Source organism: Scatophagus argus, chromosome 23 (assembly GCF_020382885.2).
Source record: "Scatophagus argus isolate fScaArg1 chromosome 23, fScaArg1.pri, whole genome shotgun sequence".
Taxonomy (NCBI): domain Eukaryota; kingdom Metazoa; phylum Chordata; class Actinopteri; family Scatophagidae; genus Scatophagus; species Scatophagus argus.
The window spans coordinates 223,078-286,005 of record NC_058515.1 but is presented as its reverse complement, the minus strand read 5'-3'; the positions used below and the strand labels follow the sequence as shown (position 1 = coordinate 286,005).

The window sequence follows — 62,928 nt, the reverse complement described above, 5'->3', positions numbered from 1 at the left end:
CATGCAAACTCCACATAGAAGGGCCCAGACTGGGATTTGAGCCCAGAACCCTCTTGCTATGAGGCAACAGTGCTAACCACTGCACCACCATGCCGCCCTTCACACAACTCCTGTTCTGGAAATGATTATTTTACTATACCTCCACACATTATGGGACAAGTGCTTAGATGCAGCATAGGGTCTATCCATATGAGTGACCATGCTCCAGTCCTCCTGGAAATTATCACAAATGAAGCTACACCTGGAACACAGAGGTGGCGATTTCCATCATATCTACTCAGTGATAGGGACAAAAAAAAATTGATGAATGATTGAATGACAATAGTGATACGAACCCTGAATTTCTTTGGGAGTCTGCAAAAGTATATCTCTGGGGATTCACAATGTCATATATGTCATGTCGGAAAAACACACTGCTGCTCAAACAAAGCGATCTGGAACGAGACTTAAAGACAGCAGAGTCAGCTCACAAATCGAGGCCTACTGAAGCAAACCTTATTAAAATACAAACTATTGGAGTGACACTGAATTCAATTCTGGATGAGAAAGCGTCAAAGACAACAAATGTATGAATATGAAAACATACCTAGTAAATACCTGGCACGCCTACTAAACCAAAAGTAGTAAAGAAGAGTAAGAGAGTAAAAACACTATAGCAGGGATTAGAGATTCAAGTGGGAAAAGCATTTTGACAAGAAAACTGTTAGCTGTGTCTTTGTATCATTTTATAAATCATTATATAAACTGGACAACAATAGCACCAAAGAGGAACTCGACAATTTTTTCTCCAAAATTAAATTGCCAACATTAACTGAAGAACATCAGAAATCTCTGGGGAAACCCATCCAGGAGAAGGAAATATTAGAGGCAATGGCTCTAATGCACAGTGGGAAATCCCCGGTCCCGGACGGGTTCCCAGTGGAGTGGTTTAAAGCCTTTAAAAGTAAGTTCACTCCCTACCTAGTTAGGACCTATGAACGCAGTTTCAACATCACGCATCGTCTACCGTCATTAGCCAACATCTGTTTGATTCTGAAAAAGAACAAGGACCCTGAAGACTTCGTATCACTCATTAAAGCAGTTGTTATTACTAATTCTTATTGCTCAGATTCTTTCCAATTGCAGCATGGTACCTGCCAAGGGTGCCCACTGAGCCCTCTCCTTTTCACATTAGCTATTGAACCCTTAGCAGAACTCATAAGAACTACTTCACTAATTAAGGGCTTTAATGTTAAAGGCAAATACATAAAATTTCGCTTTATGTGAACCATGTCCTCTTGTACTTAGTAGATAGCACAATTTCATGCCTGGTCAATTGTCTACAACAATTTGGACACACTTGGACACTTACTTGAAGAAAAAAAGGAAAACAAGGGTGACTTGACATATCAGGTTTTAAGGTGAACTTATCTAAAACTGAAGCCCTGCCCATTAGCGCATCAGCAGGTTCAGCTCCACCCAATGGCTTGCCTTTTCACTGGTCAACCAAGGAAATAACATACAGTACCTTGGAATGAGAATTGGTCCTCCTCTTAAGAAACTGGTTAAACTTAGTCTCCAACCAATCATAATACCCATTAAGGCGGATTTACATAGGTGGGGAACCCTACCTGTTTCCTGGCTAGGTAGGATAAGTGTGCTCAAAATGAATATATTACCCAGGTTGCTGTATCGTCTACAGATGTTATCCAAACTCAATCCCCAATAGCTTTTTACAAGCTGTTTACAGCTGTTTACAAGATTCATTTGGCAGGGCAAAAGGATCAGAATGAAAATAGGTAAATTACAGAAAAGCAAAGACCAAGAGTGCCTTGGAGTCCCAAACATTCAACTATATTACTGTGCAGCACAAATGCGGTACATATATGAATGGGTGAATCCAGACACTACAAACACATGGATTGATATGGAGTCTAGAAACTGTGCTATACTGTCACTGAAAAACTGCCCCTTTGTAAGCCATAAGAAAGGGAAACAGGCGGTTCAAAATAACGTCATTGTTTTGAATACATGGAATAAGATTAAGGCTGGTTTCAAGTTTAAAGAGCATTTTTCACTACTTGCCCCAACATAGAGAAATCCAGATCCCACCCCCACAATGCCAAGATATAGTGTTTAGACTTTGGCAAGAGAATGGTCTAGACTGGATTGCAAAACTCTTTGAGGGAGGAATAATGGAATCATTCGAGGGCTTGAAGAGTAAATATTCTTTGCAACAGTCTCATTTTTTTTAATACTTGCAAATAAGGCATTATCTATCAAAAAACGTACATGCTGTAAACACATCTTTCTTGGAAGACGTCCTCAACCAAACCATACCAAAGAGATTTATTTCTTACATTCATGAAACCTTTGGTTTACAACCTGAACTATTCTACTGACCGTATCCGAAGATAGTGGCAAACTGACTTGAATGTGAAATAACAGACAATGTATGGGCATCAGTTTCAGAAAACCCACATAACACTCTGCACTGTAATACTGATAGAGAGAGACAATTTCAAAGATTACAAATGCTTAATACAACATTGCTGAGGGGCAGACTTGCTTCTTCTATATGTATTAAATGCAACTCCAAAATAGGTACATATGCATATGTTTTGGAAATGTACAAAGATACAAACCTTCTGGAGAGGAGTGAGAGATGAAGTAGCCTCCCTGATTGGATACGACTGGCAGCTATCACTTCTTAAGTGTATTTTGGCAGCGAAGGTGGACGGTGGACAGTGAACAAAACAACTCTAATGCTAAACTGATTGGAATGCTCTTGTATGCAGCGAGAAAGACCAGCCTTAAACTCTGGATTTCTAAGGACATCCCTACACTGGACAATTGGTATAAGGAGGTACTGAGAATATTCCCTCTAGAAAAACTGACCTACACCATTCATGGCAATGTGGATGGATTTATTAAGAACTGGCAACCAGTGTTGGACACAGTGGACCCCTCTAATCTGAACTTTGTCCTATCTGTTTAATGACAATGGAGCTGCTACAGTATATCATAGTACACTGAATGTAAAGGTATTAATCTGGTGGTGTGTGTGGAAATATATATGTATAGATCCATTTTTTTTGTTAGTCCTGCTGTACTCATCTGTTCTTGTTGTTAATGTAGTTCAGTTTCTTCAGTAAGGAAAGGGGGTTCTGTGCTGAACTAAAATATAATTATGTATATGTTGACAGAACTCAATAAAAAGAAAAAAAAAACCAAGTTGGATCCATTCCATTGGCCACAACACAAGGCTGGTAACATTACTCACCACTGTTGCTATAGTGATATTGACTGGTTACACGCCAAGCAAGCCAAGTTAGCAGCACCAGTTGATAAACAATACATTACATGGTACTTCATGCAGAGCAAGACCATAGCTACATGCCTGTAGGCAACAGTAAGACAGTAAGACAAAAAAACAACAGCTTTTACTTAAAGTTGACGCTCTGGGCAGTGTCCTCTGAGGCCAACCAAGTTGACGAGTTGGTATTCCGACACTGTGGGACATTCTGTTTGTCACTTCCAGCTTTAGAACTTGGAAAACAACTTGTAAAATGACTTACAAGTACAGATGGAACACACCATTACAATCAATGTTAGCATGACATCCACCCATCAGTCAATCTTCAACTTTTATTTTTAGGGCTATTTATCTTGCCTGCTGTATTCCATATTATTACAACATCCATGTAGAAATTCAGCCATAATGTGCCTGCTGCATTCCAGTCTACTACTTACTGCTGAACACTGGAATAAATTTTGCACAAATCAAGGCCCACGTGGGATGGAACTGTTTGTCCCACGTTTCTTACAGTATTGTCACGGCTCTGAGTCACCCACTGTGTCTGGAACATGGGGTGACCCCAGGGTCGTTCGTTTCATGAGCTGTTCTGGTGTAGGCAGGGTCTTGCAACGTGTTTGGGGTGTTCGGTGGACTGAGTTGAAATGACGAATGCTAGGCAGGTTTGTGTTGCATGTGTTTTGCCAGCAGATGGCACCAGTTATAATGGAAGTGTTTTCTTTTTCCGGTCAGTTTGGTTTTTTTTTGAAAAAGAAGAAAAAAGAAAAAGAGTTACACGATTGTTTTCGGCGATGTACTTTTCTTTTTTTCTGGACTTTGTGTGTGAGTTACTGCAGCAACATATTGGCGAGCCAGACAGGAGAAAAGCTGAATGAAAACGAGCGTCGCTATTACCACCACGGCGGGCGAGAGTCTGACCAGGCGGTGGGGATGAAAGAGAAGTATGTGAAGCTGCAGCAAACCCGCTCCGTGCTCGATGAAGAAATCAAAAGTATTGGTGCACAGTTGAGGATTCCTGACATGACTCCCACTGGCCCAATTCACCAGCAGTCTACAGCAAAGATGCCAGAGGTAACTATTCGGAGAGAGTTTCGCATTTGTGGCCAAATTGGAGAGGGGGGACAGCGCGACAAGTTGTCTTTCACTAACCTCATGCACCAGATCCAGAGCGGCACAGTGAGTCAGAAGTCATCGAAGCAGTGATAAGAGCTATCAGCCCAAGCTTAAAACTACGTGACATGCTAGAATTAAAGACTGATTTGACCCTGCCACAGCTGAAAACTATATTAATGGGGCATTACAAAGAAGATGACACATCAGACCTGTATCAAAAACTGATAAATATCTGCCAGGAGCCCAAAGAGTCAGCACAAGATTTCTTATTCAGAGCGATTGAACTGAAGGATAGACTCCTGTTTGCAGCCAGAAGAGAAGAGACTGCGGAACACTACAGCGCTGATCTGGTCAAAAAGAAGTTCCTGAGGTCAGTGGGGACTGGGCTGCTCAGTGACAATGTTAAATTTCAGATCAAGCCGTTTCTTGATAACCAGGATGTCACCGATGAAATCCTGATTGAAAAAGTGACTGAGGCCGCAAATCTTGATGCTGAGAGACACCGCAAACTAAAGAGAAGTAGCACCCGGCCACCAAGAATGAATGAGCTTCAGACAAGTGACGCAGGCGATGGTTCGCCCAGTTCTTCCACCTGTCACAGACAGCCTGAGAGGGTCCCAAAGGAGCCTGCTAAAGACAAGTTACAGACAGGCCATCTTCCACCTGAGCCAGAGGTGCATCCGCTGATTAAAGAACTTCAGACAGAAGTAGCTGAGATGAAACGGATGGTGCTCGCCTCCATGAGCACTGGGAGGCCACTGCATTCACAGACCAACGACGAGAGCCAGGGACACACAGAGGAGAGGTTGCAGGGCCTGCCAGGACAATGGCAAGGGGTCCAGCTGTAGTCATTGCTTCAGTGCGGACAACAGGGCCACATCTCCAGGGGATGCAGAGCTCCACTCCGGGTGCAGGAAAACTCCAGGGGGTTATTGTTGTTGTGCACTAGTAGGAGCAATTTGGTTATTGGCAAAAGAGTCAATGATTATGGGAAATAATCATTAAAGCAAAATAAAATAAATAAGTAACAGTCTCTTAAAATTATGAAGGATGAATCCGAGCACTGACTGTCATGAATTCAGTTGTTATTACAAGTACATTCACAATAACCACAGACAACAACAGGTTAAACTATAACAGGATTTATTAACCAGCAACAACCATCCAGAGATAAGTATCACTTTGTAATAAATACTATTATAATCTAAGTTTTATCAACACACATTAACTATTAACTAAAGATAACACAGGTACAGCAGCAGGAGTATATCTATACATGGGTATACATATATACAGGTGTGTGTGTGTGTGTTTGTATGGGTGTGTGTGTGTGTGAGAGAGAGAGAGAGAGAGAGAGAGAGAGAGAGAGAGAGATGACAACAAACAAGATGGAGGCTAACAAGCTAGCGAGATGGCGGCTAACAACCTAGCAGCTAACAACAAACAAGATGGCAGCTGACTACAATTGAGTGGAGAAACTGCAACCAAAATGGCGAGTGGGGAAACTACAACCAAAATGGCGAATGGGGAAACTACAACTAAGATGGCGGCAGACTACAACCAGGATGGTAGCAGACTACGACTAAAATGGTGAATGACTACACAAAGGAGGAACCAGCACACAAAATGAACAACCACATAAAGGGTGACTCAGCAAATAAATCAACACATGAACACATAAGTGAAGAACACGCCTGCCGTATTATTCAGAGCCAAGTTGGTGATAACCCACGTAATGTTGCTTATATGGTCACAGAAGAGAATAATGGGCGGAAGCCTTTGGGCGCCATGTACCCTTTTGTTACGGTTCGTGATCGCGTGCCCGGACTTTTGCCTCACCGTTCAGAAAGAAGAGTGTGAGGAAGAAAGATAGAAATGACAAGAGCAGAAAACACAACCCAATAAAAAGGATCCACTCCAATTCTTTAGAGTCTCGCGTATCACCACACAATAGCGGAGTCAGTAAACCGGAGCTTATCTGCTCAGCTATTGGTCCTATCGGTCTCCCTGAGACGGCGGAAGTGACCGACTGGAAACAAAAATCAACAAATGTAGCACTTACAAGTTACAGGAAATCATGTGTAAACAACCCTACTTCACGCTGCCTCTGCCCAGACATAAGCCTCTTACTTTGCGTTGCTTCGATTCTTCGGAGTTGGAAAGTTAATGATCCGCTTGAACGTTCGCAGCGCTGTCCTCGGCGGGATGCTGACGATCCGTTATGTCAGATGATGCGGAGTATTGATCTCTCGGCAGCAGCGGAGAAAATAACTGGTGGAGAAATTAACAAACTTTGTTTCGTCCTTAACAAAGTCGGCGTGCGGCTCGTTAACGTGCGATCAGCTGATTGCCCAGCAATCCACGTCGGTAAGAGAAAAAAAAGGAAAAGTTACAGAAAAAATACAGCAGTCTGTTTCTCGGCCTACGAGTTGCAGAACTGTGACCCGGGATCTAAAATGATGATAATCAAATGTTTGATTGTTGCTCCCTTTCGGCGATTTGGACACCTGGAGAGCCTGGAGCAGCTCTCTCTGTCACAGCACGCATGGGAAAAAGCCACAACTGAGGGTCGCAGAGAGCTTTTATCACCTGAGTGACGTCACCTTAGATTCCGTAGGGATGGCTGGCACGCAGCCAATGTCCAGCCAATGGCCGGTTCTGAGTTCGAACTCAGGTATTTATGACTAGGTGCACGTCATGGGTGGGGGTCTCTAACGGTTAGTCACTCTAGTTCAGGCTTTATGGTGTACACGTAGGCCGCTCTATTGTTCTCCAGAGCGCATGGCCAGAGATCCCAACACTGTCAAGGGACCAGCAGTGACACAGCATCGACAGCAAGAGTCCTGTCACTGCCACCACTGTCTGCGGGAAGAGGGCATTGAAGTAAAGCTCCAGGCATGCACAGGTTGTTCATCTGCAGTATACTGTTCCAGGTCCTGCCAGAAGAGACATTGGCGGGAGCACAAGAAAGTGTGTAAGTCAGTCAGGTTAGTTGAGTGACACTTAGCTGAGCGAGAATCCAGAAAAAAACTGCCAGAAATGTGCAGTGTCGGGTATCTCTCAACGAAACAATATAGACGACTGGTTAAGTTAATAGGGAAGCGTAAAATGGTCAGATGTACTTTTGATAACGTACCAGTAACTGCGCTGTGGGACACAGGTGCGCAGGCAACAGTGATCAATGACAAATGGCGAGCGGAGCACTTACCTCACAGCTCCATAAGAGCCATCGATGAACTCTTAGGGCCCGAACCACTTAGTGGTCAGGCGGCCAATCGAACTGAAATAACATTTAAGGGGTGGATATTTGTAGAGTTTCAGCTAGGTGAGTCAGAGTCTTCCAGTACTAACCTGTTAGTGCCAGTACTAGTTTCAAGTGACCCCAATGTGGCAGACGATCCGATTATTGGTTTCAATGTCATAGAAGAAGTGATCAAGGGACAGCTCAAGGAAGAACAGGGCTTCAAAGACAGTGATGGTGTAGCAGATATCATAAGTGGTGCTTTTGACATCGACTCGTGCGCTGCTAACAGTTTCATTCAGTTAATACACATGCGCCAGACAGCTAGTGGGGGCACCATTGTGAAAACAAGCAAAAACAGATGTGTTTTACACTCTGGAGAAGTTACCGTAGTAAGGTGTCGAGCACACACTGAAGCTGAGGCAGACACGACCATGTTGTTTTGCCCAGAAATTAACACCACCCTCCCTGAAGGACTTTGCATCCAAGAGGTACTATTTACCATGAAAAGGGGCAAATCAGTGACCGTCCCTGTTTCTGTGGTTAACACCACCGGACATAGTATCACATTGGGTCCACGCGTTAAGCTGGGACATATAGAGAGTGTTAAAGCTGTGTACCCAGCAGCTGTACAACCGGTGACCCTAGGGAGACCCTAACCAGACTGTACAGAAAGAGACCAAATACCCAGGGACAACAACTCCCAGTGTGGGTAGTGCTGAAGTTTGGGACCCTTCTGTAGTGCTAGATCATCTAACTAGGGATCAGCAGGCCGTGGTGAGAGAGATGATTAGGGAGGAATGCAAAGCTTTCGCTAAAGATGACAATGATGTAGGCTGCATACCTTCACTGCGTATGCACATCGCCTTGAGGGATCCTACACCTGTCCAAAAGACCTACACCAGTGTGCCTAAACCATTACACCAGGATGATCCTGTAATAGGCCAAATATACGACCACAAACTAAGAAATAAGAAACCAGCAGCGTACGAACTGAGAGGCAAAAGTGCTGAGTTTCAAGTGCTGGCAAGAGAGTGGAGCGGGCTGGAGATCAGAGCTGATGGAACTATGTACCGAAAGACTCAGAGTGGCACCAGTCAGCTTGTGCTCCCTGAAATGTGCCGCTCCCTCATTTACAATGAGCTGCACAAGAACATGGGCCATTTGGGCGCAGAAAGAACACTGAACTTAATAAGAGACCGTTTCTTTGGCCAAAAATGCAAAGAGACATAGAACATTTTGTGACGAATATGTGTGAGTGCCTCAAAAAGAGGAAACCAAACAGACAGACACGAGCACCCATGTTAAGCATTGAGACTACCCACTCATTCCAGTTAATTCAATTTCAATTCAGTTTATTTATATAGCAGTATGGTAGTAGCTGTACTGAATCATAACAGATTTAAATAAGATTACGACTAAACAGTAGTAATTGCAGTAGGTTTTGAGCAGGATGACAGCAGGACCGCAGCAGGAGGTCCAGTCATGATCGATAGGAATCTGCGGGACAAGAAAGCACCAGGACTCTGGTTCCCAATCTACTTTTGAGGACTCTAGGAACCACAAGTAGCCCTGCATTTTGGGAACGCAAAGTTCTGGTGGGATAATAGGGTACTATTAACTCTTTAAGATAGGATGGTGCCTGACCGTTCAGGGCTTTATAAGTGAGGAGGAGAATTTTAAAATCTATCCTGAATTTTACAGGTAGCCAATGTAGAGAAGCCAGAACAGGAGAAATATGGTCTCTCATGCTGGTTCTTGTCAGTAGTCGTGCTGCAGCGTTCTGGATTAGCTGGAGAGTCTTTATGGATTTATTGGGGCAGCCTGATAGAAGGGAGTTACAGTAATCCAGTCCAGAGGTAATGAATGCATGGACTCATTTTTCTGCATCTTTCTGACTCAGGATGTGCCTAATCTTTGCGATATTGCGGAGGTGAAAGAATGCAGTCTTTGAAATATTTGCTATGTGCGAGTTAAAGGACATGTCCTGGTCAAAGATAACTCCTAAATTTCGTAGTAAGGTGTCGAGCACACACTGAAGCTGAGGCAGACACGACCATGTTGTTTTGCCCAGAAATTAACACCACCCTCCCTGAAGGACTTTGCATCCAAGAGGTACTATTTACCATGAAAAGGGGCAAATCAGTGACCGTCCCTGTTTCTGTGGTTAACACCACCGGACATAGTATCACATTGGGTCCACGCGTTAAGCTGGGACATATAGAGAGTGTTAAAGCTGTGTACCCAGCAGCTGTACAACCGGTGACCCTAGGGAGACCCTAACCAGACTGTACAGAAAGAGACCAAATACCCAGGGACAACAACTCCCAGTGTGGGTAGTGCTGAAGTTTGGGACCCTTCTGTAGTGCTAGATCATCTAACTAGGGATCAGCAGGCCGTGGTGAGAGAGATGATTAGGGAGGAATGCAAAGCTTTCGCTAAAGATGACAATGATGTAGGCTGCATACCTTCACTGCGCATGCGTTCAGGGCTTTATAAGTGAGGAGGAGAATTTTAAAATCTATCCTGAATTTTACAGGTAGCCAATGTAGAGAAGCCAGAACAGGAGAAATATGGTCTCTCATGCTGGTTCTTGTCAGTAGTCGTGCTGCAGCGTTCTGGATTAGCTGGAGAGTCTTTATGGATTTATTGGGGCAGCCTGACAGAAGGGAGTTACAGTAATCCAGTCCAGAGGTAATGAATGCATGGACTAATTTTTCTGCATCTTTCTGACTCAGGATGTGCCTAATCTTTGCGATATTGCGGAGGTGAAAGAATGCAGTCTTTGAAATATTTGCTATGTGCGAGTTAAAGGACATGTCCTGGTCAAAGATAACTCCTAAATTTCTTACAGTGGAGATTGAGGCCACGGCTAAGCCATCTGTCAATGCAATATCACTGCATAATTTGCATAAGGTGTTCGGGGCCCAGAACAATAACTTCAGTTTTGTCTGAATTTAGAAGTAGGAAGTTGCTGGTCATCCAGGTTTTTATGTCTTTAAGACATGCCTGAAGCTTGACTAGCTGATTTGTTTCATCTGGTTTCATTGATAAGTACAATTGTGTGTCATCCGCATAACAATGAAAATGTATGGAGTGTTTCCTAATAATATCACGATGTATCATTAACATCCATCCATCCATTTTCTATTCCGCTTATCCGTCAGGGTCGCGGGGGAGCTGGAGCCTATCCCAGCTGACTACGGGCGAGAGGCGGGGTACACCCTGGACTGGTCGCCAGTCAATTGCAGGGCCGACACACAAAGACAGACAACCACACACTCTCACTCACACCTAGGGGCAAGTTTAGAGTAGCCAATTAACCTAATGTGCATGTTTTTGTTATTGTGGGAGGAAACCGGAGTACCCGGAGAAAACCCACGCAGGCACAGGGAGAACATGCAAACTCCACATAGAAGGGCCCAGACCGGGATTCGAACCTGGAACCCTCTTGCTATGAGGCGACAGTGCTAACCACTGCACCACCGTGCCGCCGTATCATTAACATGAACAAATTGAAATCGATCTGATAAATAAGACTGAAACCAGCTTAATGCAGTTCCTTTGATGCCAATTAGATGTTCCAATCTGTGCAGTAATATAGAGTGGTCAATGGTGTCAAATGCAGCACTAAGGTCTAACAAGTCAACTTTATTTTATTTGTCAAGTCAACTTTATTTGTATAGCCCATTTTTACAAACAGTTTGTCTCAAAGGGCTTAACATAACATCAGCAACATCCTCTGCCCTTTGACCCTCACATCGACTAAGGAAAAACTCCCAGAAAAACCTTTAACAGGAAAAATGGAAGAAACCTCAGGTTGAGCAACAGAGGAGGGATCCCTCACCCAGGACGGGCAGACATGCAATGGATGTTGTACAGGCAGGAAAGCAATTAACAACATGAGAAAAGTAAGTAAATAAGTAAAACAAAATCTCAACTGTTTAGTTTCACTTTTTGCTACCACCTCAATATGATTTTAACATTTCACAAGTTATAAGAAAATTATAGTAATGAAAATTATAATGAACTGCTGTAACATTCATGTATTCTTTTTTTATGTGATGTTGAGAATCACTATCCTATCAGTTCGATTTCGGCCCGTAGGGAGAACCACCCCGCCGATAGTCGGTACACAGAGGAATGACAGGCAGATGTCAACAATACACATTGGGTTGGTCATAGAGTCGGCTACAGTTCAACTTGAAGATCTGGATGGAGAGATACCTGCAGAAAGATAGAGAGAGAGAGAGAAAGGGAGGGAGAGACACAAGACTACGAGGAGCACTGGACACACAGTACAAGGACAGAGATAAATCCCTTGTCTGATGCCAGGAGGAGGTCATTTGTGAATTTGACCAGTGCTGTTTCTGTGCTATGATGAGCTCTAAAGCCAGATTGAAAAGTTTCAAATAAGTTATTATTTTGAAGAAAGTCATATAAATGATTGGCGACTGTTCTTTCAAGGATCTTGGAAAGAAATGGAAGGTTAGATATTGGTCTATAGTTGCTTAAAACCTCTGGATCAAGTGTGTGTTTTTTAAGGAGAGGTTTGACTACAGCTATTTTAAAGGACTGGGGTACATAGCCTGTTATCAGGGACAGATTGATCATGTCTAATAGACAGGTGCTAAGTAAGGGTAAAGCTTCTTTGAGAAGGTTGGCAGGGATGGGGTCTAAGAGGCATGTTGTTGGCTTGGATGAATATACGAGTGAGTATAGCTGATGGGGATCGATAGGTGAAAAGCAGTCAAGATGAATATCTGTTTCTACTGTTGGTTCTAAGACACTAATGTTTGATGTTACATCAGGATCAGCTGAGGTCAGTAGGTGCTGAATTTTGTCTCTAATGTTTAAGATCTTGTCGTTAAAAAAGGTTATGAAGTCATCGCTGCTAAGGGTCACAGGGATACAAGGCTCGATAGCACTGTGGCTCTCTGTCAGCCTGGCTACAGTGCTGAAGAGAAACCTGGGATTATGCTTGTTATCCTCAATTAATTTGGAGTAATAGGCTGCTCTGGCAGTTCGTAGGGCCTTCCTATATGATCTAAGACTGTCTTGCCAGATTGAGCGAGATTCAATAAGTTTGGAGGAACGCCATTTCCTCTCAAGTTTTTGCACATTTTGTTTTAATTTGCGAACCTCTGTATTATACCAGGGTGCAAGTTTCTTTTGCTTTATGAGTTTCTTTTTTAGCGGAGCAACAGAGTCTAGAGTTGTCCTTAGTAAACTTGCAGCACTGTTCACGAAATGGTCGATTTCAGAGGGATTATTATATTGTTCACTCATATGGGGACATGATACTGAAGTTAATGACAATAGAACTGTTTCTTTAAATTTAGCCACAGCACTATCAGACAGGTATCTAGTGTAGGAGTTTTTTCTTGGTGGTATGAATGAATGAATGAATGAATGGTAGTTGACTTTTGGCTTCAGACTAAATGATAGGTTTGGGTCGAAAATGGCGGCAACTCCACCTCCTCGGCCGGTGTCTCGAGGAATGTGAGTATTAATATGACTTTGGGGAGTGGATTCATTTAAACTGGCATATTCTTCTGGCCAAAGCCAGGTTTCGGTTAAGCAAAATAAATCTATATTATTGTCCAATATTAACTCATTCACTAGTACAGCTTTAGATGAGAGAGATCTAATATTTAACAGTCCACATTTAATTCTCCTATTTGTTGTAGCTGTGGAGGTGTTGGCGTTGATCTTTATTAGATTTTTATGTATAACTCCTCTTTTTGAATTTGGTTCAATTAATTTAAGTGGTCGAGGGACAAACACAGTCTCTATGGGATATTGGGTGGGTAACTGTAATGGAAGTGCAGAGAGGCGTGTAGGACTGCAACTCTGCCTCCTGGTCTCAACTCTGGGTTGTCAGGGTTTTGGTTTAATAAGAAACTCAGTCAGATTTCTAGATATGAGAGCTGCTCCATCCAAAGTGGGATGAATGCCGTCTCTCCTAATGAGACCAGGTCTTCCCCAAAATGTCTGACAATTATCTACAAAGCCCACATTGTTTGCTGGACACCACCTCGACAGCCAGCGATTGAATGATGACATGCAACTAAACATATCATCACTGGTCAGATTGGGTAGGGGTCCAGAGAAAACTACGGAGTCCGACATAGTTTTTGCGAATGTACAAACTGATTCTACATTAATTTTAGTGACCTCCGACTGGCGCAGTCGAGTGTCATTGCCGCCGACATGTATTACTATTTTACTGTATTTACGCTTATCCTTAGTCAGCAGTTTTAGATAAGATTCAATGTCGCCCGCTCTGGCCCCAGGAATGCATTTGACTATGGTCGCTGGTGTCGCTAACTTCACGTTTCTGACTACAGAGCTGCCAATTACCAGAGTTGGTTTCTCAGCGGGTGTGTCACTGAGTGGGGAGAACTTGTTGGAAACGTGAACTGGTTGGGGGTGAACCGTGGGCTTGTGCTTAGGACTATGCTTCCTCCGTACAGTCACCCAGGAGACAAAGGAGACAGCCTCAGACCCTGACTTATGACATACTTGGTCAACCAAGTTTCACAGAAAAAACTGTTGCTACTAAAGAAATATCTGTCAGTGGCTACTGGCGGCCCTGGTAAAAGAACAAAGGAGGAGAATATGTAGTTTTGAGTTCAGGTGTAGATTTCTGTGTCACCTAGTTCTTGACAAAGATCTTTGTGATATGAACTAAACTCCATATTAAGAAATGGTAAAGTGGTAATAGACACCATGAATACTACTGACTGAATTGGTGTTTTATTGTTTTGAGTCTTAGAACTGCTAGAACAGAAAGAGATCCATTGTTGGATATGTGGAAAAATCATGGCATTGTAATATGTATTTCAAATGCAAGTGTTTGGGCACTGGAGATGGATAACCAAGAGTATACAGGCACGGTAATCTGAGTATTTCATAAACAAACAGTGATAACCTAAGTGCTAGTTTGCCAGCATGCCCATTCCATTCTGTCACTGTGTATGAACTCATTATTCTAGGATAAGAGATGTAAGAAAATGTCAGGACGCCATATTTCAAAGTGGGGGAGAGTGTGAGACACCCACTGTGTCGGGAACATGGGGTGACCCCAGGGTCTTTCGTTTCGTGAGCTGTGCTGGTGTAGGCGGGGTTTTGCGATGTGTTTGGGGTGTTCGGTGGACTGAATTGAAATGACGAATGCTAGGCAGGTTTGTGTTGCATGTGTTTTGCCAGCAGATGGCACCAGTTATAATGGAAGTGTTTTCTTTTTCCGGTCAGTTTGTTTTTTTTTTTTTTGAAAAAGAAGAAAAAAGAAAAAGAGTTACATGATTGTTTTCGGCGGTGTACTTTTCTTTTTTTCCTATTACGTTTATTGTTGGCTAAATGCTGCGGTGAAGGGAAATAAAAAGGCAGACGTGAAACCAAGTTCTGGACTTTGTGTGTGAGTTACTGCACGCCCCTGACTGACGCCCCACCACGGCTGTTCGAGTTTCCGAGCGCTAGCACACCAGCTATTCCCTCGGTTTCTTCAGAGTAGCAAACCAACTACCTGCCTCTACTCCCTGCCTGCACACCAGCTCGTGAGGAATGGAGGCTAGAACCCCTCACACCAGAGGACACGGAGACTCTGAGGCCTGTCCCTGTCGCTGTGGGAATAAGATATCGAGCAGGGACCCACACCAGGCCTGCTCGAGCTGCTTAGGGCTGGAACATGCCCGGCTGGTGTGATAGGTAGAGCTCCTCCCCCTCCCACTGGCAGCTTGGTCACGCCCCTCTAATCAGCACCGACTCATAACAGCCGAGGTTAGATCACTTCCTGGTCACTTTTAAATGTAGCTGCAGACAGCCAGTGGTAGGTTCCCCTCATTCTTTCCTGATCCTATACTGTCAGGAACGGCGTCTAGTTGAGGTATGTTTCTCTGTTGTTTTGGTTGAAAATAGTTTTGGTATATGTACTTAGCACTTCCTTTACATTTGTACAGGTGCAGGACGGAGCACTTAAGCTGCTGGTCACCGTGCTCCCCTCTCCGTTTGGTGCAGTGCTCATCATGTGTGTATGTGTGGCTGTATCATGTGGAGTTCCCGGGTATGCCTGCTCTTGGCGTTTTGAGTAAATTCTCGTTTTTTTGGTTGGATATGTTACTTAGACACCCAGTACCCAGTAGTCACATTATCCTAACATCTTGTATATGATGCATGTTTTTCATACTAGGAACGGGGAAGTGATGTCGGCTCCTGGTGCAGTAGCTGAGCTCTAGGCACTGCTGTTTTTCGCCCGTGTTTGGTGTGTTTATGGTAACTTTGTTGATTAGGTGTTTTTGTATAAGTTGTTGTAGCCATTAGTTTTTTTTCTCCCTAGTTGGGTTAAGTTTTGTTATTTTTTTGTAAACCAACATTGAGTTTGCACTCTATTCTGGAATTCTCTTAATACCAGTATAGGTGGGTCGGTCAGAGGCTTACAGGTGGTGGCTCACTAGGTGGAGGGTCCCCCCCCTACCCCTTGAGTTTATCTGCATGCTTAATACTGTGTTGTGTTCTAACCTGTCTTTTCGTTTTGCAGTGTGTGTGTGTGTGTGTGTGTGTGGGTGTCACTCCCCCCCCCCCCCCCCACTCCCTGTTGGTCTCTTTGATACCACTTCTCCAGTACAGCGATACCTTTTTTTAAGAGAGTATATTTTTAGTAGTGGGATTTTAAGCCAAGTCGGTATGTGATATGGGAAATTTTGTTTAAATAAAACTTGAATATTGTTGTGAAACTGGAAATCCACCTCTCTGCTTCCTTTTCTCAAATCAAAGAACCTGTGTGGTATTCTCTGGGTGAAATTCCCAGAGTGGTGATGTCGTATGGTCAGGGGTTTAGAGCTGCCCCGGTCACACTGGCTATCAACGTCCCCGGCTCATGTCAACACTGTGCGGTGTTCACCATTAAGAGTCTCCGCAGACGGCTAGCCAGCCAGGCTAGCTTGTCTGGACACGAGCCCTATCTCCCTTCCGATGGCACCGCCGTCAAGATCGGAAAGGAGAGGGAGGTCGCGGTGGCGGCATCTGAGGCTAGCGTCAGTTGGGGCTCCCAGCTCGACCTAGCGGACCCCCCGCAGGAGGAAGACGTCCTGTCACTGGACTATGGGGACGATGAAGATGGCGCCTCAGTGCTCCTCATATCAGAGGATGAAGATGAGGACGACATCTTCATGACTCCGGCCCGGGCTGCACAGCCTGCAACTTCCGTAGCCTCTTGGGATAGAGGTGAGAGCAGGACACCAACTTCTCCCCTCCCCAGCTCGGACATGCTCAACGTGTGTAAACGCGCTGGACAGCCGGGCAGTCCATCCCCTGGCCTGCTGTCGTAGCTGAGACTTCCAGATCCCGCTATGAGGTGAAGAAATTGCCCTTGGCCAAGAGCGCGATGAAACAACTTGTCCCCATCTTCCCAGAACTGCTGGATGAGGTGGCATGCTCATGGAGAGACTGCCCTTACAGCAGTAGGAGCCCGATCCCCGGGGCCTCGTCCCTCGACTGTAAGGCGATGGAGAGCCTGGGTCTGCTCCACATGCCTCCGATGGAGCCACTCATCGCAGCGCTCCTTCACCCCCAGCTGTCGGCATTGTCCTCCAGGAGTCCCTGCCGGCCGTCCAAGTCTGACCGTTTTCAGTCAGCCCTGACTGAAAAGGCGTACAAGGCGGTGGCGGTTTCAACCAGAGCGCTCAATGTCCTCTCCCTGCTCACGGTTTATCAGGCTGAGTATTTTGGGCAAACTCAGGACCCAACTGCGTGGGAAGAGATCCTGGTCATTACTGCGTGGTCCGGGCCAAGGGAAAGGCGCTGGGGACTATGGTTCTGCAGGAACGTGCGCGGTGGCTCAACCTCACCAACTGTCACACCGGGAGAAGGATGACATCCTGGATATGCCCGTTGTCCCGGAGGGGATTTTTGGCTGTTGCACTCCATGCAACGGCAAGTTGCCAAAAAGAAGAGGATGAAGCTTTGCCTCCCACTTAAGTTCCCAGCTTAAAATCCCTAAGCAGCCGAAACCTCAGCTCGCCCCAACCCTCCCGCCTGGTCGGGCCAGCTGGCCCAGGAAATCCGCAGCCCCGGTCACAGCTCTGCCAGCTCAGCTCAGATGTTCCCCGTTTGCCAGCTCCACCTGCTCGGCTTTTCAGCGTGCTCCGGGCCCACTACGCCCCCATCTCCCAGCTGCCACAGACCATGCCAAAGTTAACCGGGAGACACGGACATTTGACGGCAGAAAGTTCAGTTCCCTCATGTCCACAAGCACGCACAATCACACGTTTTCCCAAAGAAATTAAAATGTGTCCCGCTGCCGCATCCAGGCCAAGTGCCGAGGGCGCAGCTAATAAAAGCCAAACAAAATATCAAGCCCAAATAAAACAGCGCGGTGGTGACACCCGCTGTCCCCCCTCGGTGAAAAGCCACGGCTTTCCCCGGGGTGGGGGAAGTGTGGGCCCCACCGCTGCGCTGTCCTCCCGGGCAGAAATGTTCAGCGACATGCAGGAGCCATGTCATTGTTCCTCCAGCAGAGGGCACCACCGCACCACGGCTGGAGGCTCTCATGCTGGAGGAGAGTCCACTCTCTCCCCCAAATGGGAGAGATTGGCTGCGTTCACTGCCCCACCCTGGGTGTTAAAGATGATCTCGAGGGGATACAGGCTGCAGTTTGCCGCTGTTCCCCCGCTTTTTACAGGAGGAAATCATCTCACTGTTGAACAAAGGAGCAATTTGTGTCTTACCTCCCGCACAGTGTCAGAGCGGTTTTTACTCTAGGTATTTTCTGGTCTGCAAACAGTGGAGCGGGAGCGGTATTCGCCCTATCCTGGATCTACGTGCTCTGAACAGACATCTCAGGAAATACTGACTGTCATGAATTCAGCTGTATTTACAAGTACATGCACAATAACCACAGACAACGACAGGTTAAACTATAACAGGATTTATTAACCAGCAACAACCATCCATAGATAAGTATCACTTTGTAATAAACACTATTATAATCTAAGTTTTATCAACACACATTAACTATTAACTAGGGATAACACAGGTACAGCAGCAAGAGTATATCTATACATAGGTATGCATATATACAGGAGTGTCTGTGTGTGTGTGTGTGTGTGTGTGTGTGTGTGGGTGTGTGTGTGAGAGAGATGACAACAAAGAAGATGGAGGCTAACAAGCTAGCGGCTAACAAGATAGCTGCTAACAACAAACAAGATGGCAGCTGACTACAACTAAGATGGCGGATGGCCACATGAGTGGAGAAACTACAACCAAAAGGGCGAATGGGGAAACTACAACCAAGATGGTGACTGACTACATGAGGGGGAACCAGCACACAAAATGAACAACCACATAAAGTGTGACTCAGCAAACAAAGCAGCAGATGAACACACAAGTGATGACTCAGCAAAACCCAAATGGCTACAGAAGTTGTACTCGCCTTCAAGTACTTTTCCCAGGCAATCTAGTGAACACATTTTTTTCTGTTCAGGGTAAATATCTCAATATCTGAGAGCATGTGGCTTGCACTTTTTTCAGACGTGTCAGGCTGCCATCTTCCGGCGATATGTCCCATAAATCCGCGTTCCTTAAAAGGTTTTATTTTGAAGGTTTCGACGGAAGTCCTACTCTTGTGCCGTCTGGCTGACTTGACAGTGGCATGCCAGACTGAGCCAGTCGTACAGGGGAGCGCCAGTCAGCAGGTCTTGACTGTTGGTGACGATATGAGAGGAAGTCCGATGTGTTAACCTGGTAGTCACCCGGTGTATAGGCCGCTATAGAGCAGCATCCATCTAAACTGGACTACTCGACCGGCCCGGCGGCTGCTCTCGCTACCTGATTGGCTAACTAGCTAGCTAATATCAACTCGCTAACTTCACCATTTTAAGGCGGTTTAAGGGACGAGTAGTGTGGGGAAAGCGGGGCCTGTGGCCAGTACGATTCGGTTCACAGCTGACCTGGAGAGCAGAACAGCCTGATTTATTTTTCGTAGCAACATCCTGCTGAGATGGGTGAGTAGACTGCTAGCTAACCTGCTCACCCCCAGCCGAGTTAACTAACATGAACTGTTTAACCATGTTTTTTATATATGAAAACGCTTGCAAGTAGCCACGTATGGTTGATGGTTGACGTTGTGTATCATGAAATAATGCCTCTATACGACTTAGCTTACCTTCATAGTTGTCCGTTTTATTATTCTGACGACAGTCAAATGAAGGGCTGACTGTAGCTATATATTGTGTACGTGCGCATGCATGCGCGTGTCAGCCTCAGTGCTCGGGTGGGGTTAGGTTCTGTCACTCTATACCCGCTCTTAGTGGTCATGATTTTCCCCTATTAGCAATGCTTGTTCTGAAAAATGTGATGTATTCTGAATGCCTTCGTTGTTTCCCGATGTAATTCAGCTGGGACTTGAAATGGCTTGAAGGTCCAAGTCGCTAAATGAATGTACATCCCTTGAAATGGCAGTGCTAGTGATGGTGTAGATGGCACTCCTCCATCTCCACAGCTGTTATGCAATAGGATATACTGCACTGCTCGCTCTTTCCAGTGTTACTGTTTCTGCTGGTTATTGATATTGGACACACACTGGTTAGTAAATGCTTGAGCACCGACCTACGACTACTGTAGTCGTCATATCTCTGACTGGAATGAAATTCAAATTGACATTAAAATATGCTCTTTATTCACCAAATATTACCTCTCTGTCTAATGCATCTGGAGCTAGTAGCCATAGAAGGCAGTGGCATTTTGGAATGCCTGAATTTAAATCAATATTTGTTCGACAGTTAATGACGTATACCAAAAGGATGAATCCCAGGCTGGATCGCTCATGTTGTCATTTGATAGAAGGCAGCTATCGTGGGGCATTGGTGTGTGGGTTGTGCAACGCACAAGCAACTGACGTGCACAGGTCAGTGCAACAATGTCTGCAATTCCTTTGCAATTTGTCACTACCTAGGTCGTGTTCACAGTGCTCAAATGACAGTTGAGAATTCAATTCAATTCAATTCAATTCAGTTTATTTATATAGCGCCAATTCACAACAAAAGTTATCTCATGACACTTTCCAATTAGAGCAGGTCTAGACCAAACTCTTTAATTAAATTGTAAAATAGAGAGAGCCCAACATTCCCCCTTGAGCAAGCACTTGGCGACAGTGGCGAGGAAAAACTGCCTTTTAGAAGGCAGAAACCTCGGAGCAGACCCCACATGAGAAGATTCCCACTGTTATTGGTAACAATTCTAAGCATTGCAAATAACTGAAGAAATCTCTCGGTTTACTGACAGTCACTAAAATATGCAAGAAACTAGTGTGTCAGCCTCTTGAATAATGACAGTGCTGACTGAATCTGGCAGGTCGGTCCTGATTGCATGTTTGCTGACAATGTATACTGTGGCCTGTGAGTAACAATGTAGGCAGAAACCAAGCTGAACAGACCTAGTGAATAAGCATCGTCCTGGTTCATATAACATGTCGGCCATTGTTGTACATAACTGATATCAATGCATACTGTAAGTAAGTGTAGATTATAAATCTCGTGGTATGAGGTAACACTCATGACAGGAGATAGTATGGGACGACTGTCTACTATCACAGAAGGCAGATCTATTAAACATTTCTGAGAAGGGCCCAGCGTCAAAACTTTGATTAAAGTGCATAGTCACTGCATGTTATGGGGAAGTAAATAATCTGTGATTTGTTTCTTTCACTGATTGATAAGAATGGCGGGAATGAAAGACAAATCATTTATCATAGCATGTGATGGAGGTGCAGTACTTATAAATTCTTGATTTAGTTTCTGTGGTGAGCAAGACTTGTAGTCTTCATTAATGGAGTAAAGAGAAGAAGAAAGAACACACTCAATCTCATGGAGACAAGGTGTTACTACAGGTGGCTCACAGGTTCTGTGGACAACAACTTAGTTTGACAGCTCGTTCATATGAGTTGCAAAATCCAGGTGTAGGTAGCCATCAGTCAGGTTACAGTGCAGGGAAAATGTCAGTCATGCGGCACATAAGGAAAGTGAGTGAAATTCTACACAGAGAAAACACTATGGAAGGCACCATTTGCAGAGTGAAGCCAAGATTAAAATGTGCCTGATGATCTGTCACTTTTGTTTCAGTTTCCTGCACTGATTGTTAGTGATATGCTACTTTGATTTTCATTATGCTGTTGCTGTGCAATCTGCATCTGTTGCATGAACAAGGCATGTCGCTTGTGTTGAACTGATTTGAGCAAGGTGCACCCGGTCATTCAATTATCAACAGATCAGCGATCAGATAAAGGCTGTAACTGCATGTTAAATACATTGGCAGTATCGATTGGGAAGTCAGGGCATGTAGAGACATTCATGAGGTGAAACACAAGATTGTGAACACAACATTTCAGTTATCCTGGATGTTGTTTGAGTATGTATAGTGTAGTATGGACTCAAAGCCGAGGCTCAGAACCACAAAACACACACAAGTTTTAGCTGTGTCTAATTGTTATAATTTGTTCTTCTCTCGAAGTCCGATAGAACCATCAACAGGAGACAGGATTCTGAGCAGCAAAGACTTTAATGTCGACAAAAAAGTAGAGCTTGTTCACAATGCATGCTGAGTACACACGAAGGGCTTTTGTCCATCCCTTTACCATCTTTATTTTTACACCATTAAGTCATCTTTTTGCCCTGGGTCAGTTGGGGACATTTTACACCATTAGGTTAGCTTGCCCTGGGTTAGCTGGGTACTTTCCACAGGCCATTATTTTTGATTTATCTTGCACCTGCTTGTCTTATTCCAGGGTCCTTCCACTGATTTATTTATTTTTTAATTACTTCTTAAGCACAGTTTACACCAATGTTTCTCTTACCCTGGCCGGCTTCCAGTTTTAGTCTAAGTTACAGCTGGCCTCAGACACCATTATTTGTAAGCCTCTTTGTAGAGATTTTTTAAAAATAATTGTTTTATGCAAGATTACAATAAGATGTTTTTTAAGGCTTACAGTGATTATAATGAGGTTACTTAGACAGTGTTTCACTATCATAAACAGTTCACAACTATACAGTTTTTACCTTCCATAGCTTACAGGCCCTTAAACAGTTGTACCTTTTTAATACAGCTGTATCTTGCTTTTCTTTCAATCAAAATCGGAACATAACATGACTACTTCATGCTATCATATGGCATTGCATACTACAACTTTAGCTCATCACAACTCACTTAGAAATTATACCACAATAGCAACTATGTATTGCACATTTTGTGTTTCCCTGTCTGATGACTGATTTTAGTCAAAGGGATCAGATGTGTACAGGCTGCTTCTAGAGATCTCTCACTGACTAAAGATTATGTGTGTAGTGGTGAGGTGGATACATTTGCATCTTTTTTAGAAAGCCTCTTTGGAATTTAGTCGATATTAAATGTTTCTCATTTACAGATCTGATAGCTACCTGAGCTTGTAATGATGCCATACCACTATGCACAGCAGCAAGGATGGCTGAAAGTGAAACTGTATGTCTCATTTAGTTCCAGAGAGTTAATTGGTTTACTTATGAAAGATCAGATGTACAGTAGACCATGTTAACATGTAAGAAGTGCAGAAAGACCGTAACAACAAAAGGGGGCAGCACAACAAGCTTATTTCCCCAGCTCAAGCACAAGCATCCGGTTAAGTACGAGCAGAGCTCAGCACCGTGAGTTCTATAACACGCAGACAAACTATCATTGGCTCAGCATAGCATCGCAGGTCTTTAGCAAGTTGTATTCTGCATTTTGTCATATTGACAGAGGTATCGTTATTACAGAAATACTGAGAATTATTGCTGTGTGCCTGCAGAGGTTTCACAGTGAAATATGTGCATTGCCTGCAGCAGTTATTACATTGTTCAACTGAAGGTGCTTCTAGTGATCAGCCACTGATTGCTATTGGTCCTTATTTGTTCTAAATAGTTTGATTGGTGGTGTCCATAAAGGCCACTCAGAAAAGCTCATTGGATAGATACAAACTACAGAGCTCAAATGGCGTCCTGTCCTCCCCAGACTGCGGACAACAGATAGTGACGAACGGACAAACTGAACGAAGTGTGTTCTCATGCTGTTCCTACTAGGGGAACTAAAGATTGGGTTCATTAATTATTTAAGCTATAAAATGTGTTTTGTTTTTTTAAACAAAAAAACAAAAAAAACAAAAACAAACCCTTAGGAAATGTTTGACGTTTTCATTTTAATAATGACTGAAACAATTAATAGATTATCAGAATAGCTGGTGAATCTTCTTTTTTCTTTTCTTTTTTTTTTTTTTTTTTTTTTTTTGATTGAGTAATCAGCAAAGCGTGGCAGCTCTAGTTCCCGCCATAACTTTCCACCCATCCCCTCAGCTGCAAACAGCTTGCTGGTAGGAGCTGGTAAATTAGTAACACAGCACTTTTGAACTGGTACCCAACAGTACCCTTTTTGCTACTTTACTTTCTTTGTACTTACAAAATTTCAGTTTCAGTTGTAAAAAATAAGTCACCAAATATGTTGTCACATTGACATTGCTCCAGAGGAGAAAGCTGTTCACAGCCCTGGGAACAGCTGGAGAGGCTGTTTCTATTATGTGCAATTCACTCAACCTCAATAAAATGAAGAAACTGATGGAATATGAGCACGGTATTGGACAAAATAAAATATTAACTGTCCAGGTTGGTAGCAAACAATAGAGGGCATCAGTACACTACCAGCTAGACTGCCTTAACCAGAGAAGAAGAGGAAAAACACCTGCGTCACCTCTTACGTTATGCTACCACAGAGCTTGCATACTGCAGTACCTCCCCATGTATCTCACATCTTATAGGCTCTGTAGTCAGTTCTGAGACACTACAAATCTCACTCACTAACATGAGTTAAAATCTTCAGCTAACATCATCAAAGACAATGTAAAAAGCCCTGTTTTCTCCAACATCAACTCATCCTGTTAGCAAATAAATTAGATGAAGATGCTGATAAAGTTGTCGACGGCTCACTTAAACTTTTGTCATTTGTGGAATGTTCAGCTCCCTGGGAACAAGTGCAGGGCTGACTACCAACTCCAGCAGTTAGCGGAGTGAAGCTGAGGAAGTCAGTGAGTTTAGAGGAAACTTCTGTAATGTGACTTGACTTATAGTTATGTAGTCACATTGAATTTCTGTCAGAAGATATTCAGTCTATATTATATTTTAACCACTTTGTTTGATTTGGTTTGCAGGGTGTTGGAACCTGTCCCAGCATACACATGGTAATAAATAAATAAATCATTCACAGAGCTACAGGAGATAAGAGATTATTATTATTATTATTATTTGGTACACTTGCTGAAGGCGTGTGAGGTGTAATTCACATTAAAATACTTGTTCTGTCCTTCCAGTGAGCTGCACATTTCAGAAAGATTCACATGTGTGAAAACAGCCAGGCAACAGTTATCCTTTTGCTGTACCTGGACCAAGGATTAACTTAACTTTGCACACCCTTGCTTGCCCATGATTGACTTGCACCTCATTATCCATGGCCCTCCCTTTCTCTCTCCCTCAGTATCATCAAAATTCAAATCTTTCAACATTTGTACCTGAAACGTTTGTCTTTTCAGACAACCTGAGTGAAGCCCTCGAGAAGCTGAAGCTAGCGTCTACAGACAGTGCGACTGACAGCGTGGAGAGCTGCTTGGACTGCCTGCTGAAAGCACTCGCCAACAACAGTAAGCAGAGTGTGATTTACACCCAGTGTGTTTTAAGTCCATTACCTAAAAGTTTTCCATAGCAGACAATCTGCCTAGTCTGGACCTATTAAGGTTTCCGTAATGCTTTCTATATGGCTCAGATGAATTGAATGCGGCCATCTGATTTAAACCCTCTGATTAATGTGACCAAACATATCTGAAATTATTCCAGATAACCACAGATCTGTATGAGCCTGTGAATATTCTCATTCATCCAGGTCATGGTTATCTCAAGGAAATTCAATCGAATTCAACTGGACTTAGTTATTTGTCTTTGAAGATGTTTCACCTCTCATCCAAGAGGCTTCATCAGTTCATGCTCGCTTGACTAGGCTGGGACTAGTCCAACTAGCTGGTTGGGTATTTAACCTCTGTGGAGGCATTCAAATGGCCAGTGGTGTCATAGGCTCGTTTAGTGCCCCATTGTGCCAAACGACAGTCGTTGAGAGACAGTCCTTGGGGATGGTGAAGTTGGTTTCGACTTCGTTAATGCTCTATTGTGTTATAACGACAGTTGTTAGAGTCACATGGGGTCCTTTGTGAATGGCAGTTGTTCTTAGAAGCTAAGTTGTTGAATCTCCTGGGAAGAGATGAAAGGGCAGCATTGTAAATTGGAGATAGGTGGTGTCTGCAACAGAGGAGGAGGTCTGCGACATTTTTTGAATGCCTCCACAGAGGTTAAATACCTGGATCTCCACACCAGCTAGTTGGACTAGTCCCAGCCTAGTCAAGCGAGCATGAACTGATGAAGCCACTTGGATGAGAGGTGAAACGTCTTCAAAGACAAATAACTAAGTCCAGTTGCATTTGATTGAATTTCCTTGAGATAACACAGATCTGTATGTGTACTGTAATGACATTTCATTGATGAATGAGCAAATCTTCCCCAGCTGAGTGTATGGTAGCTCTGCACTTAACAGTTGTTACTTTTTCAAAGCCTCTGCAACTCTATTAGTTTAGTCTACTAAACTAATGCACTGTGTGACTTGGGGCTGTCCTAGACAAAACAAAACTGACAGTTGTGAAAGCAATATGGTGACATTTTGCAATCCAAAAAAGTGTCTCGAGATAGCTCTGTGAGGCACATATATTAACGTCAGCCAAAACAGACTCTGACACATTCACTCACAAATTTTCAGTGTGACTTCTGCTACATCTGCAACCAATCCAAATACGGGCTGAAATGACACAGAATACACTGGAAGCCAATGCTACCAGGGCCCATTGACACACAGAACACAGTAAGGTGAAGGTGCCACGCTTCTGTGTGCTAATCACCATTTAAGATAACCTGACAACAAGATAGTATCTACAGCCATGCTGGCAGCACAGCAGTGCTTTTAGCTAAACACTAACACAACTGTGAAGATGCTCACAGTGACCATGTTAACATGTTGTTTACTACGTCCAGCATCTTAGTTTATCCTGTTAGCATGCAAATGGATTCTAGTCAGCAGTAAACACAAGTTCAGCTGAGGTTGATTGGAACGTCATTAATTTTGCAGGTATTTTTTTCATGAACCAAAGTATGCAAGTCATTCAATATGACATTTTCTAATTACATTCTGCCACTGCAATTCAGTTATTCATTACTCAAGCTGACATCTCTCAGTATTGTTATTGTATAGTCACTGTTACTAACCCTAAACCCACTGAAAAATGTACTTAATATTATGTTAGTCAGCCTGTGAATATTCTCATTCATCCAGGTCATGGTTATCTCAAGAAAATTCAATCGAATGCAACTGGACTTAGTTATTTGTCTTTGAAGACGTTTCACCTCTCATCCAAGAGGCTTCATCAGTTCATGCTCGCTTGACTAGGCTGGGACTAGTCCGAATTAGTCCCAGCCTAGTCTAGGCCAAGTTAGGTTAGTCAAAGTAATGTCACACTCTGAGGGTTAGGGTTAGTCGTATGGCATTTGCATCTTGTGTTACGGAGTGAATGGAATTAATAAACATTAACTCTTCTTTTACTGCAGACACTGAGACCAGCGTGAAGATCCAGGAGATGGGCATTCTTCCCCTGCTTCCCACCCTGCTAAACCCCCAGTCTTCCTGCACACCTAAAGTAGCCAATATCATAGCTGAGGTGGCCAAAAATGGTGAGGTTCGGATTCCAAACCCATCCACACAGGAACATCATGACTTTCTGTTCCTCCATTCGTCAGTATTACATTTTTACACTTTTTCCTGCTGTCATCCTTTATGTTTTTACGTTTTCTCCATGAACACATTTGTTAGTAATGGGTATTTCAGAACTTTTCCGTGAATTTAATAATTTGAAGAATCAAGAAGTAATATATTGGATTGACAGCTCGTTTGATACCAGTGCTACTTTTAACATCCCTTCTTTGCATTTCAAAGCTAAGCTGTCACCGACTGTGGGGTCCTTGTGTAAGGACTCAAACCTTGCATTAAGTGCAGTGTCAGAGAGCTTCCATTTTCTGTAATGCCTTTGTGAGAGCAAAGGAGAGGCTTTTAATGTAGAAAACAGCAAATGTGAAAAGAACATGGAGCAAGAAAAGGTTAGGATAATGAATACTTTTTGAGCAGCTTGTGAGACTGCCGCTAATGATCACTCCCCAGCAGTTTGTCAAGCTTGGCAACAACCCGCTGGCATTTATCTGTCACTGCTTCCGGAAATTTCTCAAAGCAGCCAAGCGACTGCTGGGCTAAAGACCGCTCCCTTTCTGTCTGACAGTTTGAACTTGCACAATTGTTTAAAGCTGCACCAGGCAAGATTTAATGTCAAAACATATTTGACTAATTAGCATAAATCACCACAACGAGAGAAAATGGTATCTCGTTCCCACTTACACTGCGACAGTCCAATGTGATCATTCAAATGAAAGTCTGCCTGTGGCTTGATCACGGGTAAGAGATCCTATCCACATATAGGACACGGTGACTCTGAGCCTGTACACTGTAATAATGGCCTGTCTCTTTCCTTTTGTTCTAAAACATCACAGATTAGTATCTTAAAGTTTCTTCATGATAGAATGTTGTATTGATTCTTTGGATGACTCTACCATACCTGCTGATATTACAAAGCCTGCCACAATATGATTTAGATTTGAATCCGTTCATGTTGTAATGATATCACATGGCCATTTAACACAATCAGTTGCAGAAGAAGTTGGTATTAGCCATAAAAGAAACACTGTGTAAATAACTTAAACCAGTTAATAATGATGTCTACAACAACAAAAACAGATAGCAACATGGAAGACATTTCGTTCAGAAAAGTCAAAGGTTTGTATCATTTGGATTCTTTATTATGCAGTGCTTAAACATCAAGGTGAAGGACTGCATAGGTGAAACATACCATAGTAAGATTTTCTTGATAATCATTTTCATATTTTTTCTTTGAAGGGTGGTCAGGAGGGATGTACAACATGTTTGAATGGTCTTGGATAATTGTCACGTCATTTGTCATCACGGTTTCACCTGTTGGTTTGCAATTTTGTTATTTGTTCAGGACACTGCATATCTTGATCATGGGGTGCTGTCAGTAAAGGTGTATCGAAAATGTGACACTCCTAACTTCCATCAACAAGAATCACTCAAAGAGTTAAAGCAAGGCGTCTGGACTTGTGAAGATTGGCCTTTGAGTAAGTCCAGATGCCTTGTTTTAACTCTTTGAGTGAATATGACCTGACTGAGAATCTCCACAGACATGTCTTCAACAAGAATAACTTCAAACGGCCATATACTGATCTGTTACCCAATCTATTTCCCTCTCTCAGAGTTCATGCGAAGTCCCTGTGTTGAAGCCGGCCTCATCCCGCCTCTAATTCAGCTGTTAAACTCCACCGACCAGGAGGTTTTACTGCAGACTGGCCGAGCTCTTGGCAACATCTGTTATGACAGCCGTAAGTAGGAGTTTGCTTTGCTTTGGGAACACTGAATCCTTTGTGAGCCTTGTCATCACCATCACAGAGCTAATAGAAAAGTAATAAGAAAATGCTACAGTAGACAAAGCTTTGATGTGATTTGGCTGAACGAAGAAAAGATTCTAGAGTTTGATAGGGAAATACTGCATTCACATGGAGGGTACAACAAGGCAGATGCTACCTCTGTTCGGTGTCAGGAACACTTGAAATGTCACCTAATGTCAAGGCTAATTGTTAATTTGTCACCGTATTAACTGCTGTATTATGTGAGTTTGTATGAAAATGTACATGTTTTATACACTACAATGTAAATCAGAACTACTTTGTTCTCTATTGTCAATCACAATACAATACGACAGACATGTTAAAGATCACATATGTCTCAAAGTGCAAATGTCTTGCACGTAATGACCTCCAAACCTTCTTTTGGAGCTGAAAGGCTTCAAAGTATTCATCTGAATCAAGTGAGAACATAATCAGGCACGGTTTATGGAACAACTGTGTTTATATACATTTGGTTATTCTGTCTTTCAAGTTGACACAAGGGAAAGGGGTTACAAAACTGTGGTTTTGACTTTGAGAACCATGCTTGATAACCAGATCATGTTGCATTTAAACTCCATTTTAACTCCATTTGTGATTGACATACAAACTAAAGCTGAAATAGAACAGTTGATTCGACAATAATAGGTGTTTGAAAATGCTGCATCTTTCTAAGAAAAATTTCTAAGAGCAGGCATCTCACCTGCTCTTAGAAATTTCTTTAGTGAATGTACCAGTGGAGTATGTCAGTTTTGACCTCAGGGAAGAGCAGCAGTGTTTAAGCTGAGCTTTAGAGGCGTTAATCACAGCTGTCTCTTCTGGTGCGTAGTTTGTCCTCTTGTTGAAAAGCTGGGTGTCTGTGGAATCTGGTGGGATGTGACATTTGTTGAAGTGGAGGGGGATCTCGGTAGGCTGGCGTGGTTTTCTTATCAACACGCTGAGAGAGTGTGGAGAAGCAGCTGCTCGCTACCTTAAAGAAACACACAGTAATATGGGAGACATTGCCTCAGTTCCTTTTGTAAAATAGATAAGACAGAATCTTCTGAAGGTGGCTCTACTGTCTGCAGACAGCCCACAGTGAACTCACTGAGAAGACACGTAGTGACTTGTGATTACTACAAGCTGAAAGAGCTGAGATGAGATGAGCTTTTTTTTTTAATCATTCACAGGTCCTTACATTTTGTTACATTCGACAACATGAAAAAACTATCAAAAGAAATGGAACATAATATTCTTAGTTGTTGTCGTATATATATAATAGTCTCAATGTTTTCATTAGTGTACAATCACCTGAAACAAAGAATTATGTTTTTGAGTGAGTGTTTTTTTTTTTTGTTTTGTTTTCATGGCTTTGGTGGCAACCATAGGAGATAGCAGCCACACCACTAGAGGCCACTATGTCCTACACACAATATCTTTAATGTAATATATTGAATGTATATTCAGAATATTATTGTAGTTTATTAAGGGGGGTAAGGGTGTTATCAGATACCCAAATACCCTAAAGTGACTCCTCTCATTATGAAAGAGCAGCGGTGCTACTCCACGCTCATTTCAAATGTCTGAGCTCGTCTCCTTGCCTTTGAAGGGAGAGAACCAAACTAAGCTTTGTGACATGTTGTTAGGAAAGTGTTCCTGTCTCTCCACTCCAAGACACAATGAAAAGCCTGCAATCACAGCCTCCTCCTGACTGCATCTCGCTACCTCCCCGGTCTCCCTCCAAGAGCTCTTTGCATGTTTTCTAGTCCTGACACGATGGATTGTGCAAATGTAAATAACAGCGCATGCTTTTGGGTAGTGGTCTCCTTTAAAGTGGTGTGTCAGTCAACAGTTTGCACTGAAAGGAGTGGGAATAGATATATGTTTGTTGATTGTTTGTGAAATAAAGTTACAAAAATTGTTGGATGCAACCTCACGACCATAAGGGAGGTAAATCCAGAGCTTCACCTTCATGCTCGGCTCTTTTTCACCACTGTGGTATCATTGCTATACCTTCCTTATTGTCAAATCTGCATTCATGCACCTGTGGATCCTTATTTTCCATCTTACCTTCACCTGTGAACAGGAACTCAGGATACTTGAATTGCTTCACTTCTGCCATCAACTTGTTCCTAACCTAACCACAGTTTTGTGGGGCAGTACCATTGCCTCAGATTTCGGAGTGCTGACTTTCAACCCAGCCATTTCACACTTAAACTGTTCCAGGACACCCCAGAGTTCACAGTTTGACAGAGCCAGCAAAACTGACTCTGCATAAAGGAGATATCACCAAATTGAATGCTTTCCACTTGTTGGCTGTGTGTAAAGGCACTGTTCATTGCAGAGCCCAGCAGCCACCACACTGCTTGACGTAGTTCAGAGAACTCTTGCTTAGGCTATGTTATACAAGGATTGGATCGTTTGTAACACTGTTCTTGACATAGCACATTCCTGCAGAAACCCCAATAAGCCACCCTGAGGGACACAGTCATAACCCTTCATAAAGTCCATGCAGCATATGGACTTCTCTGGTTTCTTTGCAGAAGTAAAGAGGCGGTCCATTTCTCCATGACCGGGAAGAAAACCACATTACCTCTGTGTATCACTTGCATATCTGTTTATTCCTATTTCACAAAGAAGTCCTAAAGAAGGCCTTAAGATAAGACACAATTCAGGGTCAGCATCAACAGTAGCATCACGTGAACTGAACAGAAACAGGAAGTGTCATGCACATGGCACTGGCATGTTGCTGAGAGTTCAGACGTGGCTTGCTGCCATGAGTGGAAGAAAGTAGCAGACACATTGATACTGAGAAGGCTGACTCGTAACACTTAATTTGGCAGCTGTGCTACCAGACAGAGCCCTCCCAGAGAGACAGTCATCACTACTGTGCATTTATTGTCTCTAAAAGGTAAAGTGTATGGACTTCAAAGGAGTATGATGTTGCATGGAGACGGTGCACTTGATTTTGCCAACTATTTCCACCGCCAGTGATTTGTTTATTCCAGTTTCTTTTCTTTTTTTTATATCGCAATCCTTTGCTTTTGCTGTGGTTTTTGCTTGTTGTTTTTTAGTTTTCGGTTGCTACAAAATAAATGTGTGTAGTGAACTGTGCAGGAAGAGTTTTAGCTTTACTCTGTTGCTACACATACTCTGGAAAGAAAGGTTTTAACAAATGGAATTATGGCCACCAACATCAATTATGACACTGAAGAAATCCAACTCTAGGTAGTTGTATAGATTTTGATATAAAAAGCCTTTATCAGATGGACTATGACCCTTGTAGGAACTAATTTTGTATTTGATTTATTTTACCTAGTCGTAGTTCAACTTATTTCCTTAACACTTATGCAAGCATTCTGACTGTTTTATATGCCTTAGTTTGCATTGATTTGTATGTTTTGTACTGCTTTCATAACATGCTTTCATATGTACTTTTCAGCTTCTGATTATTTTTCTTTTCTTTACCTTGATTTTTTTGTTTTGTGGTTGATTTGTGTCCTGGCCTCTTTGTTTTGCAGATGAGGGCAGGAATGCAGTTGACCTGGCAGGAGGGGCTCAGATAGTAGCTGAACACATTAAATCCCTCTCCCAAAATACTGAGCCGGAAAATGAGAAGCTCTTGACTGTCTTTTGTGGCATGCTGATGAACTATAGCAATGATAATGGTAATGACCATCCTCCCCCAAGAACAACTGTTAACTAATCTCCACTAATCAGCGGATGTTCTCTTTCTTGTACCCAGACGATGTTTCATTGTTTTTTTGTTTGTTTGTTTTCTTTGTCATAAAACAGTAGGGTTAAACTGAACCTGAAGATCCTGTACTTTTCTTTCTTGGACTGACCTTTCTCCCGATCTTTCTACCATGCTCTCTCACTTTTCCAACTTCACCTCTGAGGTAATTTGCAGTGATTTATACATGCTGAAAATCAGCTTCCGTAGTAGCGGGACCTTTTCTCCCTCAACCTTGTAAGTTTGTATTGGTAGTAGTTGTAGTTTTTGATAGGTGGAGCATATTCATTAGCTAGTTTCTCTGCTTGCTTTGTAGCCATGCTGTGAACATGGCTCTAGGGATGCTGATGTCAGTCTGTTTGTTCACTACTTTGGTCCACACTGAAATACCTCACCAACTTTTGGAGAGATTGCCATGGAATTTTGTACAAACGTGTGTGGTTGCAGGTTTATTTGGTACACGTATTCACCTTCTTTTTCGGATGAATTATAATAACTTTTGTGATCCTCTTTTTAGTTCAGGCCGTCATCAGGTCAGATTCTCTCTTTGTTCAGTACTTTGGACCAAATGCCTGCAGAACTCATCACAACCCGTTGGCCTCATCTGTACTTCGAATTAGTGTTAATTAGCAAATGCTACCATGCTAACATACTAAACTGAGATGGTGAACATCGTAAACAACTGCTAAACATATATCAGTGTGTTTGCATAGTCGCTGAGAGAATATTGGCAATCTGAACAAAGCATTTAGCTAAAAGCACCATCTGCCGAAGTACAGCCTCATAGAGGTGCTAGCATAGCAATGGCTTTTATTTACATCTTTATTCGGTGTGGTCTAAGCAGCAACAGTAAGACACACCATGTTAATCAGTGAGCTTTAAAAGTGTCCAGGCCAGCTTTTTTTCCCCCTGTGTTTTCAGTCAAAAAAAGAGATGCTTCAAGGTTGCAGGTTTTCCTGCTATTCAGTCCAGTTTTCATGCAGTCTGCTTTCCCTTCCACATGTCTTTATCTTCATATTATATCTACATAATTTTCTATCAGTTTACTGTGATAATTACTATGAATTGTTTTTGTCTGTCTGCAAAGGTGAGCCATGAGAATGTAGCCTCCATTGTGTCCCTTCACAAGTCTCTTTTCTGGACTATGCTACAGTTTGTGTCTTTGTGATAACAAGGCTTGTTGAGAGCAGCGACTGTGTGATCTGACGGACTCAGACCTCTTGCCAAGGTGTCTTTTGGCACTGGATGATGGTTTCATCCGTTTGGCTGGTGAAGGGACGTTTTAGATTCTGTTCAAAGAATGGATGTGTTTTTGTAGTTTTATGTAGCTTTCAGCATCTTGCTGACTCTTCATGCTGTATCTAGCTAATGTTGATACAGCTCCCCACTTACTAACCTTCTTGTGACAATCATGTTATGCTATTTTTTAAAAAAAAATATTGGTCAGGATTAATAATTTTACATAAAGTATATGAGGTTAGAAAAAAGACTTACTCCAAATTATGTTTGATTATGATGAATTATGATTGCTTCATTTGTTTTAGTCACCACACAATGTTAATTTCCTCTTGCTTATCAAGTACTAATATTATCCATCGGTAATTAGTAATTCAGGAGATCCTAGGACCTAGAGTGCTGTTCCTGTGGGGCAAGGTAAAAGTCAGAATCCTTCAGAAGTCTGCTGTGCCTGGAACTGAACTGAACACTGCTTAGGTGCTAACTGTCAAACTAAACAAAACTGTCATCGTCATTGACTGTAAGATGGACAGCATGAGAGCTCCATAAAAACAAAGCCAGCATCATCATCAACATCTTGGTGGCCCCCTGGTGTTTTGCTTACCATACAGCTCATAAACTCTTCCATGGTAGCAAAGGTATTTTAGGTAGTTCTTATCACACTAACATATGTTCAAGTGTTCATATTCTGATAAGTTTAGTTTTAGTTAGTTATTTGATGTTATAAATAGGAGGTGAAACTTCATGATTGACATCTGAGCCTGTGATTGGGTCAGATGGGTTTTTTAAGGCGGGCATTTGAAACCTCAGCTCCACCCACTCTTTTCATGTGTGTACAGTGGGAGGAAGTAGAATAACGTTGTCCGTCTTTGTCAGGATTATCACAAACAGTGAGATATTTATTTACATTTATTAATCATAGCATTCACATTATCACTGAAAATCAGCAGGGGTGGTGGTTCGTAGAAAAAACTGAAGTTTGCAGCTCTCCCTCTCTCTGCCTTTACTTCCCTCTTATTTCCCATTTGTCTGTGGATCGCTACAATATGATTAGGACCAAAAAGTCTAATAAGAAAACACAAAAAGTAAGCAGGCTAAGAAACTGATGTATTCTGTCTCTTAGTCTGTCTGTGTATTGATATACATGATATTATTTTTTCACTGGTGGCATTTCTCAGAATGCACATGCTTCCTACCCCTCACTTGTGTACAATAGCATATATAATATCTCAATATCTCGAAACCCATAGAACAGGAAATAGTAGTATCAGTTAGTAGCAGTGCAGAGGACAGCCATTGGGATTATAATCAAACAATAGGACCATAATTACAATAAATAAGCCCTGGAAGCGATGTAGAGGCCTCACAATGTCTTTTTGGTTTACTGTCTTTTTTACCACCAGCCTTTCCGAAAAGACCACACTGGAAGAAAAAAAGCATCCTTTCTACTGCTTTGAGTCATCAAGCCAGCCATCAGATTTTCCATTCTTTTACATCTTTTGATAATAAATTAATGTCATGATTTGTTGATGTTCAAACACATGTAACATCTGCTTTGTTGGGTTTCTCTTCTTCTTTTAATTCAATTCAGTTTATTTATATAGTGCCAAATCACATGGCTTTAATGGTTCTGTCTGACAATTAACAAGAAGATTGTTTGAAGATTGTTCTTAAGGCTTTTTAACCAAACGTTTTGGCTGTCCTGCTCACCTACACATTCTTGCCTTCTTCAACCATTGTTTCAGTCACTCTGATTTTGAATGTGTAAGTAAACCCAAATGCTTTCTTAAGGCTCTCTGGCTACCTCTAATAGCCCTATGTCTTCGCTTCTTTAAGGCTTGGTGAATATGAAATGTGGAATTTACTTGGCTGTTCTTCCTTACTGCAAAAGAATTGGCTTTGACACCAGGTTGTGGGTGGATTACTAGGTAATACAACTTAGCAGATGAAACCTATATTAAACAATAATTCACTATTTCAAAGGTGGGTTGTAGTTGTGATTGACCTGACCCCAGCCGCTATGTTTAGTGTACATCATGTGTCAAAGATTATTATTCCCACAGATATTTAATCATAGTGTAAATATATTGTTTAAAGCAAGTGTACGTGACCTCTGGGAAACTGCCAACTGTAACTTTGCGCTTGGCATGTCCACATGAGCGTGCTGACAGAGAGAGAAGCTGGGCTTTAAGGCTGTAGTTCTGAAAGTCCTTACTGTGATACAGTGAACACTGGTAATCCTTTGTTTTGCTGCTAGGTAATTTAATTTTTCATTTTTAAGAGGAAGTACGTTATTTCTTCTTTCAAAGTGCCATAGCCTTGCTTTAAGGTTCTGCAAATGAACGTTTTTTAAAAAAAATAATATTTAAAATCGTTGTTTAACAAATCAGCTTTTGTGCAAAAACCAAATGTTGCCCATGTGTCTGTGTTGATCTCCTCAGCTCCCATCATGTTCAGCTCTACAGATGGACTGCCCATCTCTCTGTGTGTTTGATGTTTTTGCAGACTCCTTACAAGCTCAGCTGATCAATATGGGTGTAATTCCCACTCTGGTGAAGCTGCTAGGCATCCATTCCCACAATGCGGCCCTGACAGAAATGTGTCTAATTGCTTTTGGGAATTTGGCCGAGCTTGGTGAGTATACCTAAATACCCATTAAGTCAAAATAACAATCCTACCCACCATTCCAAAATGATGAACAACATTATTAACACCTCACCTACACCTCTTAAACTTTATATACTGTTCATAACTGTTATTTTGGTCTGCCCGAGTGGGCAAGCTTTTCACATTTAGGACAAATTAATAAATGTAGCATTAAAAATTAACCAACCCCCAAACAAATCTGTCTGTAACCATGTCTGTCCTAGGTTTGTACACTTTTTCAATCCTTTTCTCTCTTCTAACAATAAAAGATATTTAAAAATTTGAATGTCACAGTGACACAAATAAAAGGGGATTTTAGTTCTTCATACAGGGCCTAGAAATGCCTGCAGTCATATGCAAAAACTGGAATCATGAGTGCACCTAAGATGTCCATGCAGAGGAAAAGATGTCTTCTCTTTCACTGCATACCTCTGATGCTCCTCTGGTCTTTTCAGAGTCCAGCAAAGAGCAGTTTGCCTCCACGAACATCGCTGAGGAGCTGGTGCGTCTTTTCCAGAAGCAGACAGAGCATGAGAAGAAGGAAATGATTTTTGAGGTTCTGGCTCCACTTGCAGAAAATGGTAATGTGATTTGCCTTTCTTTAAGCTTTATAAAAATCTGTTTCCACTGTATAGGAAGTGTAGAGCCTGAAAGACAAGATACTGAGAGACTGCAGTGTTCTCTCATGCCTTTAGATGAAATTCATGTCCACCTACTCTGTTGTAAATTATCCTCTGAGTGTGAGTCATGCTTTCCAGACTAGCTGCTAACTGCACAGTCATGGCAGACAACTCCTGCATTTGCTCAGCTGCTCTTTTTCACACGAGTGTGTGTGTGTGTGTGCTCCTACATTGTCAGTATCCAGGACAACGTCCTACTTTACTCCAGACAAACCTTTCTCTTTCTTTACCTCTCCATCTCTTTTGTTGTTGTCGTTGTTGTTGTCACACTGCAGGTTGTTCATTGCATTTGTAGAGATGGTTAAGCACCCATTCTGTGAAAAAAATAAGAGCGATAATATGTTAAGTTTAATGGTGCCACATTTTTGTTTTGTTTTGTTTTGTTTTTTTGCGTTTTAGTGCTTAATTTTGAACCGATTCACTATATCAAAGTGGGTTTGTCAATTGTTAGAAAAAACAACAGGCAGATATAAATAACATTGGGAAATGGGATTGGAGTTTTCAGAGCTAACGTTGGTGTCTTCCCAAGGATATTCACTTAACTAACGTCAAAGATCTTATACTCATTTTTGATGAGTTGGAACCAATAAATTTTGCCTATTTTTATTTTGTTTTCAGTGCTTTTTCAGTGATTTTGATCATACCCTTTTGATCATACCATACCCATAATCTCCCTTCAGGCCTCCCTGAAAGCCTCTGAATGCTCTGTAGCTCCACCTCCATATTTCAGTCGCTGTTTACGTTGTTGGCCGCCATTTGAGCTTTGAGCTCTGTCAGTTGTGTCATCTCATCACTCCCTCTTCTCTTGCAGTTCTTCAGTGGCACCTGAAAGGACAAGTGGCTCCACCAGCTGTTTATCTCAGAACACTCACATTAGCACATTAATGAAACAGAATGTTCTGAATAAATAAAGCTTAACTAACTCATCAGCGTTCCATTATGAGGCTTTACATGCTGTGCACTCGCTTGGGTCAGCTGGGCTTTGATGAATCCCATGTATGCTTAGCATATCATATGATGCACTTCTGCATTGCAGCAGAAGCGTGTTTCAGACTTAACTGCTCACTGTGGTCCTCTCTGAATGTCTCATCCTCATGCCAGATGTGATAAAGCTGCAGCTGGTGGAGGCGGGCTTGGTGGAGTGTCTCCTGGAGGTAGTGGCCCAGACTGTAGATGGAGAGAGGGAGGAGGACATCACTCAGTTAAAGACTGCCTCCGACCTCATGGTTCTGCTGCTGCTTGGAGGTAAACACCCCAGGCCTTTGCCAGTAGGTGTAGTAGGTGGTGCCCATGTTAACTCTTCATTATTGCATCACCAGGCCAGGGTCGATAAGTTCTGTCATCATATCTTTAGCAGTAAAATTTATCCAGTTACATAGAATGGTGGATTAGTGTTTAAAGAGAATATGTGTGCACATTCCATGTTGGTCTTTACTTAAAAAGATCCTTGTGTTAAATCAGGTTACTGCTGGCACAACTAATTTGGCATCAGTGGAGACGATAATTCCCTAAGTGACTTAATTTATGGACAGAAACCTACACTCACATGAGACCATAGATGTAAAAGCACACTTCTGTCTTCTGTCTGTTGTGCTGACTATCTAGTGTGGGGCATTAATAATTCAACCTTTATGTAAATATTTTATTATATGTTATAAATATACATACATTGTGTTAATATGTTGTGAAAGCATCAAAAGTCACTGCTACAATATTGTTGCAATATTGACATTGAAGAATTGGGTCCTAATAGACAGTAGCACAGACAGAAACAGAAATGCTGTGTAGATTTTACATATTGTGAACAAACTAAACCTTCTAAAATGGTAAGACTATTTTTTGCTTTGTATTTGCATCTTAACCAGTTTGCATTTCAGAACAAGCCCTCTGCTTTACTGCTCTGTCTTTAATTAAGTATTAACTGTAAATAAAAATTAGGCTAAAAAAATGATTTGATTGATTTTATGGATGTCCCTCCATCCCCAGTAGAATTATACTTACTACTTTATAACACAGAATTACCGTACCAAAATGAATCTGTAAGGTTATTCATGCAGCCCTACTGACCTGCCATGATCAGCAGTGATGCATTCAGTGTCACTGCACACTAACCTGTCCTCTGTCTTCTGTTGTGTAGATGAGTCCATGCAAAAGCTGTTTGAGGGAGGAAAGGGCAGTGTGTTCCAGAGGGTCCTGTCCTGGATCCCATCTCATAACCATCAGCTGCAGCTCGCTGGAGCTCTTGCCATCGCCAATTTCGCTCGCAATGGTAAGTTTTACTCCAGGAAAGTTAGTGACCAAAACCTTATCATCCCTGTTAGGAAAGTGGGACATTGCAGAGGCAAAATAACAGTAGTGTGCAACAAAGGAAGACACTGAAACACATTTTCATCTAATTTTGTCTCATCAGCTGAGAAATGCGTGTTCACCACAGAAGTTTGACAACCAATAGATTTCGGCTGATTAAACTTCATCCAGGGAGTTTAAATATTTGTAAAATGGACTTAATGATAACATTTCTTCTGGTGTTAGAATATTAAAGGACAGTACTGATTACAGGTGACAGTAAGAAAGGTGTAAGACCCAGCAGCAGTCAGGCTCTTAGGATCTAGGTTACTACTCCTCTTGTATATTTTTGTGTGTGTAGATGGGAATTGCATCCACATGGTGGACGCCGGTATTGTGCAAAAGCTTCTGGAGCTGCTGGATCGGCATGTTGAGGAAGGCAACGTCACTGTTCAACATGCAGCGCTGAGCGCCCTGCGGAATCTGGCCATACCCGGTGAGCCACCACATCAGCCAAACTCACACACACCCCTCAGGAGCTGTGTGTCATTTAGAGGTCTTCAGGGTTCCACTTGGTCGTAGTAACTAAGACCTGAAATAGGACGCAATTCTGTCTGGGTGCATATTGTAGCCTTCTCAACCTAGGCTAGGGGGTATTAGGGTACCGTTGTGCTTCTTTAGGACTTGAGTCAGTGTGTCAGTATGTATCGTACCTGCATATGAACCTGTGATACTTCAAATGTCATCTTTTTGTAAATAAAATATAGCAGTTGACAATAATCTCATGATAGTGTGATTGTGTGATGCTTACCTTGGGGTTACCAACATCCCTGCGTTTTTAAATTTTTTATTTATTTTTGATAAATTTCATGTTCTTCCAATACATGATAGATAGATACTTTATTGTCCTGAGGGAAATTCAAGAAGATGAGATCAGAATTGTCTCACATTCCCAGTCACAAACATCCTCATCTTGGATTGACAGTGGACAGCTAACCATGTTAACAACAACAACAACAGTAACCATTTTCCAGTGGTCAATGGATGAAAATGGATTTGCTGGATTACTTTGATTCCATTCAGTTCAGTTTATTTATATAGCGCCAAATCACAACAACAGTTGTCTCATGACATTTTCCAAATAGAGCAGGTCGAGACCAAACTCTTCAAATCAGTCTTTAATACAAAGAGAGCCATAATTTCCCTATGAGCAAACACTTTGTGACAGTGGTGAGGAAAACTGGGATCTGATGACTCAACATGAAGAGTATTGTTAGCCTTTCCCGCTTAGCCTCCAGGCTTTACTTCACTTACTCAAAGAATGATCTAAAAGATCATCTACCGATGTACGTAGACATTTTCCAATCCACTGACCGTGTCCCATCTGGACAACCAGTTTGGAACAAAAACCCCACCAGCTGACACTACCCACTCTGCTTGCAGTCCAACAGTGGGCCAAGGTCCAAGCTCATTGCAAGGATGTGGAGAGGAGAAAACAGTGAATTACCTCACTGAAGCTTCTCCCCCCAAAGACTAAAAGGAGGTTTAGTCACCCTTGATGCAGCAGATCAGAAGGCTTCAGCTTGGCTGAAGGACTTTGCAGAGTGAGATTTGTCAGCGTCCACAACTGTTTCTGTTAAGTTTTGTTGAACTGTTAATACCAGTGGGCAGTCGTGGATCAGCGGTTAGGGTGTCGGACACCGTAACCGGTGGATCGCTGGTTCGATTCCCCGTACCGGTGTCCATGGCTGAGGTACCCTTGCTGCACGCGGTCGCCCACTGCCCCGGGTTTGCTGTGTGTGTGTGCACGTCACTTGGGTGGGTTAAATGCAGAGCACGAATTTCATTGGAGTGAGTTCCCTCCAATGACGAAATATGTCACTTTCATCATCTTTCATCAATATTGGCAGTGTAATTACTTTATTTCCATTGAAAACATGTATGAAGAATGCAGAAAAATAAAATGTATGTATTCTTGCCAACAAGTATGCAGTTAAATAACATTAGATTTGTCATTCTGACAGCAGTTTATAACCAGAAAATTTGTGCTCCATGGAAATATTCGATTTTTGTTAAAAAGAAAAGCAGCAGGCTACTACTGAACAGTAGAGTACATGTCTACAGACTGATGGAGAATGTTTCAACCAGATATCACAGCTCAAAGTGTGCTGTGATGAACAGCAGAGAAGACCACTCAACAGTCACAGTGTTTGCCTACAAGACAAAGCATTACATTTTTTTCATATTTCAGTGTTTTAATCGGTCTTGTTTACTTTCTTCAGTGGTAAACAAATCCAAGATGCTGTCGGCAGGAGTAGCAGATGTGGTGTTGAAGTTTTTGCAATCAGAGATGCCTCCTGTCCAGTTCAAACTCCTGGGGACGTTACGGATGCTCATTGATACGCAAGGTAGAGGTTTAATCGGTCTTTTTGTCTTTGCACCACATCCACAATAATCATCAACTGCAAAGGCGTGGTGAGATCACACATGGCATTTGATTCCGTTTCTGTAAAGATGTTCCAAGCAAAGTTAGCAGCAGTCTTGAGTCTTTCCCCTTACCTCTGTTTAAGAGATTCTTAGCAGCTCAGACGACAAGTGTCTAAATTCTGAGTCACTGTGACACAAAAATGTGGTTTCAGAGACAGAAAGTCTCCATAATCAGGCTCTAAAATAAAACCACAACACTCCATCAACCAAGTGAAATGCATTTGGGTATATGTGGGTACCAAATACCTGATGGAAAAAAAAGTTTTCACTGGATGTTGGTGACGGCGGACACCAGAATAAGTGACAGTAATCTTCTGTGCTGTGTGTGTGTGTGCTGGCTCAGCTGAAGCTGCAGACCAGCTGGGAACCAATGGGAAACTGGTGGAGAGGCTGGTGGAGTGGTGTGAAGCCAAAGATCATGCAGGCGTGATGGGGGAGTCCAACAGGCTCCTGTCGGCCCTCATTCGACACAGCAAGTCCAAGGTGAGACACCATGGTTACTTCAAACAATAATAACACTGTAGACCTTTGCAGCTGTTAAGACACACGTATAGTTAGCAGATTCACATGTGCTGCTTTGTCACGTCTGTCTTTATCTGAAAGTACATCTCAGGATTGGTTTGTTTAAGTGTTTTTTCTTTCTGTGGATTTCAGGAAGTCGTCAGGACGGTCATCCAGGGAGGAGGTGTTAAACACTTAGTCACCATGGCAACTAGTGAGCATATGATTATGCAGAATGAAGCGCTGGTGGCTTTGGGTCTCATAGCAGGCCTGGATCTGGGTAAGAGCAAGGATGGGTGAATCCTAATGAATTCTAATTCACTCATTATTTATTTGTATTTACAGTTTCAACCAAAACATGGCCTTTGTTTTTCTGGATTTCAGTTGCAGCTGAGAAGGACTTTGTTGGAGCTAGCCTGGTGTCTGTGCTTCACAAGCTGCTGTCAGATGAAAGGAGTGCACCAGAGATCAAGTACAACTCTATGATACTCATCTGTGCAGTCATGGGCTCAGGTCAGGCTTACAAATGCATCAGGCAATTTCAAAAACATTTTTACTTAAAAAGAGCAATTGTGAGCAGCAGATTGATACTGTGCAATGACTTCTCTCTCTGCTCTCTCTTCAGAACCTCTCCACAAAGAAGTCCAGAGCCTGGCATTCATAGACGTGGTGTCAAAGCTGAGGGCTCATGAAAACAAAACGGTTTCACACCAGGCGTCGCTCACAGAGCAGCGATTAACTGCCCAGAGCTAAATGACTGTGTCCAACCCCACCCACACCCACCCACCCAAATGCCTGCCCAACCACCTAATCACCTGATGACACCTCATGACTTCATGACTGCTCTCCCATGTCCCATCGTCATGTGCCAAGGTACCACGTCGCGTTAACTGCCAGCCAGACATACATCACGTCTCCACCACCACCCCTCTGCCCTGCCCACCTCCTCCGGGGTTAGACTGATGTCAGTATGCTTATATACACATCGTACAGTCTGAGCATTTTCTAATTGAATTTTTATTTTCAATAACAAGACATTGCCCAGAATTGAGTATTTGTAGGGATGCAAAAGCCTCGGAAACTGTTTTTAAACTGCAGTGGGACACCAAAACTCTCCTCTGAAAGCCATAATAACGAGATTTATTTAGGTGGGTTAGAAGGTCCCGAGGTTGGCGAGGCAGGTTTCATTTCGGGTTTTACAGACTGACTCTCCTTAAATGCTCAGTGGCGTAATTTGCCTGGAGGTGGACACACCCTTGACTTACTGTTCTATCTGCTATTGTTTTTCTTTTTAAATAAACTGACAGCATCAGTCTAACCCTGGAGCCCACTTCTACTTGTGCATCTTCTGTGACGAGTAGCTGTGTGGGAGCTGAGGCGCCGTAGACAGCCTAACGCAATAGACGAGAGACGACACTCTTGTACGACCATAGCTGTGATACCATCCGCCAGTAACCCACCAGTGAAAAATGTGCACAAAAGAACAAAAAAAAACCCTTCCTGTTGTGATTTTTCTTTCATTTTTACAAAAACGCAGCCACCCACGATGTGCCCAGTCGTGTCCCACGTAGCTCGAATATAAACTGACTAGAAACTGTGCATGTTTTAGTCCTGTTGAAGGTGTGACAGTGTTCATTTTACCTCTCTGCCACTCCCATACTCCAGAGTACAGCCTTCCCTCCTCCACTGACACCTGTTTATTTTTTGCACTTGCTCTTTTTTGGATCTATAGATTTTATTAGACATTTAATTCCAGTTGTCCAAAGACCCCCCTCCCCGCCCAAGTCTAAACTCATCGCTGAGAGACACCATGTAAGAGCCAGTCAGGCCTACTTCTGTATGTCTAGCTCAGCTCATAGACTGCGTGCAGTTGAAGTCAAGACCAGAACAGGGACTTGTTAGTGTGTCTGTCAAAACAGAAATGTGCTGCAGCGCTTAATGAGTTTAACTATCAACACAGATGTACATCCTCGGGGCCAGAGATGTCATACTGCATATCACAATCTTACATTAATGTCTCCCGATGCTGCACATTTCAGTCGTTGAGCTGCACCTAAAAATGATTATCGGAAGATTGTTGTAAATACAAACATACCAAATGATAGGCAATCTTACTGGTGACATAAGGTGGGACAGAACAATGCCAGGTGGGTCAAAGTAACAGAAATATGTGATTTTTGTCAAAACAAGAAAGGCCTCTTCCATTAAAGTCAATACAAATCAATTAAATCAAAATGGTACCCAGTGTCTTTTCCACAAAATCTTTGATTCACATACAGAGACCTTTCTTGGTCTGACTGAATCATGTTTTTGATCACACTTTTTGACTTTGCACCCACCTTTTTTTTAAACGATATTACAGATTGTCTGTTTCACATCAGTCTGACCAATGCATTGCAGTTTGCCTAATTATTGTTTGACACTTTGGATAACCAGATTTACACTGTGGACAAAACTCAAGAAAATATCAACAAAAGTTTATTTTTTAATATTTTTGGATGGACAGGAAATGGTCTACTCTGTAGAGCAGCCAAAAACAAGATAAAGTCAAAGCAGGCATGAGACTAAGAACTTAGAACAGTAGACTGAAGTACTTCAACTTAGGAACAAGATTCACTCAACAATCCTGGAAGAAAATCAGCCCAGCAGTGGGGCACTGTTGTGCTCTGTAAGGAAACCGCCATTCCTACAAGTGTGTACAATTTGTGTCTGTGTTGTGAATGTACTGCTTGGGGGGAAGGTAGCATCAAGCAGAGCCTGTGAGAACAGGTCTCTGAATGCAGACGCAAAACAGCAGCAGCACTGCGCCTTCCAGAGGACAGGTCTCTCTTTATGTGTGACACCTGGGTCTTCTAGTTAAAATGCACGTTTCAGCATGTCCCACACTGTACCGACACTCTGTTAACATACTGCTGTTGTTTCCTGGTGTGGGCCCGCGCTTTTTTTGTTTTGTTTTTTGTTTTTTTTTAAAGGTATGAATGGTTATTTATCAGATTTGTGCTCTTCTTAAGACACATGCCAGTGGAGATGTATCCATAGTAACTGCATAAAATACTATAAACTTAAATGTTTGCTGTAAATGTCATGAGTTGTACATTTGGAGGATTGTAACTCAGCAGATAATTAAAGATGATAGCTGGTGATGGCTGATGTCTTTATTCCTGCAGTACGTGAGTGACGTGTGTATCAGATTTTCACAGCACAGAATCAATCATACTCCTCTTCAGCTGTTTACTGTGTGTTTCTTCTCTACTTTGGCAAATGAATTAGACTCAAAATTAGGCATGTTCCTAACAACTAATTTACCTGACATTTAAACAGGATGTTTAAACTTCAGAATAGTTGAGTAGTTTGAATGAAAAAAAAACTCAGAAAACTGACAAAACAGGCCGCAATTTAATCTGTGAGGTTAAACATTATCCAAAAATAGTGTGTCGGAGCTATTTTTCCTCTCATCTGTCTGTTTAAGAAGCTGATTCATAAAGCCTGGGCATATACTGGAATTTCAGTCATTTTAATGTAGTGCAAATGCATGGTGGGCGAGTTCATGTGTAGTCACATTGTTCTATCGACTTTGCACACAATCAGTGTGCCTCTAACATTTGCTTTGCATTCTACTGTGAGTTCAGACAGTAGGTTTATATGTCACAAATGGCAAATAATACCAAGTGTACATACATTAGCTGTAGCTAGTTTGCACTGTATTCACCATGAACTGTGAATTTCACATTTGGAAGATCAGTTACAGGTCTAATATGTTTTTTTTTTTCCGTGTTTGAACACTAGCTTGTTTTTTAAATTCACAGTGATCGCTTTATTGTAACTGGCATAATCATCAGACGTTCACTCTCATGTCTACTTTATCAAAGTCCTGTTTCCAAGTGCTTTCTGGAGTCCAGTTGTCTGGAATAAGCAGAAATGAGTCTAGCGTATTCAGCAGTGATAGACACCAAAGATGTCCCGGAACACTGACAGACGATGTGTGGGAAGTGATATGAATAAACAAATCAGTGAGCTCTTGGTGCCAGAAGAATGGGGGGAGAAACACTTTAATCATTTTTTGTCAGCTTTATTAATTAATTTTACTCAATATTAAAATCAGTCCAATCTCAACAGGACATGAGACAAGGAAATTAGGAGGTAGTTACATTACAGTGTTTGCAGGCTGTACTCTAAACAAATTTGGAAGTGATACAGGTAGTGATTAGTAAGTGGTCTACACATCAGGACCGTATAATGACTCTTCAGAACAACTAATGGGCTTCAGTAACACTTGGTTTGCTGTCCAATACACCAGGAAAGATACAAAACCAAATTAAATGTCCAATAAATATTTAGTATCAAAAACAGTGGTGATCCCTTTTAAATTATCCTAAAATATGTCAGAATGTATCCCACAGTATCAGTCTGACAGACTGAGGAAACATACTTAAAAATACTTTGCTCCAAACAAAGTCAGTGATGCATGCTTTGCGCAAATAATCACAACAGAAACACTGATTAAAAAAAACATGTTGGATTTAAGGATTTTGTTCACTCAATGTAAGTCTACGATCCACACCACCACAAGGATGAATGACTAGTTCCTTGGTTTGCGTTCTAACCACCAAAACCTAGGAAGTAAAACAACTTTCTTTGTGATGGAAATGAAATGACAGTGCAGTTACAGCTACATAAATGTATCAGGATTTGAACAAGTTTTCCCCTCAAACTTAATCTAGACTTCTTCAAGCCTCCATAACATTAAAAAAAAGATGTGAATTAAGATGTTCACTTTTCAGACTGATAAGAATTACAGTGACTTATACATATGTGATAGGACTGGGTATCATTTGCTATCAGGTTTTGGTACTGCTTAGTATAACTTTACTTTAAATGTGTTTTCTCTTTAAAAAAAAATCTTTCATTGAAAGGATTAACAGGATTGGTTCATATTTTTCAAGCTCATCTTAATACTCGCAGGCCTAGTGTACATAAAGTTATTGGTTGCTGTCATCTTTCCTCCTGTCTCAGCTGGTTGAGTGTAAATCCTTGCACAACACAAGTAACACATGTAAGAAACCGGTCAAAATGTACAGTCTGAATGTATAGCTGAAACTAATGTGACAGCCAACATGATGGTCTGTGTTGACCAAATCGCATATTCCTAAATTAGTATTGGCTTAGTTGCTGGGAAAAAAACACCTCCCTGCCAGGACAGAGATAGCTGCTTTATTCAGTGATTTCTGGTAGCCTTGGCTTCATTTTCAGAAGCATTTTCACACATAACCATTACTGATGGGATCGCTTCATATCCAGTATGGAGAGGAAGAATAACTACAGCAAACAGTGATTGATTCGGCATACAGGCGGCATTAATTACACTGTATTGCGGTAGATTTGAAAAACGTGATCCTATCCATTAAATAAGCTAATATTCTCTAAACACAAGCTGCCACATGAGAAATTTGCTTTAAAAAATTGTCCTACATTGAAAAGAAATTCAATTTAAATCATATTCTTATGAAAGTGCCAAGATTTGGTGCTTGATGCTTCACACCAGGTGCCTAATCATGCTGGTAACGCTTCCTCTCAAAACCTCATCTATAGGAGAATTTGTAGTGTTTTATAATGCTTTATGACTACACTCATCTGCTTCCTGGTGCACTGTATCAACAGTTATAGACTTTATAGATGTGACTCAAAATGAATTATAACTTCAAGTGTCTTATGGATGCTCTTGACTAGTTATAAACTGGAGGTTGACTGATGGGGCTTATAATACATTATGACTTATCCTTATGGTAACTGAAAATACTGCATGATTATAGTGAACTGTGAGTCCTTACTTCATTTGATTGTTGAGGTTTGTAGTTTATAATTCAAATTCACATGTATAATGTTTTATGACTGTTGATCAGACAGCATCGTAAGTGTTTACAAGTGTAGCTATAAAGCACTGTGAACATATTTTAAGACCTTATGAATGCCCCCAGCATTTTACAGAAAGTATTACCATTAACACCCTGAACTGAAGTGTGATGCAGAGGCATATCCAACCATGGTTCTCTGTGTAGCACACAGTGGAGCTGCAGAGTAAATTTCAGTCTGTCAGTAATGGGAAAATTGTATCTCCCATCACTAAATTAGCTGTGATCCCATGTGTCCATTCACTGAATATTAACTCATTATGACAGTTCAAGTAATCTGTAGTCATTTCCTCTATGACGCTTTACAGGTTGGTCCCTGGGGAACCTTTAGCTCATCCTCCATCCTGCTGTTTGACAGTCAGTGAACAGGAAATCAAGTTCATTAGTGCAAGAATTCTGTTTGCAAATAAAGTCCTTATTTATTTATCTTTAATTAAAGAGTTTGGTCTCGACCTGCTCTAATTGGAAAGTGTCATGAGATAACTTTTGGTGTGAATTGGTGCTATATAAATAAACTGAATTGAATTGAATTATTCAGCGAGCTGAAGTAATTCTTCTTGGTTGACTAATTGGGAATTTGTGTAGCTTTAGTCGTCCTGGAATCTGTTGTAACACAAAAATCCTTAAAGTTATTTTGAGGAAAAAAGAAGTTCAAAATCAGTGCAAGTTTCATAACTTCTGAACTCCATCCCACCAGCACCTCAGATCTGGACAAGTGATGAAAAGGTACGTGAAGCAAGCGCTGAATGTTAAAATAAGCAGATTCTCGATTTCTTGCAACTATTTCACATGACGGGTGTAACCATGTCACTTCCACAGTGAAAAATACTGATCTAATATCAAAAAGATGTATCAAAACGGCTACTCTTGACACTAAGCTATCAAAACTGGAGCATTGCGTATGTGGTGCATGTTTAACCATCCTCTCCAACAATGATCTTTTTACAGTAGTCACACACAGTGTTATATACAAAGCATTTCACATATTAGTGCCTTGAATAAAGCTGCTGGTTCAGTGAACATAATGGTGCCGGTGATCGGTGAAGTCCTCTGAATGCTCCACGGCCGTGTGTGCAAGAAGGAGAGCTCAAAGAACCGGTGCTGACAAACAACAAAATGAGACAAAATCTAATCAACGTTACTTTCCATTTTGATGTGATCCAGTTCAACACTGAATTTAATTTATGCACTAAAATTCAATGTCATTACCTGTTAGAGTTGAACTGCTCCTTCAGCATTAGGTAAAGAGACTGGGAAACAGGAGAAAGTCTATAATATTAAAAAGACTCCAACAAGCCTGCATGGTTCAACACTTTCAAAATAAAAGTTTCAATCATAGCAGAAAGCAGAAAAAGGACAAGTTAAGGGTTAGGTTGGGAATGGTTGGAAAACAGTTTTCTGCACAGGATCAGTGGTCTAAACTAACGTCTGGAGAGAGAAGATTTTATGGTTGCAAGTTGAGTTATAGAAAATTCAGAAATAGAACAAAATCTGTTCAGTTGGACAAAGTCAGAGTGAATGAGACAGTGGAAGAAAGAAGAATTCTTATCTAAGTCACAATGCAAACCGCCAAAACCTACAGCTCAGTAGGAACATGTAGGAAGGTTATCAACATGCAGTTATTCTGTCTTTCATTAGGACCATCAACACAGTCCAAATTTCCCGCAGGTCCAGATTCAGATTTCACTATGAAAGTATGTATACTTTCATAGTGAAATACTGAAATAGTGAAACACATTAAACATACAAGCGAATTGACTTGAATCACGAGTTCCTGAAAGTCTCCCTTCTATGCAACCAATCCTCATGAGTCAGAGAACAATTGGAAATGAAATTAGATATTCACTGCAGCAAAGCCAGAGTGTCCTGCTGCGTCTGGTTCTGAGATTTATAGGATCAGGCCTCCTAAAACTACAGCAGGAAAAAAGGATCCTGCATTTCTGTGTTGGCTGGTACAGTATTTACTACTCCAGAACTCCTGATGACATTAAACTGTGCCATCTTAGCTGCAATGCTGATGCTGCTAGCAGTAAGGAGTTGCACGCTGTTTTTGTAACAAGCCTGGTAGCTGCATCTGCATGCAAGCAAATAACATTTTTGTCTGGCCTTGATATGAGGCCACTTTGCTGCTTACAGTTCAGATCAAAGTTCAACAACTTTGTGCCTTTGGCACACCAATGGCATCTGTGCATGGCCATAGGAATATCACCACATGCACAAACATGGGGAGGAGTGTGCAAAAAGATCTTTTACCACACTAATATGAACATTATATATTCAGGAATTACATTTGTGCAATGGAACATTTTGATTACAGAAACGCAATCACCTGTCAAGACGCTGGTTTTGAGGAACTACTTAACAGCTTAATTTAAACTTAATAACCTACAATATGGTCTAATATCTATTACTTGTCCAATCTCCCAAACCTAGGATATTTTGTCTGCAGTTTCATATCAAAATTTTCCAGCCTCCTGTTTTCTGTGATAAGAAATCCGCAGCAGAGTACACTAATGCTTCTAATGCTCAAATTACATTTTGAAGATTGCAGCATCTTGAGGCATCAAAAAGCAATATGCTATCACATTTGGGTTCCAATTAGCACATACTTCTGTCTCTATAGCACCTCCTGTGTGTGCTACAAGCATCACTTGACACACAGTGAATGTTCCACGTAAGCTCATTGCAATAACTTAAATGACTTCTACAAAAAATGCAGGGATACTTGTGGTTCCTAGAGTCTTCAAAAGTAGATTGGAAACCAGAGCCTTTAGTTATCAAGCTCCTCTACTATGGAACCATCTTCCGGTTTAGGTCCTTTAGGCGGACACCCTCTCCACATTTAAGAGTAGACTAAAAACTTTCCTGTTTGAAAAAGCTTATAGTTAGGGCTGGCCTAGGCCGGCCCCTAGTTATGCTGCTATAGACTTAGACTGCCGGGGGTCCTCCCATGACGCACTGAGCTCTTTCTTCCTCTCCCTCTCCTTCTGCACACATGTATGTCCCATTAATGCATATCACTAACCCAACTTCTTCCCTGGAGTCCTTGTGCTTTCTTGTCTCGCAGGTTCCCATGGATCGTGGTTGGAGCACCTGCTGCCATCCTGCTCGAAACTCACTGCAATTACTACTGTTTAGTCATAATCTATTTTAATTTTGTTACAACTCTGTACAGCTACTACCATTATTACTGTCACTAATACTGCTATCATAATCACCATAGTTCCTCCTGTATACTTCATTATCATTACCTACAGTTCCAATATTTCTAGTATTATTATTGCTGCTATGCATCTCTGCTTGTGTGCTCCTCCTCTCACACCCCACCCCCTCTCCCTCTCTCTCCTTGTCTGCCTAGCTCTCTCTCTCTCTCTCTCTCAACCCGACCGGTCAAGGCAGATGGCCGCCCATCTTGAGCCAGGGTCTGCTCCGAGGTTTCTTCCTTCTGAAAGGCAGTTTTTCCTCGCCACTGTTGCCAAGTGCTTGCTCAAGGGGGAATGTTGGGCTCTCTGTATTACAATTTAATTAAAGAGTTTGGTCTAGACCTGCTCTAATTGGAAAGTGTCATTAGATAACTTTTGTTGTGAATTGGCGCTATATAAATAAACTAAATCGAATTGAATTTAAATTAGTAGTTGCTAACCTACTACTAACTAGCTAGCTAACATAGGAAAGGCTGCATGGAGAGCAAAGAAAGCAAGGCTTCATTTGTGGTTTTTCTGAATCTCTAGTATAGAGTCTGGGATGTGTCACTGGAGTAATAATCAATTACAGCAAAGACTGGCCAGCTGTTAGGTAATAGGTTGATCCTCGTTTCATGTTGGTGGCTTTGGTGGCTCCTTGACTTAAAGTTTGTTTTTAATGATTGTTAAGCACTTTGGAAACCTGGTATTTGAAAGGTGCTGAGGAATATGTTGGGCAGATAAATATATTTATAGGTAAGTCATTTTGAAGTTCAGTTATTAAGACAGAAAGAGATTAAAAGAATAAACGACAAATTTTATGTTTAAATGCAATTTCAATGCTAATCAAATTAATTAAATTATAATTGTTAATCCCTAATCCAAAGAAGCTGTAGGAATGCTTTCCTTATGTCTTGTATTTTCTGTTGAAACAGGCTGTGGTCATCAGTGAAGAGGCGATGTTTTCCTGGAAGATGGAATTTCAAGGGCCCATTTCACTGGATCTTTAAATTTATTGATTTATTAATTGATATAAGACCAACCAGGGACAAAATTACTCCAGCGGCACGTTGTTGCCTCCATAGGACACAGTGAGGGTGGAATAATTTGGACCTTAAATGGAACACAACACCAAACAGAGATTATCCACCCAATCACAGCAAAGACAAGACAAAAGACCAAATGGATCCATCACACCCACCGGCTACAAACACACATGCAGCATATGTGTGCGCCTCATGAGTAGTAAGCCGACGCTTTCTTGCTGGAGTGTGGTGGGAGTCGACGCATGGAAAGAGGGGGGGGCACCCTGACGAAGCATGGAGGAGGAAGAATGAGGCGTGAGGTGAGTTCTGGCATGATGATGGTAGAGGTTAGTAACCCTCCTCCCTTTACTTCCCACAGCCTGCTATGGGATGAATGCTGATAGAGTGCAAATAGCTTTTTACATGAAGAAACTGATGAAAAGTTGACCATGTGACTTCTTTCGAAAACTGCAGGCACATATTACTTATTTTGATATTTTAAAAGGGTCCCAAGACCCTTTGTGTCAAGATTTCAGACGTTTACAGACTTGATTGCTTCATTTACCGGTAATTCAATTTTCAGTGTTTTGTGCTAATTACATTCTCAACTTGCACTCTTTCAATCTTACACCTTACATCCCTTAAGTCTTCCAACATTATATTTCTTTTATCTTGTGGACATGATGAGAATCTTGAATAAAGAAGATAAATCAATCTTCAACTGGAAAATAACCAGTGCCACAAGATATGGATTTTATGATAACGAAAATAATAAAAAATAACTAGTGCACATAATACATGGATCATGAAAAATACTCTTATTATGTTTGTACTTTCTTTAAAACATTCTAATGACCTTTGTGTCTAAGGGGTAAGAAAGTACTTGGATGTCCTCCCAGGGAATTATGTTGAAACTAATGCAAAATTCCTATCCAGAGGACTGCAGTAGTGAACTAGTGTTCTAACTCAAACAAATTAGTATGTCTACTTGCTGTTTTATGCATTAAACAAATTAAGTTTCAACTTTCTTTTAAAAAAACATTAGAAATTTTACTGTTATCTATCTGCAATATGAGTCTGGGAGACACTTCCGGTATTTACAACTATGAGAAAGAGCTGAAATGCTTAATGTTGTGGAAATGGAAACAATAATAACTGTTTCCATTTCCACAACATTTCCAGAAAGATGGTTGCAAATAAAGGGAAGTGTGCTTCAAAGAAAGAAAAACAGTACTGTCTCTGAGGATACACAAGACACTGAATTGAAGTAATAAAAGTAAAGACTGTCTCACCAACTCGCCTGCACTGCTTCAATGTCACTCACTAAGTTTTGGGCCAAACAAATCCCAAAAATCTGTGGACAGAGGAAAAAAAACAACTTAAAAAGGCAAAGTGAGACATTTTCCAGAAAGGAGACATGGAATGATGCTTTTGTTTCAGATTATTTCTGGCTCATTATGAAGGTTAAACACCTGAATGGAACTGACCTGCAGTAGTGCGACTCCTATGAATATCCCAGCCACCAAGGTGAGGTTGTCCTGCAGCCACTTCTCAAACTGTGGCACACAGCCTTTCACATTGATGTAGTCCTTCTGCTCCGAGTCCTGTAAATCAACATAAACCCCTGTGATGATTTTTACATTTTGACTGAAAACACTCAGACCACCACTTAACCTTTATGTTGACTAATTTTCAGTCTTAAAATAACAATTTGTAAAATATGGATAGGAATTCAAAGGTAGCTCCAAAAGTATAGGGACAGCATATCACCAGAATAACTGATGCTCAATATACACTTTGCTATACTTATCTTTGGCTGTTGTTATAGCTAGCAACACAATACACAGACATCTTTGACATAACGTGAACAGTATTGTTTCTTCATATTCTGTTGGTGATGTTACTTCATTTTTTGAATGTATTAAACTGAACTTCTATTCTACATGCCCTACAATGTGCAACTTTAACTAGAGTTACATGAAAAGATATTTCATTTCTGTGTGCTTTCTTAGTGCTTTAAAAGCTTTAACAGCAACTCCGAAGCAGAAAATTCTCTGTTTTAGACACAAACAAGTAAAATTGTCTGTTTGTTTGTTTATTTATTTAAATTCAGGCAAATGTAAATGTAGTTTTAATCAGTTCTAAAATGACTATCAATATTTAATAAAATCAAACATATCAAAGATTTTTCCACACTTGGGAATTGTTTTTAAATCTTTGCAACAGTAAGAGTTCACATTTGCATAAATTATAGCTCTTAACCGCTTTAATCCAAATTTGACATGGCTTCCATAGCCATGTCAATAAAATCACTAGTACTAGATCATTAACTAAAATTGGTAGAAATTAAATATTACATTTACAAAAGAAAACTGGATCAATCACTAAGGAAAGTACTAAGGAAAGTGTAAATATTATTGTTACTTACTGGTTTAGCCCGAATGTCGTATCCACACTGAGTGTTTATTACATCCTCCTGGAGACAAAAAGAATAACTTTTTAGTATCTAACCTATTTAAAGCCATGTTGCAAAGTGAGCAGGCCTATCAAGTGTCTGTCTTTTTATGTACAACTGAAAAAAAGTAATAGCCAGCAAGTAATGATTACGAGCCTCACCATTTCAGTGTGTTAGCCTGCTAATATTGCTAATTTGCACTTAACACAAGGTACTGCTGAAGCTAATGGGAATGTCATTAGTTTACAGGTATTTGGCCATAAACTCAGTAAGTAAATAAACACAATATAGGAAATTTTGACCTGATGATGGCAACAGTTCAAAGTGAGCACCAAAGTCATTCGGACTCCTCATATGGGAACCATCTACACTTATTCCACAGTTTATGTCAATCTATCCAGTAGATGTTAAGATACTTCATTGGATACTTGGATAATCTTCTACTTGGCACTAAATGAAAACTGCAAAATTGTGGGGAAAAACTGACTAGCTGAGATTGTTTTTTTATTATTGCCCCATGAGGTGGTCCCTGAAAGGCAAAGTGCGACACTATCAACACAAATATCACCTATATAATTCAATTATATCTATATCTATATCTATAGATATGTATAGATATAGATAGATATAGATATATCTATAGATATATAGGGCACCGAGAGGTTTGATCATTTTATCAGCTGTCTTGGCTTAAACAAGGCAGTTTCACAAAATTGCTTCGGGCTGCATACAAGGTTGTGTTTGGTTTAAACACAAGCATTAAATTCACACATGAATATTTGACAAATTGAAAAAATGTCTAAGCTGGTTTAAATACAAAAAAAAAGTCAGAATGATACAGAAGGATACTGTGTGCATGCAGTGTGGAAACTCGCACCGCTGGGTCCTTAGTGCAGCAGGAAAAGGGAACTCCACACTTTTCCCGACTGGGATTCCCATCAGTACAGTTAAAATAGATGTTCAGGTTCCAGTCGTCTGCTCCAAACGCACCACAGCACTCCCACTAAAGTCAGGCAGAGAGAAAAAAAAATGTTTACAGGCTCCTATTGTTGGAATTCCAGAAATGATAGACCTTTTTCAGAGGGTCCAGAGTCAGTTGACTCCAGAGTCAACTGTTAATCACATATTTCAAAAATCGTAGAAACAAAAGTTTATTAATGCTCCTAGTATTCCTAGTATTCATCCAATGTAGCGTTTGCTAGCATAGCGTTTAAAAACTAGTTGTGCTTCTCCATCCAGCAACATCTGTCCCCTCAGTGATATAATGTAAGCACAAAGGTGACACCTACTGGATGTTGTGTCTTACATACTCCCAGCCCTTGACATGGCTTCATTCAGACATGGACATTAAAAGAATAGTAAGTCAACTGCATGCATTCCTAGTGTGTCATAATCTATTTTCATTTGAGTCAACATTACAACATCAGCTGAGACAGAAAGACAAAAAACCAGTAAAAATTTTAAATTTTACTCATGAGTGCTGTAGTCGATACTCTTTTTTGATACAACACAGACAGTAAACCTCAACAACATATTTAAGTTCTTCAGAAAGGCCAATCTGAAAAGTCCTGAAAAAACAAAGAAGCTAACAAAATAGCAGCTAGCTAGGAAGAGAAATCAAGACTTGTGTTCTTTGTTTTTACTGCACGTTTGCAGTTTCCTCATTAAGTAACCAACTACCCACATTTTGTACGTTGTATTCAGCATATCATGCTGTGATTGCCAGCTGTAATACTTAGTGTGCTTATGAAGTCTATTAACTTTAAATTTACATTTGGCATAATAATCTTAATTTTCACAAGAAATTTTGAGTGGGCCTATGTTGCTCACTGGGACTCTACTGCCGGGACCCTATTGCCGGGACCCTGCCTGCCTGGCTAGAAACATTCCTTGGTAGTTCTCAAAACATGTCTGAAGGTTTTATTTTGACAAGCTCTGTGACAGCCACTTCCTGTAATTTGAAAGGGGTGTGTGTGTGTCTGCGTGTGGTCATATATGCATGTTGTTGTGTGTGTATCTTATTAATATACACTGGGTGTCCATGTAGTAGTAGTGGGAGCAGCCATTTTGTGTGCTGACTATAGTTTTGTTTCATGTATAGTTACATCGGTTATCATTGAGTTGGTTCATTGGTAATGGGAGCAGCCATCCTAAATGATGTAGTCATGGAAAAGACTGCAAGTCAGTTGAGCAGCTGTGCACGTTACCATAGAAACAGGCCCCCTCCTCGCCCTAGCCCCTCCCTTCCCTGTCAGCCAGGGATGGTCACATAGGAGAAAGAGAGAGAGCTGTCGGACGCCCCAGAGAAAAAGGTGGCTAGAAAAAGGCCCTCGAACAAATGCTTCTTGCAACCAAACGAAAAGTCGCAAGGCAAAAATTCTTTCACCGTGGGCGGCAGGCACTACTAATGTCATGTTGAATTTCATCTTTCCCAGTCAAAGTATATTTTCGTACGAGCAGGATAGAAACACCTTGGTTTTCGGGATCGCCATCGACTTAATCAACTCCCAACTTTAACATGGGAGAGAATGAGAAGAGGGAGGCGCACTCCCTGTGCTTGAGGGAGAATAATTTATCGGATTGGAACCAAAAGTCATAGCACACTATTCCTGATATGGCTGCACGTCTGGTAAAAGTTTCAGGATCCTCACACAAAAGCTGTGGGACTAGTTATGTGCCCAAAAGAAGGAGAATAACAAGAAGAAGCCTTCGGCTTTGCATTCACCCCCATTCTAGTGCATTGTCCCACTAATTATGCACTAATATGAGCAATAGTAATAGTGGCATTATGCACTAGTGCGTTGGCCCACTAATTAAAGAAACACTTAAGATTATTCAAGCTTTTAAAATATCCCATGCTCCTCTTCTGCTAATTGAAAACTCCAACTGCTGAAGAAGAATGTGGCTGAAAGCTCTTCTTGCTCTACTGTAAATTAACATGTATTACAACAATTATAAACTGTTGTTTCACTTACATATTCCTGAGTGAAATCAATGAGATTCTGTAGATCAATGTCGTCCCGGTAAGCCCGAATGTTATTGTTGATGAACAGGTTGAGCTGGTCCTTAATCCAGTCCTTGAAGACAAACGCCAGGACTCCTGTCGTCAACTCCAAGAAAAAAATTATTCCCAGGAACACAGAGAACTACAACAGGGACACAGAAATGACACACACCTAAATGTTTGTAATAATAATACCAGTACAATACCAATACCGATACTAATACTAATACAACTCTTTCATTACTGCTGTGTGCAAAGTGTCTAATCATGGAACATACAAACTTGAGCAGAAAAGTGTTTTCTCGGAGTGCTCCAATGCATCCTGCAAAGCCCAGAATGAACATGACACCCCCAACCACCATGAATAGCCAGACTGGGTCCAGACCCCCCAGGTCTGTGATGGACGAGATGTTGGACAGAACCCCCTGGTCGAAAAAGGCAGAGCACAACAACACACTCAGTCTGAGACTGGCAGCTGTTTGCCAAAAGGGTCACAGTGACATCAAATGGGATGGAACTCAAATGCAACTCAAATAAAGATGTTGCCACAAACCACAAACAACACAAAAAAGTACTGAAAAAAAACCCCCAAAACTATTATGTAGCAGATATATGGTAGATTCAGTTTGAAGTTTGTACCTAGTTTTAAACTTAATAGTCATTTTCAACTTTTATTTAATTACCTTCACAAAGTTAAAATTATACAAACACTGGATGAATGGCATTTAAAGCTGCATTAACTGATTTCTTTGCCGACTAGGGTGAAGATAAACAAGCTGCACACAGATTCACAACGCAAGCTAGCTGGGTGCTAATTTGGTCTCCCTTCTGTTAGCATATATTGGGTTTATCCGGGCTTGTCTGCTGAAAACAGATGGCTGCGGCTGGAGGAGAAGAGGTTCATGAGTGGAGCTGGTGTCAGTAAACCAAAATGACAGCTAAAAGGGGCTAAAAAGCTGTGCAGAGCTGAGGGGAAGTGTAGTGCAGGTGATAGCACACTTTGGTTTTGTAACTCGAAGCTACACCTTTCACATTACCCGTTTCATCCACTGTTTAAGTGAAAATGTTGACCATTTCAGCTTTGAAGGAACACCACAAAATCAAAAGTACTTTTAGGAACTTTTTCCCCCTATGAACAACACTGCACCGTGCAGAAGGAAATGTGCATCAACTCATGGACGCGAAGCTTGTAGTCGTGACAGGGCGGGATGTAAACATTAATGGTGTTCTCCTCGGCTTAGTTTTAATGTTAGCCAGCCAGCCTCTCGTCCATGAGTAGAATCATACTTCCCTTCGCATGGTGATAGAGAAAGAAAATAGTAAGCTGCTTACAACAAGGTCAAAAACTCAGTAACTCACACCAAAAGAATCGTGGATAAACCAAGTACTCCAAGTAAGAGGAATAATATATATTTTTGATTTTGCAGTGAACTATCCTTTTATTTTAGTGTAATAGTGACATGTAAACAAGAAAACTGGAATTTGATTTAAAAAGTCTTAATGGTTAAAAGTTTTTTTTAAACAGAGCAATCTCAGATGTTTAAAACACTAACTTCAGCCTTTTTAAAAAAAATTAATAACAGAATTTCTATTTTCTAATGTCACTCATAATAACTCATTATCTCTGCTTACCTTCTCACTCCATGCCCATAGTCCAATTCCAACTAAGGCCATGCCCAGCAGCTGCAAAACACCAAAGTCATGTCAAATTACTACAAAGATGTGATAATGCAAACTGACATGGTGCCAATCTGTCACATTGCTATTACACAGAAATGCCTCTGAAGGCCATTATGACCCTGAAGTCACAGAACGAGGGATACTCAACATTACATCACATGCTCACATAATGTCACATCTGAGACCATTCATGGTTAAAACATTTTCCAGTGTTTCCCATTTTTTAGCTTTGACATATCAGAAGGCAATGTTTAATGTGGTTAAGGCAGGCACTTAAGTTAAAAGTGCAAATGAATATGAATGACTCTTCCTGTATCTGTTGTCCACAGTTACTTCCGCAAGTTAATGTTAAATGTACACATGGACATATACACTGATAAATGTGCAGCCTCTGATTGGAGACATACATCACATGTAAATGACACCAGGCTGCCACAGCATAAACACACACACACCTATTCATACACAACTCGGCATTGTTCTGAGAGACGTCGGATTATCGGAGCTCATCCTTGAAGAGGATCACTCTATCACTCAGTTACATGCCTGTCATTGTTGTGAATGAGGAATGATGAATGTAGACGAGGAAAAAAAATTTAATAGGGTACTGTTTTCATCAAATCACAGCTGTGTAATCAAATCTGCTTAAAACTGATTACATCACTTGATAATTTATCCCTCCATTTACTTCTTTTTTTCCTTTTTTTTTTTTACTTCTCTGTCTTTCGGTTCACATGCATTTTCGTCAACTCAGTTTTTATCAGATGAAAAAAACACAATCTGACATCGATCTTGAATTATACAATCAATTTTTTGGTATTTTAATGGCGGTTTTACTGCTAGCTGTAGTCCTATTCATTTTAGGTTTTGGATTTATTTGAACATATAGTGTCTGAAAACTGTTCCTGTACAGCACATGGTCACACATTTCTGGTGTCCACTTCTTAAAATATATTACGTCATGTCTCTTTTCTGGAGTGTAAATAAGAAGTCCTGCTGTTAGTGCACTGTGTGTATGTAATGTTAACAGCTGCAGTCTAACTGTGAGGCGCTCAACCCTCATTAGTTCCCTACAAAAAGCCGATTATCTCTCTGTTGTCAACTGACCGGCAGCTGCTTTTTTCCGGACATAACTGGACGGAAAGAGTCACAGTCAGTCATGAATGTGTTATTATGAACGGAATATGAACTTGAATGATAGTGACAGCATGAAAAGATGCGATGATGATCGGGGCCTTCCTCTCTATTGACAAGTGGACAAGATAATAACCGAGCTCTACTTGAGGGAGGCGCAAATGCGTATCATAAAAAAACAAAAAAACCTTCTTACCCAAAAGAGGATGTTGAACCCAAAAATGAAGTATTTGATGCAGCAGCTGACTTCGTGGCCTTTGTAATGATTCCCCGACATGTTTGAGCATCATCGGCGCGGTGTCTCAGTGTGAGGAAAAACACGGCCTGCTTCACGGGCTTTGTGTGAGGGATGGAACAGGTTCAGCGCTCCGAGGATGCATTTCACTTTGTCCGCTTCAAATGTTCACACAGCCGCTTCACTGCCACATCAGCAGCATCTTGAGGACAGTTCAGGACACGTTCACACACGTAGCAATGGAAATATTAACGGTCGATTAAGCAGTAAACCGCAGGACCAAAATTGTCATCCGCTTTAGGAACAAAAATGCGCCTACAGGAGGCGGGACAGCTGCGGCTGGTGCTCGTCGATGATTGGCTGGGAAATGACTGGAGCGACTTAGAGTAAAACCAATCATATCGGGGGAAGGATTAGGCACTTCCTGTGTTTTGAATGATGTACTAGCTAGATCAGGGGTCGGCAACACGCGGCTCTGGAGCCGCATGCGGCTCTTCAGCGCCTCCCTAGTCGCTTCCTGGAGCTTTTTCAAAAATGTATGAAAATGGAAAAAAATAGGGGGGGATATATATTTTGTTTTAATATGGTTTCTGTAGGAGGACAAACATGACACAAACATTCTTAACGTTTTCCAATGCTGTAAAAATGTTTATAATAAATATTAAATTTCAACATTTCTGTGAACGACGATGTGCGTCACAGCCTGCGACACACGTTTTGGCGCGGCGCGGTGCCACGCAGGTGGCTGTTGTAAACAAACCGGAGGGTGTGTCATGGGCCATGGATCCCAAAGGGGAAAAGCGAAAGATAGCTGATGAGAACAGAGGATTCAAGGAAGAATGGACCGAATCATTTGCTTTCGTTGCCGATGCGGAAGGATTGCCTGCATGTTTGCTTTGTAATGAGAAGTTGTCAAATAACAAAAAGAGTGATTTGGAAAGACATTTCCAGGGAAGGCATGCTAAATTTGCAGCAGACCACCCAGTTGGGAGTGAGAGAGAAAAGGTGCGATTGCTTTACTTTTGGAGAAATTAGAGGAGCGCAAAGATAGATTTAAGAAGTGGATTGCATCTCCAAACTCCACTTCTGCTGCTAGTTTTGTTGCAACCCGGGAGATAATAACGCGTGGAAAACCGTTCACAGATGGTGAGTATAGGATTCATTCATCAAATTGGTCATTTTGGTAAGCTAATATAGCTAATATACACTTACAGCCTGTGTTCCCTTCATATAAGGCTTTTAATTTTTTTGCGGCTCCAGGCAGATTTGTTTTTTGTTTTTTTTGTTCAATATGGCTCTTTGAACATTTTGGGTTGCCGACCCCTGAGCTAGATAATTGAGATACTTGTTACTTAATAATAATATCAATAAGAATATCAACACATCAAATTTTATGATTAAAGAGTGTTAAATATTTTTTGTTTTCCACCATGTGAATGTATTCGTATCACAAACAGAAT

General features: G+C 41.5%; 2 protein-coding genes and 1 long non-coding RNA gene across 9 annotated transcripts; 2 read left to right on the top strand and 1 right to left on the bottom strand.

Moving 5' to 3' along the window:
* The first annotated feature begins 15,453 nt into the window (after positions 1–15,453).
* On the top strand, positions 15,454–15,900 carry LOC124054944. 2 transcript variants are annotated; one of them, XR_006842515.1, is made up of 3 exons: positions 15,454–15,480; positions 15,611–15,714; positions 15,841–15,900. It is a non-coding gene; the product is annotated as an uncharacterized LOC124054944 (long non-coding RNA). The 2 variants fall into 2 exon arrangements; XR_006842514.1 differs by lacking the exon at positions 15,454–15,480 and adding an exon at positions 15,513–15,537.
* Positions 15,901–19,263: 3,363 nt separating this feature from the next.
* rap1gds1 (RAP1, GTP-GDP dissociation stimulator 1) lies at positions 19,264–45,987 on the top strand. Of its 3 annotated transcripts, XM_046379907.1 has the most exons (16): positions 19,264–19,651; positions 24,853–24,882; positions 25,231–25,338; positions 27,341–27,463; positions 29,108–29,233; positions 32,797–32,943; positions 36,750–36,878; positions 37,346–37,471; positions 38,672–38,815; positions 39,708–39,839; positions 40,218–40,352; positions 42,139–42,264; positions 42,687–42,826; positions 42,998–43,124; positions 43,229–43,357; positions 43,470–45,987. In XM_046379907.1, the coding sequence occupies exons 1-16, from the start codon at positions 19,648–19,650 to the stop codon at positions 43,595–43,597; spliced, it is 1,854 nt and encodes a 617-aa protein (XP_046235863.1). In that variant the 5' UTR covers positions 19,264–19,647; the 3' UTR covers positions 43,598–45,987. The 3 variants fall into 3 exon arrangements, with proteins under 3 accessions (XP_046235863.1, XP_046235865.1, XP_046235864.1); XM_046379909.1 differs by lacking the exon at positions 32,797–32,943; XM_046379908.1 differs by lacking the exon at positions 24,853–24,882 and having other exon boundaries at positions 19,265–19,651.
* A 117-nt stretch (positions 45,988–46,104) lies between these two features.
* tspan5a (tetraspanin 5a) lies at positions 46,105–61,959 on the bottom strand. 4 transcript variants are annotated; one of them, XR_006842331.1, is made up of 11 exons: positions 61,430–61,958; positions 60,052–60,102; positions 58,698–58,844; positions 58,391–58,561; positions 56,293–56,418; positions 55,389–55,436; positions 54,448–54,564; positions 54,253–54,314; positions 53,137–53,244; positions 49,963–50,003; positions 46,105–49,854 (listed from the first exon to the last, which is right to left on the bottom strand). XR_006842331.1 is itself a non-coding variant. In XM_046379914.1 (10 exons), exons 1-9 carry the CDS (start codon positions 61,508–61,510, stop codon positions 49,991–49,993), a joined length of 816 nt encoding a protein of 271 aa, XP_046235870.1. In that variant the 5' UTR covers positions 61,511–61,956; the 3' UTR covers positions 46,105–49,881; positions 49,963–49,990. The 4 variants fall into 4 exon arrangements, 3 of the variants coding, with proteins under 3 accessions (XP_046235870.1, XP_046235869.1, XP_046235866.1); XM_046379914.1 differs by lacking the exon at positions 53,137–53,244 and having other exon boundaries at positions 46,105–49,881; positions 61,430–61,956; XM_046379913.1 differs by lacking the exon at positions 53,137–53,244 and having other exon boundaries at positions 61,430–61,954.
* Between the last annotated feature and the right edge of the window lie 969 nt (positions 61,960–62,928).

What these genes read in the sequence shown, in the direction of transcription:
- rap1gds1 (XM_046379907.1), top strand. An exon ending in GAAAGCACTCGCCAACAACA is followed by an intron (nt 25,339 to 27,340) that starts GTAAGCAGAGTG and finishes CTTTTACTGCAG; the next exon opens with ACACTGAGACCAGCGTGAAG. An exon ending in CAACATCTGTTATGACAGCC is followed by an intron (nt 29,234 to 32,796) that starts GTAAGTAGGAGT and finishes TTTGTTTTGCAG; the next exon opens with ATGAGGGCAGGAATGCAGTT.
- tspan5a (XM_046379910.1), bottom strand. Translation starts at nt 61,510, where the DNA reads ATGTCGGGGAATCATTACAAAGGCCACGAAGTCAGCTGCTGCATCAAA. An exon ending in GGTTCAACATCCTCTTTTGG is followed by an intron (nt 60,103 to 61,429) that starts GTAAGAAGGTTT and finishes GGTGTTTTGCAG; the next exon opens with CTGCTGGGCATGGCCTTAGT. An exon ending in GCTGCACTAAGGACCCAGCG is followed by an intron (nt 55,437 to 56,292) that starts GTGCGAGTTTCC and finishes TTTTGTCTCCAG; the next exon opens with GAGGATGTAATAAACACTCA.